This window comes from Macrotis lagotis, chromosome 1, assembly GCF_037893015.1.
Source record: "Macrotis lagotis isolate mMagLag1 chromosome 1, bilby.v1.9.chrom.fasta, whole genome shotgun sequence".
NCBI classification, from domain to species: domain Eukaryota; kingdom Metazoa; phylum Chordata; class Mammalia; order Peramelemorphia; family Peramelidae; genus Macrotis; species Macrotis lagotis.
This window is the reverse complement of record NC_133658.1, coordinates 125,524,049-125,596,137: the sequence shown is the minus strand read 5'-3', so window position 1 is coordinate 125,596,137 and position 72,089 is coordinate 125,524,049. Positions and strand designations below refer to the sequence as shown.

At 34.8% G+C, this 72,089-nt stretch overlaps 1 protein-coding gene across 3 annotated transcripts; it reads right to left on the bottom strand.

Annotated features, from left to right (window-relative positions):
• Positions 1-19,045: 19,045 nt before the first annotated feature.
• On the bottom strand, positions 19,046-39,333 carry ETAA1 (ETAA1 activator of ATR kinase). Of its 3 annotated transcripts, none has more exons than XM_074207436.1 (6): positions 32,042-32,404; positions 30,908-31,045; positions 30,560-30,636; positions 26,058-26,170; positions 23,714-25,815; positions 19,046-21,360 (listed from the first exon to the last, which is right to left on the bottom strand). In XM_074207436.1, the coding sequence occupies exons 1-6, from the start codon at positions 32,238-32,240 to the stop codon at positions 21,242-21,244; spliced, it is 2,748 nt and encodes a 915-aa protein (XP_074063537.1). In that variant the 5' UTR covers positions 32,241-32,404; the 3' UTR covers positions 19,046-21,241. The 3 variants fall into 3 exon arrangements, with proteins under 3 accessions (XP_074063537.1, XP_074063543.1, XP_074063551.1); XM_074207442.1 differs by having other exon boundaries at positions 32,057-32,404; XM_074207450.1 differs by lacking the exon at positions 32,042-32,404 and adding an exon at positions 38,858-39,333 and having other exon boundaries at positions 19,047-21,360.
• Positions 39,334-72,089: the final 32,756 nt, after the last annotated feature.

Here is a 72,089-nt window from a genome sequence, read left to right as displayed (position 1 = left end):
AAACTTTTTCTAAAGTATTATTTTTCCACCTCATTCTGCTGAGTTTTGCTGGTGACAAGCAGAAATGCTGGACTTGTTTATTATGCAATAACCTTGATGAAGTTTTATTTTAATTAGTCAATTCCTTAGGGTTCTCTAAGTAAACAACCATATTATTTACAAAAGTGATCATTTTGTTTCCTCTTTACTTAAACCTCAATGTATTTTTCTAGTTTTATTGCTATAACTAGAATTAAAATTACATATATGTATGTGTGTGTATACATATATATGTGCATATCAAATTAAAGAGGTAATAAAGGATATCCTTGCTTTAACCTTAATCTCATTGGAAATGCCTTTAATTTATCTGCTTTATGTATAATGTTGACTTTTGGTTTTATCTAGGTACTACTTATGCTACGTTTATTCCTGTTTTCTAGTTTGATTTATTTTGTTAATCCAATTCCATCTGATTTTTGTCCCCCTCCCTTTCAGCTTTGGGAGCTCATAATAGCTTTGTCATTTTCTTTTTCTGAGCTTAGTTTATTTAAATTCTCTATTTCATTATTGGCATATAATTGAGCAAAATAGTTTCTAATAATTTCATTTATTTCAAAATGCCATTTTTCATTTTTTTTTCATTTTTTTTACAAGGCAAATGGGGTTAAGTGGCTTGCCCAAGGCCACACAGCTAGGTAATTATTGAGTATCTGAGGCCTGATTTGAACTCAGGTACTCCTGACTCCAGGGCCAGTGCTCTAACCACTGTGCAACCTAGGTGCCCCCATTTTTTTCATTTTGATGCTAGTAATTTGATTGTTAATTCTCTTAGCTAATGGTTTATCTCTTTTCCTTATTTTGTTAAAAATAGCTCCTAGCTTTATTTATTTTTTTAATTCTTTTGCTTTCAACCTTTTCAATCTCTTCCTTAAATTTTACAATTTTTTGATATTTAATTGAGGTTTTAAAAGTTGTTGGATGGGGTGGCTAGGTGGCAGTGGATAGAGCACTGGCTCTAGAGTCAGGGGGACCTGAGTTCAAATCCAGCCTCAGACTCTTAATAATTTCCTGGCTGTGAGACCTTGAGCAAGTCACCTAACCTCACTGCCTTGTAAATGCCTAAAAAAAAAGTACAGGTTGGTCAATTTACTGACTTCCTTTTACTTCTGAAGGGACAGTGGCAGAGTGATAAAAAAAGAAGTAGAGGGTGGTTAGAAGCTGTTGTGTCCAACTCTTCATGACCCTCTCTGGAGTTTTCTTGGCAGAGATACTGAAGTGGCTTTCCATTTTCTTCTCCAGCTCATTTTACAGTTGAGGAATTTTAGACTAATAAGGTGGATGAAGTGACTTGCCCAAGGTCAAACAGCTGGATTTAAAACTCAAATATTTCTCATTCCAGGTACAACCCTGTATCCACTACACCACCTAGTATCTTACAGAATTTTTAGCATATCAAAAAATATTACTGTGACCCTTAAGGTTTTTAAATATGAGATCTTTGTCATGTGGGCATACCACTTTAGCTATAAATAAAACCAGAAAACAAAGGAAAATTATTCCTAAATGGAGTCATTGATTCTTCTTTGGCAAATAAAGGAGTTGAAAAAGTTTCATTAATCTTGCATACAAAAGTTACTAGGAACTTAATTTCTTGTTCTGTATAGCATTCAAAGTCATATCTTTGGCCTTTCCTACCTTTCCACTTTTTAAAAAATACCTTATTCACTAGTAACATTGGCCTCCTAGCTATTCCTCTAACGTGGAATTCTCAGTTTTGAGTATTTTCTCAGAATTTCTCCCGAGACTAAAACAATCTCCCGCCTTCACTTTAACTACTCACCTTTTTGACTTCTAAGACTCAACTAAATTTCCACCTTCTACAAGAAATCTTCTTCAAACTTTAACAATTTTGATTTCAACTTCCCTGTTATTTTCTTTTGATCTTTCTATAGTTTGCTTTGTGTATATTTGTTTGCATGTTGTCTCCTTCCAATAGATTGTAAGCTCCTAGAAGACAAGGATCATCTTTTTATACTTTTTATATCCACTGCACATAGCTTAGTGTCTGGCTCATAGCAGGCACTTAATAAAATTTTATTTATTGATTGGTTGATTGATTGATGTATTTCCTGAAAGACTGCCATAGTGCTAATTACAGCTTATGTAGCAATAACTATTCAAGAGGATGAGGACAGAGAAATTTTACAAAAGTAAGATCTTCCCAATTATATCAACATATATTTTAACACATACTTATCTTAAGAAGAAAACGGGTAGAGAACGGTGAAAAAACAGTATTGCAATAAGGATGGTTGAGAATTGATGAATAAGAAAGACCAAAGGTTATAAAGAAATTTCATATCGAGTGTAATTATGATTTTTCAAGAAATTGAAGCTGGGAGTTGGAAAGTACTGAACACTGTAAGCTATGAGAAACAGCAAGAAGATGAGACTGGGTCTGTCCTGGGCTGTCTTCTCTTCCCCCTCTATACAATTTCACTTGGTAGTGATTCTCAAATCCACTATCCTGTCCCAAACTTTCTACTGACCTCCAATCTTTCATTTTCACCTTTCTTCTAGTCATCTTGACCCAAATATTCAGGAGACATCTTAAATTCAATATGTCCAAAAAGAACTCATTCTCTTTTTCCTTGAACACTTCTTCTCCTCCCATCTTCCCTGTTATTTAAGTGGCAACAACATTCTCTTGGTCTCCCAAACCCAAGATGTTGGAGACATCCTGTCCTCCTCATTATCTCTCATCCTCCACATCCAAGTTACCAGGGCCTGTTGATTTGACCTTTGCAACATCCTTCTAATGTTCCCCTAACTCTCCTTTGACACTGCCTCACTCTAATGTAGGCCCTCATCACTTCCCACTTGTTAAAAGCTTGCTGGTGGGTTTGCCTACCTCCAGTCCCCAACCCCCCTTATTTTCCCCAATCCATCCTCCATTCAACCCTAAAATGATTGTTTTTAAAGGTGCAGATCTGAGCATGTCACCTCCTACTCAATAAACTGCAGTGACTCCCATTTGCTTCCAGGTTCAAATACAAAATTCTGTTTTGTATTCAAAGTCCTTCATAACCTAGTTTCTTTCAACCTTTCTTGTATTCTTATACCTTATGATATGTATTCTGATTTAGCGACACAGTCTGGCTGTTTCAAGAATTGACATTCCATCTCTTGGCTTCAGACATTTTTCTCTGGCTTTTTCCCTATACTTCTAATGTTCTTCCTCTGCTCTGCTTTCTGATCTTTCTGACTTAATTCAAATCCCAATTCAAATCTCATCTTTTGGGAAGCTTTCTCCAAAGGTCTCTTACTTCTAGTGCCCTCTGCTAATTATTTTTTATTTATCTTGTAAATAACTTGATTGATTATATCCTAAAAATAATGACTAAATGCCTATGATAGTAGAGGAGGCATTGCTATCTCTGCAAAATCAAATGACCAACCTGGAGGGTTGGTGATGTTGGTAGTAGTAATAGTAGTAGCAGTAGTAGTAGAAGTCTTAGTATAAGGAAGAGGAAGAGAAGAAGAAGAAGTCTTAGTAGTGGTAGTAATAGTAATAATAGTAGTAGAAATCCTAGTAGATAGGTGGTGGTGGTGGTGGTGGTGGTGGTGGTGCAGTAGATGGAGCACTGGCCTTAGAATTAGGAGGATGGGACTTTGAATGAAGCCTCAAACATTTAACTGTTACTATGTGACCTTGGGCAAGTCATTTAACCCTGATTATCTCATATTCAGAGCTATCTTCAGTCCTCCTGATTCATAACTCTGGACCCAGATAATTCTGGAGGAGAAAGTGAGACTGGTGATTTAGCACAGCACCCCCTCACTCAAATCCAATTTATATGTTTGTCACAGTATCACCTTTCTGATGCTGTGATCTTCTTTGAGAATGAAGGATGCACATTAGTAGTAGAGGTAGAAGTAGTAGCAGTAATTCGTTGTAGTAGAAATAGTATAGTAATTGTAGTAGAAATAGTGGTAGTAATCAGTAGTAGTAGTAGTAGTAGTAGTAGTAGTAGTAGTAGTAGTAGTAGTAGTAATAGTAGTAATCATAGTAGTAGAAGTAGGAGTAATAGTAGAAGTTGTAATAGTAATAGTAGTAATAGCATTTATACAGTGCTTAAAGTTTACAAAGATCATTTATAAGTATTACCTCATTTCTTCAAAAAATATCACTAGAAGAAAGAAAAAAATGGCTTGCAACTGAGGCAAATTCAGTATGATCCATTTAATAATAAACTTTTGACACCAAATATTGAAATGGGTTAAAAGGAAATGCATAATTTGGGACAGGCTATCATCATTTTAAAGTTTATAGATGTAAATCAAACATTTTCTCCTTCTACATCTGTCTGGCAATAACTCTCTAAAATAAAAAAAATTTAGAATACTTAAGAATTCTGATCAATACAATAATTAATCACAATCCTATAGGACTGAGAACGTAGAATAGAGTACACTTCTTAAAGTGAGGTAATGGACTCAGGATGCAGAAATGAGATATACATTTTTTTACATGATCAATGTAGAAATTTCTTTTACTCGGTTGTCTATATTTTTAAAAATAATTTTGTTTTTCTCTTTTGGTGAGGGGTAATGTAGAATGGGAATGTTAGAGTAGAAGAAAAACAAATGCTTGTTAATTTAAAAAATTTTTGGAATTGCATGAATTCATCTAGATAATCTATACTGATGAAAGAAGGTAAAAATATCAATTACAGACTCATTGAAATTACAGACTCATTGAAATGGTTCTCTTAAGGTGCCTAATGCAGTGTTATCCAAATAACTTTTCATTGAAATGAAATGACTTCAGTATAGTCAACTGCTTGCTGTTTTGTTATTGCTCAGTTGTTTAGTTGTGTTCAATTCTTTGATAACTCCTGGACCATAATGTCTGTGGAGTTCTTGGCAAAGATACTCAAGTAGTTTGTCGTTTCTTTCTCCAGTAGTAAACAGATATCAAGTGACTTGTGGTCACATATCTAGAAAGTTATTGAGGCTAGATTTGAATTCAGTTTTTCCTGATTCTCTGTCCAGTGATCTATCCACTACACCAAATGGAACTTAGAACAAGGAAAAAGAAGTCATAGATGCAAATCATTTCAATTAAAGGAAAAGGCAATTGACAGTGGGAAATAGGTTGAATCTTCAGTCAAGAGACCTGGGCTTGAATTTCAAATGCAGTTAACTATAACTTTGGGCGAGGCACTTAACCTAAAGCTTTATTCTTTCATCTCTACTGCACAATTCAAACTCTAAATGGTTATTGTGAAGAAAATTCTGTGAAAATACCATGTCTGAGCTAGCTTATAGTCTTGTGGTAGATATTTATATTGGGATATGGTTTCTTGCCCCTTATCCTTACACTGAGATAAAATTTACTCTGGCAACAAGGTTTTCATGTAGTTCTCTTTCCTTGAAAGAATTGTGTCACTAGCTAATTATCCATTCTACCATCAACAGATCTGTTTTTTGCACAAAGATTATTCCATCTTGGGACAAAACCAGAAATAGAAATATGCCAACTCATTTTTTCCAATAGGCTAATTAGTACAATTACTATGAGTCATCATAGCACTTCAGATTAAAAAGCTAAACATAACCAATAAACCATTGCCCAAGAGGCATGATAATCCATGGTAATGGTTACGGCTGTAGGCCATAACATTATTTCCAATTGACAAAATTAAAATTTATGGGTTTGAAGATTGTTTTCAATTCAGTCATTTATTATCTTTGTCATGGGAGGAAGTTTTAACTTCACTTGGTGTTTTAGATCTACTTCTCTTTTGTGTATATATATAATACAAATGCAATTTTGCTAGCTCTGTTTCCAAGAATAATTAAATACCCCCTTCCCTTCCTCCCCCCAATAGATAAAATGGAAGATTTTTCTGGGTTAAGGGAAGAGGCTTCTTTCCGCTCAAAGAAAATAATTTTTTCAAAGACATGATTGTAAGATATAAGAAGAAGAGAATTTTCTATTTCTGATGGTTCGAAAATCAGTTGCTTTCAACTGATGCTTTAAAAAAAATGACTTTGTCCTTAACTCTCTTTTGAATTTAGGAATGAATGGCAAGCTCTCTTGCCATGAATAAACAACTTCTGGGATGTAAAAGATATTCCATGGTAAGTATATTCACTCTTTCAGATTTTTGACTTATATTACTTAAGAGAATTGAATATTATTATCATTTTTATTATTATCATTCATTTTTCACTGGTGATAAATGAGTAAATGCATTTTCCAAAGTATCATGTATATTCTGGAGACCACTTTTTGCATTTAGCATTACCTTACTCAATGTAAAGAAGTATATTTCTCAACCTGTCATTAGATGTACTTATTATGAATATCTAAGGTACTTCCCCTAATTAAACCTATTCTGTTGATTCCAAATCTCTTCTAATCAAATGACAAAAAACCAGAAGTGAACCTTAAGAGTTCTAGTCCAAATAACCCCCTGATTTTGCAAAGGAGGAAACTAAGGCCTACAGAATTAAAGTAACTTTTTGAAGCTACATAGTAGCCATACTTAGCCTTTAACTTGGTTTTCTGATTCCATATCTTCTTTTTTCTAGTATGATAGAAAACAGAAAACAGAAAAAGTCAGGATATTTTTATTCTCAGTTTTCAGTAAAAGGACACTGTATTGAGGTATGATTAAAACTATATTAAAATAGCTGAAATTGAGGAGGAAATATTGATTTTGATGGGGAGGGATAATGGAGCAACTATGATGAATTGAGTAAATGTTAATCTAAGAAGTTCTCAATGAAACCTCACTCAGTACTTAGATCTTTAGCTCCTAGTTGCTCTTTCACCTTAAGGAGAGTCAACTATACTGATTAAGCTATATGTCAACTATTCTTTTTTTGTCAGAAGAAAGATTCATAATTGATGAGGTTTAAAATAACAATTCATTTAAATACTTTTAAATAAGGAAGTCAGAAAACATTCAGAGGTGTGCAAAAATTTTCCAAATGTGTCTATATATATATATATATATATATATCATTGTTTTCTGCCACACCAAGGTAGACTTTTCATCAATACCATTTGCCTTCCTTGACACGGGCTCAAGAACTTGGACTTCTTCCTGAAGAAGGCCTATTGACTTGGCTTCCATGCCTTGAATGGAACTGCAGAACATGAGTCAAGATATTGTTCTGTGAAAAGATTTCATAAGGCCACTTTTGAAAATTAGTTATTAAATCAAAGACTCAGGTTTAGAGCATAAATGAATGAGTGGATGGATGGAAAAAATATGAAGAACTTCCTTTGCATAGAACTATGAATACAGAATTTTCTTTCTTAGAAACTTTTTAAAAGAGAATTTTTTGACCAAAAACTTCTAGGACATTGTAAAATAATGTATTATCCTACAAATAGAACATCCAGATGGTCATGGTTACTTTCCTTTCTTTGCAATCCCAGCATTTAATAAATGCTTGTTGACTAGCTTACTGGCTGTTCTATTTAATTAAAGGTGCTCAATGAAAAACAATTGAAACTAGAATCTTTCTGTGTTTCTGACATAAGGAAACAATATTAAAAACTAATTTTTGTTTTGCTGAAATATTTCATAATTGAATAAAATACTTTTTTATGAGCCAAGACTTCATTAGTACTCAAACCCAGTAAGAAAAAAATGATACAACAACAAAATACTTGAATACATGGTTATGAGATATTTGAACAAGAATTATAGCTCTGATTGAAATTGTAATTGCCAAGTTATATATGTAGCTTCATTTCTGATGTCAACTTATTCAGGCTGTCATCTTAAACTCTACAGATGTTCTCTCCATTGCCTTGGTACACAAAAATAGAGCTCATTTTGCTGCAACATGGGGCTCAAAGAATGCAGAACTTGCATCCTTTTCCTTTGGTTTCCTTACTGCTATATCACTATTTAGATCATTATTAATTGCTCTTCACTTTCTTGGATATAAAAAACTCAAGATTATAGTTGTCCTCAAACTTTTTAGTCTCAAGATTACTTTATACTCTTAAAAATGGTTGAGGACTGCCTCCAAAGAGTTTTTATGTGCATTATATCATCAACATTTATCAGTTGGAAATTAAAATGTCTTATATAATGAAAATAGTACTGACCCTCGTAAGCCTCCTGGTTTTGAGAATGCTATTCTAAACCAACTGTGCAATCAAGTGAATCCATCTAATGCCTCTTTCATGGTACCAAAGTCTAAAGACAATAAATAATATTTAAATTTTTAAGGAATGGGAAGTGAGTAGAAATCCATGAGAATATACCTAGAATATCTAAAATATGCCTTATATATGTATTTGTGTATGTATATATATATATATATACACATGTATACACATATATTCATATCTACACACATATTCTAGGAAGCAATATTAAGAACTGCCAAGCATTTTGAGTATACTTTTAAAACTTCAAGCAAGTCTAAATCAGTAAACATGAAGGAGAGGAAAAAGATTCTTCATTTGTACTCCTTTTGAAGATGCTAAATTTGGTGATAGACTAGAGTAGTTGAGAGTTAGAGTAAGGAACCAATGGTTTCTAACTCAAAATAAATCAGAAACCAGAGACCAAGATGGTCTGTATATGTGCAAATAGGGAATCACATTGACATTGAAGTAAATCATTGACTATGATGCTCACATTAAGAATTATGGCACCAGTACTGAATTGAAGACGAGGGCTTAAGCAAACAGTCATAAATTAAGCCATAATGAAACATGACAAGTCATAATTTAATTTAGAATGTATTTAAGATAGTTGGCACTGTTTGTATAGACCCTTTATGCCCTGCGAAAGATCTTGGTGTAGACAGTGAAATGTTAGCTTTTGAAAGCTAAGGTTTGCATATATGTAAATTAATTAAAGTGATATGGAGACTTTACCAGTCAAAAATCTCCATTAGTGGAAAAAAGGCAAGGGGGGGAGGGAGAGGATCATACATAGAATACAGCATAAGTAATCTGATCGTTTCTAGCTGAACTAGGTGCAGGTGTATCTCACATTAAAACAGATTCAACATAAAAATCCAGATGTACTCTGAAAAAAAAGAGTAGTTTCATGATTTTTAGGAAAAAAAAGGATTCCTGAAAATAAATAGCAAGCTCTCCTTGTGGATTTCAATTTCTTTTTTTAAAAAATTAAGGTTTCTCTGATAGAGAAGTATCCAGATTTCTAAGAAAAAATATTGTAAATTTACCCAGGAAATTGTAAAACTGGGTCTCCTTTGACAGTTCATTCCCAAGATAAGTTTTTGCTATAAAAAAGTCTGAGTTTCCAAAAATAAAGTTGGCAGATTTTCACTCCCCCCAAAAAAAATTATGTTTGGGGCAGTAGGTGGCGCAGTAGATAGAGCACTGGCCCTGGAGTCAGGAATACCTGAGTTCAAATCCAGCCTCAGACATTTAATAATTACCTAGCTGTGTGGCCTTGGGCAAGTCACTTAACCCCATTGCCTTACAAAAACCTAAAAAAAAATATGTTCCTTTTTAGGAACACTTATTACATAAAGTAATTTTCACCCTAGTTGCTACTTCTTAGATGTAAATTCTGAAATGAGACCATGTCACTACTATTTAAGTATTTAAGACTCGATTCAATTAGAAAAACATGGGAAAAACAAAAACTCAATGCTGTATAATTTTAACGACCCAGTTGATGAAGAGATGAGAAAGTGTACCTTAGATTGTATGTTCCTGTATAAATTTAATTGTTTTAAAATTATATAATGTACTGCTGCAATAATAATTTGTGCCTTTTAAAAATTTAGGCATAAATGTTTTTTAAAAGGTTGAGAAAAAATGAAATAATATTTGGTCCTAAAACCAATATGGTGCCACTAGAATTTATTGAGTGTAGTGAATGACATGATCAGACCTTTATTTTAAGAAAATCAGTTTGGTTGCTGTGTGGGGGATAGATGGTGACAGAAGAGAGTTGAGGCAGGAAGTCTAATTATCAGGCTATTGTAATAGTTCAAACAAGCAGTGATATGAGCTTGGATTAGAATAATGACTGTGAGGAGAAAGAAGGGGATAGATATGAGAAATGTTCAGGTAGAAATGACAAATGATTGTATGTGTTGGGTGAAGAGTGAAGAATCAAAACTGACTGAGATTGTAGATCTGGATGAATGGAAGGATGTAGTGAATTTAACATTAACAGGGAAATTTGGTAGAAGGAAGAAGGGAAGATAATATAAGATGTGTGATCTGTTGTAACCATTGATACCTTAGTCTACCTAAGGAATTCATTTTGTCTTACTCAAAACAAAAAGTAGAGTTGTGGAAATTGTACTCATTGTGGAGTGAGTGGAATACATCTGCTTTGAAGGAAAGGGTATGCGGTACTGAGGAGGGATTGGAATTTCTTCAGTGACACTAATAAATACAGTTATTACTGTAGGTGGCTGGGTAACCTTTAAGTTTTAATGGCCATGAGGGACCAATATCTGTCAATATCTATTTCCAAAGTATTTGTATGTATGTGAGGGGCGAGGTGGAAGATTTTTGAAGTGTGCCTATTAGAAGGAAGAAGAAGAAAGGTAGTATTAGGGAATAAAGGTAGGTATTATGTTATGGGAGACAAATAACACACTTGTTATCATGAGGAGGGTAGAATGCAACCCATCTTTCCACATTCTGACTGGATGATTACATATCCACAAGGATCAAGCCCTACCTTGGAGACCACTGGTATATGCTTTTAGATTCAACTACTGTATTGATTAGTTTTGCTGAACCTTTTTCTCCTTTTCTCCTTCCTTCCTTCCCTCCCTCCCTCCCTCCCTCCCTCCCTCCCTTCCTTCCTTCCTTCCTTCCTTCCTTCCTTCCTTCCTTCCTTCCTTCCTTCCTTCCTTCCTTCCTTCCTCCCTCTCTCTATTTCTCTTTCTTTCTTTCCTTCCTTTCTTTCCTTTTTTAATCTTTCAATTTCATTGTTTTTATAAGTGATGTAGAGGAGGGTAGAATATATTCAGAAATGAAGGTGATAGCAAAACAAAAATTTCAATGGTTGTTACCATTCTTAAAAGAACTTAATTTTTCAAATAACAGATCCTTTTCTGATTAAGAATGATTGAATTATAAAGCTAAAAAGAACTGCAGATATCATTTGGTCTACAAATTTCATTTCACAGATTAGAGACTGAAGCTTGGAGTTTTTAAGTTATTTGTCCAAGGTCATATCTACAGTTAGTGATAAAGATCAGGAGTAGAAGTCATTTTCCATCTATTTAGAAATTAAAACCTTGGATAAAAACTTTATTCTCTAATTTAATTCTTGTGGAATATAAAACATTTTAGATCACTTTGAAAGTAGCATTTTGATTTGGCAATATTTGTTCAGAATGTTATTATCTACTTTTGAAGAGATTTAGGGAGAATCAATAAAATTTGCTGAACAAAATGACAAACTAGAATTGGTAGAGAAACCAGGAAAAAATATTGCTTGAAGCAATTATATAACTCAAGGAATGTAGCTTAGTTGTCTAAGAGATATATAGTGAAAAACAAAAAAGTAAATAGATACCCAGATGCAAACTTTCTTACTAATTCAACCTCTTTTAGGAGCTTACAAGAAAGAACTGTAAAAGGTCTTGTTCTTATTCCTATAAATTATATTATAATATATTTAAATTAAAATATAAACATATGTCAGTTAATTATAAGTTACTTTTCCCAAATTATCATTGTCATCTGCTCTATATTTCAGGAAGTAGGTTAAATAAATCCTATATACCAATTGAAGATTCAAGCATTTTTGAAAAATATTAGCTGAATAATTTAATATTCCACTACCTGACCCTCATTCTATAAATACAAGGATTATAAATTTAACAGTTCCTATTATGCAGAATAATAACAACAAGAAAAAAATTGAGGTAGGAAAATACTGTGACTTACTTAAGGTTATATAGCAATTTGGTGGCAAAAAGAAAAACAAATGGATTAGGCTTTTTTTTTAACCTTTAAGCTATAAGTGACAAAGATAAAATTAAAAGACTGAAAAATTATGTACAATACGTTCTGGCTACAGAATATATTTTAAAATACTCAATAACTGGCAAAAAATTTTGGCTAATGGAAAAACCAATTAGCACTCCTATGAATATTCACACCTTCATCAAAAACAATTCAAAAGAGTTGAAAAGGATTGCCACAATGTGTTCCTGTCCTTAGAACCACTGCCAGAAACTGGCAAAGTAGAATTATCAGAGCAAAATCAACTGAGGCATGTCACTGACTATCCTGGCTATGCCAGTTGCTGTTGTTCTAAGAACACTGTTAAACCATTGAGGAAAATATCATTGTGATGAAATTTATAGCAGGATTGCAAGGTTGTTGGATTATCTGAATGAGCTCCTCTGGGGGAGAATACCATCACAAAGACTAGCTAACAGGCTGAAGAGTCTGTAAGATAGGATGCTAATCTTGGCTCTGCCATTGCCCTCCACTGTGAATGTCATTTTACTGTGCATTATAAATGACAGCAATTATTACGGCTTGGAATTAGAGAAGATCCTCTTGCCCAAGAGATCAAAGCACTGAATCATTCTTCACTCCCAACACATTCATAAGCTCATGTATGCATATGCACAGATACAAAGAGGCACATACACACACACACAAACACACATACATATTTAGCTGTTTGTGATCCATTTTCTCATCTGTAAAATGGGGGGAAAGGAAATGAGGTTGTCTATAATATCATGAGACATCTTAAAGATGAGAATAAATTAGTATATTTAATGCTTTTTTCTTTTAATTTTATACCCCAAATTTAAGACCATTATCTTATTACATATATGTAGTATCTGCTCAATTTCCCTTCACTATCCATTTAAAGTGGTTATTAGGAAAAAAATGATCATATAATTAATAATACTAGATTCTCCATGTTTTTGTTCCTTAGCTTTTGGTTTTATCAATTTAATTTAATTTCTATGAAAATTAACTTGATATTTAAAAAATTAACTTCCACTATTTATTTTTGAAGCTCAATTTTTACTGTTGCATTCTGATGAATTGTAACTTCTGTTGTAATTAAAGCAAAGAAACATCAGTGATTTGTATAATGGTGAAATATTTTCTGTATCTCAAGTTTTTAATGTTCCTAGGATGTTTTAGAAATCTGACTTTGATCATATAAAGCTTAGTTTTCTATCAGTTAGGCATTGAATTTTTTCTTTTATTTTGTTTTTAATTCTATGATTAAAATTTTTTTATTTATTTAAGGCAATGGGGTTAAGTGACTTGCCCAAAGTCACACAGTTGGTAATTATTAAGTGTCTAAGGCCAAATTTGAACTCAGGTCCTCTTGACTCCAGGACTGGTGCTCTCTCCATTGTGCCACCTAGCTGCCCCAATTCTATGATTTTTTTTCTTTAGATTTTTCAAGGCAATGGGGTAAAGTGGCTTGCCCAAGGCCACACGGCTATGTAATTATTAAGTGTCTGAGGTTGGATTTGAACCCAGGTACTCCTGACTCCAAGGCCTGTGCTCTATTCACTGTGCCACCTCGCTGCCTCACCCAATTCGATGATTTTTAAGAATGGTCATTATTCCAAGGAAACAGACAAAAGCTTAAAGAGCACATTTCAATGACTATTTGAGGAATTGTGGTGGTTAGTGTATGGAAAAATCAAATATCCAAATATTTAAGTATCCAAATCCAAAGGATTATTTAAGCCCTTAATGAACAATATCAATTGCACTGAAAAGCATAAGTATGGTTGAAATATTTTTAATATCAGTTTTCAGGCAAAATAGGCTAATAAATACTCAGAAAAATAAACAATAACCTTCAGTTAGAAGAGAACTTAGAGGAAAAGGGAGATATGGGACAAACGTGAGCAACAACAGTAGGAGCAAGGGATAGTTTCATAAGACATAGAAGTACAAATAGAGTCAATAAATATGAAAAGAGATTGTGGGTGATAGCTAGGACAATCTGTTGGAGATTAGGAGAAATGAGATCAAATAGGAACATAGAGAATTGGCAAAGAGAAGAGCTACTTCTTTATCAAACAGTACAGTGATAGAGGTTTTTGGGGTTGTTTTTGGTATTTTATTTTTTCCAATTACATGTAAAGATAGTTTTCAACATTCATTTTTTGTAAAATTTTGAGTTCCACATTTTTCTCCCTCCCTCCCCAAGACAGCAAGGAATCAGATATGTTATACATGCACAATTACATTAAGCAAGTTCCATATTAGTCAAGTTGTGAAAGAAGAATAGGAACAAAAGGAGGAAAAAACTGAGAAAGGAAAAAACAAAAAAATTTTGAAAAGTAAAAACAATATTCTGTGGACTGCATTCAGACTCCATGTTTATTTCTCTGGATATAGATGACATTTTCCATCATATGTCTTCTGGAATTGTGAAAAAGTAGATTTTGAAGAATGAAGTCAAAGGAAGTTCTATCTGTCTCATGCAAACTAGTCAGTTGAATCAGTCATCCAACAAATATAATATATGACAGTCACTGTGCCAAGATAGGGACACAAAGAAAGACAAAAATATAGTTTTGTTTTTTTTCCCCCTCAAGGATTCTCTCCCCTCCAATTTTAATGAGGGAGACAATATTCAAATTACTATGCACATCATCCACACTCACAAAGAAGCACACACACATATAAATGGTAAGTATTCTTGGGAAAGAAACTAGCAGAATGTGTATGGATGTATATGTTTTTAGGGAGAGGGGAGAAATAAAAAAAGTTTTTGTGGGAAGGAAAGCATTCAAGGAATGGGGAATTGGGTACAGCCACTGGAAAGGCTTTCTCAAGTTGGGAGATCAAGATCAAATGTGAGAAATAGTAAACTGGGGATTTCTAGACCATAGAGGAGATGGATGAGAGTAAGACGAAAGAAACTTGCAAAGGTAGCAAGGGACCAAGGCATGAAAGGGCTTCAAATACTGAATAAGATTTTATATTTGATCCTGGAGATAACAGAATATACTGGAGTTGACACTGTCACCACTGCACTTTAGGAAAACAACTGAAAGCTGAGTGGGGGTTGGAATGGAGTATGGAGAGACTTGAAGCACACAGACCAACCAACCTGAGAGGTGATGGTGGCAGAGTCAGTAGGTAGAAAGAGTGAGTATATGAGAGATATTGTGAAATGACAAGACTTGACAAGAGGTTGAATAGATGGGGTGAATATGAGAAAGGAATCAAGGTTGACATGGATCTTAAGAATCTGAGTGACTGAGGAAATGATGGTGCCCCAGGGAGTAATAGGACCATTAAGTACAGAGGAGGGAAAGATAATCAGTTCTACTTTGGACATAGGGAATTTGAAATGCCTATAAAACATCCAGTTTGAGATGTCCAAAAGGGAGTTCGTTTTGTGAAACTAGAACTTGAGAAAGATAGTAGGGCTAGGTATTTATAGTTGGAAATCATCTGCATAGGAGGAAATAATGGCATCCATGGGAGATGAGATCATCAAGTGAAATACAATAGAGAAGAGGGCTTAGGATATGTCCTTGGGGACATCCACAGATAGTAGACATACCCTGAACTGAAATACAGCTAAGGAAACCAAGGAGACAGGTAGGAAGAGAATCCTGATTCCATAAAAATATAGTAAGGAGAGTATACCCAGGAAGACAGAGTGCACAACAATGTCAAGGCTGCAGACAGATGAAGAAGGAAGAGAACTGACCAAAAAAAAAATGATTAAGAAGCCACTGGTAACTTTGGAGAGAGCTGTCTGAATGATGAGTTAGATTGCAGGGATTTTAAAAGAGAGTGAGAGGAGAGAAAGTAAGAAGTGAGCAAAGGGGAATGGAGATATAGGATGGTGATTAGCTAAGAAAGTTGGAGTATGTGGGGAGACATGGGTGAGTTTGTGGGCAGTAGGGAAGGGGTAAGTAGATAGAGATTGAATATTAAGAGAGTAGTTAAGAAGGAAGTGGCAATTTGCTGAAGGAAGGGAGGAGATAAGATTAACGGTTCATGTTGAGTAGTTTGCTTTGGCAAGAAGGACAACTCATGCATTTGAGAGAAGTAAAGGAGGTAGTGTTAGATTTCTGAATGGTATTAAACAAAGAAGAGGAAAGAAGAAAAGTGCTTTATTGCATAGTTTTGATATTTTTTTAAAAATGTGAGTTGAGGTCTTTAGCTGAAGGGGTGAAGGAGTAGGATGCTGTGAGGACTTGAGGAAAGATGAATTTTGGGGACAGCTACTATGGTGAGGTAATTGAGTAGGAAGATGGAAAAGAATTGTCTTGCTTCAGTGAAGGACTAATTGAGTTTATGTAGCAAATATGTAATTGTCTTATTTTGTGATTTCTTTTAGCTTTGTTTAACAGCACATGAATAGAAATGAGAAAGGTGGATCATTGAAATAATCTTTTGATTGCGGTATCACAAAGCATGCCCAACAATAGAAGAGGACAAAGATTTGAGTAGAGTGGGTAGTTTTGAGTGAAGTGATTCACTAATGGGTTGAAAAATAGGGAAAGTAGGAAAGTGAGGGCAATATACAAATGATGGTCTGTGAAAGAACTGAGGGGGAGGAGAGATTGGGAGAACAATGAAGACCACTACAGTTTCTGTATAAAGTTATGTTTAAATATAAAACCTCCATTTTTTCAAGACCATTTAGACTAAATGACAGAAGTCTAAGCCATGCAGCAACTTTTTTATCCTGTTAACTGTAATACCCAAAGACTCCAAAGCATAGATTAAAAAAAAATGACTATTTTTTCCACTACAAAGGAAATACTTAAAATTTTTTTTGCTTATATTGACAAATACATAAAATGATTCCTTATAACTTATGTTCTCCTAGGAATTTGCTAAAGTATAGCTATATGAAACACTGTGGAATATTTTTTGGTGGGGGTAGGGTGTGTGTGGGGTGTGAGGGTTGAGGCATTTGAGGTTAAGTGATTTACCCTGAGTCACACAGCTTATGTCATATAACTGAGGCTGGATTTGAACTCAGGTCTTCCCAACTCTAGGACTGATGTTCTATCCACTGTTTCACCTAGCCAGTCCTACTGTGAAACTTCCAAACAGATGTTTCACACCTTCCTCAACTCATTAATGGTATGCAGATTTTGGTCAGTCACATATTCATGGCTCTTCTAACCTTTGGTCATCTACTCCAAGAAGTTGTGATCTCTCTGATGAGCAATCAGCATCCAGACCATGAAGCTCTCAGTTTCTTAAATCCTGAGGTTGATACTAAACCTAGAAACATACCTATATCTCAGGATTATTCATTTGCTGATGCTGCGGGGGGGGGGGGGGGGAGGAAGAGGTAGTGATGCTGCGGGGGGGGGGGAGGGGGAGGAGGGGGAGAAGAGGTAGCTATGGACTTAATGTCAGTCTCACTCACCAAGGATAACATATACACTCATTGCAGATGCTTGTTGAATGCAAGGAGGAAGTAGGGGAAAAGATATCTTTTTCTCTACCCCATTTTTGGAGATTGAGAGCTTGAAAAATTTCAATATACTTGAGATGGGAAAAGAACAAGAAATACTGTAAATTTTTAACTTGAGGAACTGATGAAGATAGTACCTCAAAAGGGGTATCCAATTATGATGTCCAAAGTCATTGAAACATGGATCTTAAAGTGAGAAATAAAAGATATCCCAAAGTATCAAAGCACAAAGATTGAGTTTTCATGTATTTGGTTTTTTATTTTTTTAAATTTCTTTTCCAGTTATCTTAATTTCTATGTGGCTTGGAAGTATGCCTCTTGGGGAAAAATTGAAATTTATGTGTGAGTTGAAGTGATATATATGAAGTTGAGGGCAGGAAACACCAGACTATCTTAAGAATATAGCCTTGACATGTTGCTAAATTAAAGTAAAACAGAGAAGTGTTTGTGTCGCTTCAATTTCAAGCTAAAAAAGAAGTTTCATTTACATAATTTGGAAGGAGTAATATATCATCCCAGTCTCTTTGACAAAGGTTGAGTATAGTGTCCGTTTATTAGCATTAGGGATTTTGTTGTGGAACATCTGCCATGCAAACCCCCTCTTCCTGTTGAATTCTTCCTGGAAATCTCCATTTTGGATATTATCCCAGAATGGTCATATTTTCCTTCCCTCCCCAATTGTCTGGAATTTGCTATCATGACTTAGTTGACTTAGTTGCTTTGTCATTCTAGAATCTCATTTTAGTGCTTAGTTCCCTCCAGAGGCCTTCAATTTGGGGGGGCATAGGCCAGCCCAGTCATGCTTCAATCCCTTATCAACTATTCTTCTGACTCTACAGGTATTTCCACCATACTTTGCCTTTTTTCATTGCCTTCTTCCATTAAAATGTAAGCTGCAAGGGTATAAATTTCCATTTAAGTATTTAGCAGTGACTGACACCTAGAGCAAGCACTTTGTTTATTGCCCCCAGCCAATAATCTTTCTTGTGTTACACCAACATCAAAATCTCATTCCTGATTGGATTGACTATTTTAAACCAGATTTTCCTCTCCACTCTTCTTAATCTTTCCATCTAGTAGGGCCACAAATGAACCCACTGTAATTCTCAAGGACAGTGGTACATGATCCCCAGAAATAAAGCTTTCTTTGAAATTCTGTATTCCTGAATGCTTCAAGACAAGTATTTTTCTTAACATACTAGAGGATTAACCTATCTTTGATTAAGGACAGAATGAATCAATTATTTCTGTCCTTACTGAAGTTTTTTTGTTGAGATTAACATTTGTAAGAGGACCCTCACCCAATCCAACCTTTCTCATTCAGCATCAGCAAGATGAGCAATTAAAAAAATTCCTGAAGGACCAGGGGACCACATACATTAAGTATATGGAATTCTTAGATATTCCATTTAATGTGTAGTCAAAAATTCTTGAGATCACTTCAATTAGTCTTTTCAAAGGAGGTAATCTTAGATGGACTTCAGATTCAGAAGTTAACTAGATACAGCTACTCCTCCCAGTCTTTGCCATCTTTTGTATCATTTTATTCTAATAATAATAATAATAATAATAATAATAATAATAAATTTACTCAAAGGGTATGGGCATACAGCACTGTTTCCCTCTCCTTTCATTCTTGGGATGGAATGTAATAAGATAGAAGATATTTGCTTTCTCTTCCACTGAAACATTGGATCACTCTTTACTTTGGTATAGATCAGAGATTACTTCTGCAGATGTCATAATCACCTAAGATATACTTTCATATTCAGAAAAGTGGCACATTAGAATATGTTAAGACAGATGTCAATTACTCCCTTTCCCAAGGAGGTATTTAGGTCAGAGGTATATAAATAAAATTACTTAGAGCAAGGGGGTACCACTTTTGTAGTGATCTCTGAGTATCTATCTACCAAAATAGGAAGCTGGAAATATTGATGATCTTCATTTTGTCCCTAAGATAACACTGCCAGCATTGCCCTGGAGCCAGAGAAAAAGAAAAGTCCTTACCAATGGGAACCTTGCATTCTATAAGTTAACATACAAACATCATTTATTTTATGACACTTAATCCAAATGACCCCTTTCAACATATCTCATTCCTATGATTAGGCACTATTATAAATCTTTATACCCCTTTGTGAGGATGAACACAATGAAATTGCTTATTTACTACAGAGAATTAATTTTTCCTATTTCATTAGAGGGAAAGAAAATAGATTTGTTAATAAATAAAACTTTAATTAAAATGAATTCTCATTTTTTATAAAAGGATGTGATTGTCATTATATTCCAGATCAACAGTTCTCTAAAATGGTCATATTGGTAAAACTATCTCTATTCTTCCTGAGCAAATGGAAGGCAAAACATGACTACTAAACTTTTTTTTTCCATTTGGCACTAGGTTCAATTTCTGGCTCAAGAAATTCATATATTTTAAAAACAAGTAACCAAAAGAGAAGAGTATCAGGTGGTCTTTAATCAATGAATTAGCTATAATAGATAAAAAAACTTCAGTAGTTTTGTTCATAGTATGGTTTGCCATATAGATTACCATCTGCAAAAGTGAGCTGGATTCCATGTGCTATTTTCATAACCATGCTTTATTTTCCTCACAAATCTGTGAGGGAGTAACATTTCCCATTCTATATGAATAATCAGTTTTATGATTTTTTTCATACCATACAATATATACTGACATAAATAGTAAAAATGTGAAGCTGTTGAGAATATAATCCTGCTGTAACCTGTTAGTTGATTTTTTAAGCACCTGAGTAAACAGCCTTTAAAAGATCATCCTCAAACTAAGGCTCATTCATATGTATCATAGGAGATTCTGATGCAATCACAAAAATACACCAAATAATGTATTTGATAACTGTATTTCAACATTAATTGATTTCCTCTGTAACCCTGTGTATCTTATACAATTAAAAAAAGTTATTCTGAGATGAGGTCCGTAGTATTCAGATTGCTATGGGACCCAAATATTAAGAATGTCAATTTAGTGATAAGGTTAGCCTTCAAACAAACAAAGATGACAGTACCCCCATTATTCTACCCTGTTCATAATTCCCTGATGGATAGAATAGTTTTACAGCTAGCACTTAAAAAAAAATAACAGACTTCTTAAACTGGACTATTGCACTGGTCAGTTTCTTATAGGAAAAAAAATCAAAATGGAGCAATATTTAAGAGATAATAAAATTCACATGTATTTCAAGTTGAAAGGGAAAATATTTATTAATTAGTTACAATGGAATTAAATCCTTTAATTCTATCCCCCCCTATACATATATATACATATATATATATATATATATATATGTATAAGTAGTATAAAAATTCAAGGACATTTTACAAATTAAGTAAATCAGATACTGAACAAAAAAAAGAATATTAGAAAACCAGACCTTTATTATATTGCTGACTCAGGTTCTGTAATAGGAAAAAAGGCTACCTGTTTAATGAAACTTAAAAAACTTCACCTCTTTCAGAGATAATTCTCCACAATCACAATTTTAAATTATTAACAATTCTGCTCATAAACTTACAGTACATAATTAAGATGTACATAAACACTTTAAATCTTGCAACCTTTCTGGACCTTGCAAAACTTTCACTAACTAGGATATGAATACATTTGAGAGGAAAAATTGCGTTTACAATTGTAAACATTAAATAATAAAATAGAAGTCTATGTAAATCAGTATCAAATTTCTCATAGAGAAACCAAAAAAACACAATATTTTCTATCAAGGAAAGATGTAAAGTTTCTTAACATGTCTCCTCTTTAAAACTGATTTTTTTCATTCAGAAAATTAAGTACGTGCTGCATTCACAAACGATGCCTGTGCTTTAGACATTCTTCGAACCAGAGCTTCTTGCCTCTTTCTCTGAATCTCTTCTGGAGAATACTTTCTGTTTTTTTCTTCTTCCTCTGCAAATTAAAAAGACTAATTATAAGTTTTTAAAATGGATTGGAAAAGTGGCCTTTCAAATGTTACTAGTCTGTACATATATCTTCCATACTGGTTTACCTACCATAGGTAAATACAGGTTGAGTGGTATAGGAAAAAAGAAAACCAGTGAATAATGGGAAGTCATCTAATATGGGAATGTTCAACAGATTCAAATAACATTTAACCATCTACCAGTTTTGTCCATTTGCATCTAGTTTGTGTTTTATAATATATTAAAAATGTAAACTGAACCTGCACAAAGTGCAAATTCAATTTTAATATTTGGTACTTACATTGTGCATAAAGCATTGCACCAAGTAGTGAGAAGATATTAAAGAAAAATGACAAACAACTTACTAGCTTGATATTCTTCTATTAGGAGATACTAATTTTACAACTTTTTTCCCATTAGGCATTCAAATTTGAGTGTAAATTTGTTGTTCAAGAAAAGACTTAGTCAAATTTTTTAAATTTGGTTTTTGCAAGACAATAGGATCAAGTGACTTGCCCAAGGTCATACAGCTAGGTAATTATTATCTGAGGCTCGATTTGAATTCAGGTTCTCCTGACTCCATAGCCAGTACTCTATCCACTGTACCACTTAGCCGCTTTTAGAGTCATTTTTAAGATTAGTTATATTGATAAATATACTTTTGACCATTTTTTGCTCTCTCAGGGTTTAAGTAAAAAATTTGCTTTTTATCTTTTATCTTTACATCACATCTTTTTATCATTGTACAAGTGTAAAAGACTTTAAACCACTGTACAAAAACATCAAAGGAGATACATTCTGCCTCTTTCATCATTTCTGGAGACAACCTTTGCCTAGAATGGCTGAATGGTATTTAAAGGCTATAATGTACAATAACATCATATTAAAATTAACATAAGAAAATATAATTTAAAAAAAATCTAAGGAATCAAAAGCAAAACTTAAAATAGTATTTTTAATCATATTTAAGTATGAATATATTATTCCTCTATAGCATATGTTAACTATGTTAGAAAATTGATCCAAGTCTTATAAAATAAAACAGATAAGAAAAAATTCCATTTCTTCACATTCAAACCTACTCTGTTAAGAGTCAAAGACCCTGATGCTAAATTTTTAATTCTGAAAATTTAACATAACAATATAAAAAAAGTGAACTGATTTGAGTTGTATCCTGGACAGCTTAAAATACTAGACCATCAATAATCTGGCAGAAATTTGTTCTCTATAGAACCATAATATTTAAATTAGTAAAAGAAATTTTCTGGTCTGAATATTCCTTTTATGATGAAAGACTATCATGCTTAATATATTTTGTGAATATGCACAACAGTGTAACTGTTAAATAAAGCTGTTTGCATCATTTATTTTTAACTAGACAGAGGAGTTAACAGAAATTCCCTAATATTATCTGCAAGAAAATAATTTAACTTATACTAACATCTGGATAACTATCAGAATTCCAAAGACTTTAATACAAATTGGATCAGTCTATGAGAGGTAAATAGCTTTGACAACCACAACAAGGTCATATCTGTTATGTACATTTCCTTTATCGTCAAAAGTCCCTCCACCCCCTTAAGATTAGCAAGATCTTCCTAACTAGAATGACTCAATGCCAAATAACAATCATAAAAAAAGGAATACAAGAGAAACTTGGAATTTTTTTAACAAATTAGTAAAATTTTAAGCATTCCTATTTTTAATCCAAAACGGCAAACAATTCAACATGCTATTAATATTTGGTTTTGGAATGAGACAAATAATTTTTTTAGCATATAAATCCAATCTCAGCTCAGCCTTTCCTTTTAGGTTTCTATAATATACATCAGCAAAGTGCATTATCTCAAAGTTTACTGCAAAACAGTACAGAAATGTCTTCTTAATCCCTAATGTAAGTGTAATTTGAAATTAGCAGTTATTCTTAAAACATGTTATAAAAGGAAACTGAGGCCCTGATAGGTTGTGCTAGGACAACACTGGTAATAACTGGTAGATCCAAGACTCTAATATAGGTCCTCTGACTTCAAATCTATTGTTTTTCCCATGGTACCAAGTCCAAAGTAGGTAAATCCCAGGGAGTTTACTAAGGCACAAAGAGGTTAATTGACTTCTCTAAGGGTCACATAGCTAGTGGTGGGATTTGAATTAAAGTCTTAAGGAGAAAAATTTCCTGATAGAATGTCTTTGTAGAAAACATGTCACCTTCTCTCCGCTACATAGAATAATTACAGCTGGATGATTAAATTATTATAGCTATAAATCTCTCATACCTTACCTCTATCCCCAGCAGCTATGGTCTAAGATAACAGCTCTTAAAAGACCTTTTTGGTACATACCTTTTGTAGGTTGTTTACAGGATTCAGAACACTGTCTCTTCAAAAGGTGCTGTGGCACAACCTCCTCAAGTAAAGAATTGACAAACTGAGTTTTGCTTTTCTCTGAATGCTGTAAAACTCTGGAGTCAGATATGCTTCCTGATGTTATACTACTGTGACTAAAATGAGGAAGAATCTGAGGACTTTTAATTGTTGTGAAAGAGTGATCGGAAGATGTTGGAATTGATGTTTTGTTAACATGGCAAAGAGTCTGGGTTGTTACTCTACTATGAGAAAGATTCTGATTGTGTGAATATCTTGAAGGACTATCTGTACATGTGTGGCCTGAACCTACTGCCAAACTTAAATTTCCTGTAAGAATTGAGGACTTATTCAACTCTGCTGGAACGTTAGAATTCTTCCAAGAAACATGCTGATTACTGCTCCGACAATTTGGGTACTTGTAGTCTTTACTCAGATCTTTAGTATTTGTAGAATTTCCATAATTCATATCTTTTTTACATGTTAACTTGTCTCTTTGTGTAACCTCTCTCAATGATGTTCCTTGTGCAGAAATATTATCTGTATTCAAATGTTTATATTGCAGCAATTGGCATCCTTTTTCAGATAGAACTGAATTAGTTTCTATCCCTAAACAGGAATTATAGTTGACCCTTTGCTTATTTTCAGATCCTTGGTTGTCTTTTTTCAAGTCTTGTTGCTGGGTCAGCTTTTCTACATGGTCACAAGCTTCGTAAAGCAAATTATCATCATCATCATCATCATCATTTGTATCCCAAGACATTTCTAATTCATGACATGCTTCAATCACTTCACTATCAAGCTTAGGATCATTCCAATCATCAAATAATGAATATTGCTTCTGTGTATCCTTCTGATTTAAGTTACAAAAATTGGTTTCATTATTTATTCTTGTAGCGTTATTAGGATTTGTTTTAGCAGGCATATTAAATGACTGATAACAGTTAGTTAGATTTCCATCCTCTCCACCAGCTGGTAATTGAAGAGTTGTATGCCTTGTGACCAAAGTAGACTCCTTTGCAGAAACATTCATATTTGATCCAAATTTAGGATAAATACTCTCCTTTGTCTTTTGGATATTGCATGCAACTGGAAGCTCAGGATTACAAGGAATTTTGGTGGAAAAATTTGTCTTACTGAAATTTCTCCCATATTTCACTTCATTCTCAGTAGGTACCAATTGCATGGGTTCTGTATTTGGCTTTGGAGAAAACAGAGCTTTGGTAGGATCAGGGGAATTTTTGTTATTTGTCTCTGAAGGAAGATCTTGTGAATTTTTTAAAAGACTTTTACCAATAGGCAAATCTTGATCTAGTGCTGCCTTAGCTTTATCACTTTTATTGGTAGTAAGCATGTAATTATCTTTCAGATTAGTTGGCCAAGAAGTGTCAGTAGTTAAAAGTTCAGGGGCTTGAGAAATTTGCATAACAAAAGAGTCATCAGTTAACATGTGTTCCCAGTCATCATCAAAATCTAAGTTAGCTTCTATTTCCCCAGGCTTACTGAAAATCTCAGACTTTGCAATAGAGGAAGTTACACTTGACTTTGCCATTATAAGGGAGTCTGAGGCAGAAGTAAGCCCCAGATTTTGTTGGCATGAAATTTTACTCATGTGTTTCTCACTGACAACAGTTTCAGTAGAATTGACTAACTTCTTTTTCAAATTGATATTCATGTCAGGGATATTGTGACAGGTATTGAAAGAAGCATTTGACAGACCTTGGCTTAACTGTCCACTACATTTCTGAGTCGAACCATCAAAAAGAGCAGTGAGGGCTGCTTCAGCATTTGGGTCAAAATTAATTTGACTCTGATTTTTATAATTTTCTTCCTTAGAGACAGTGGAGTTCCCTTTTACTGTCACAGCAATACTGGCTTCAGGAACTTCATCAGAGACTGACTGCAGAGCTTGTATCTGTGCATCATCTTTGTAATTATTTAAAGTCTCTGCTTCTGAAATTGTCTGGACAAAATCAAAAGTCTCTCTGTCTTGTTCCTGCCTTACATCTAGCTCCACCATGTTTTTATCAAATTGTTTAGCCAATTTTATAAGTTCTTCTTCACTACTTTGTGCTTTAAACCTGTAAAATAATCACAAAGAAAAATTTAAATACTTAGGAACCAGCCAAAATATAGATTTCTAAAATTACTTTGAAGCTAAATATTTTAGTATAGCTTAAACACCTCAATATCCTAAAACTAAATTTAAAAAATAGAAAACTAAGAGAAAAACATTAAATTTAGTATTAAGACCCAAAACATTTATTTCCAATAATTATCCAGTTCTCATCAGCTTAGAAAAACAAAACAAAGTGGAACTTACTTTATATGGCTAGTTTTTGTTCTAGATTTTATTTTGGTTATACCAGGAGTACATGGAATCGCCCCTTCACCAATCCACATGTCTAGAAGAGAGTCCGTTGTTGGTTTTTCACTCTTGAAAATAAGATTCACAAAGGCTTACAATGATTGCATTTAACATCCTAACATGAATTACAAATATTTGATTTTTTTCCACATTGAAGAGATGATCAATGTCCTAGAAATCTGAAACAATGGTAATATAAGCATATTTAAAAGGAAAAAAAGATATGGAAAATATTTTCTAAAATCCATCTTTAACATAATGTAGGTTTATTTGATGTGACTTTCTCTCTGTATTTCAACCAAGCTGGTACTATAGTGTCACTGAAAAGAATAATTCCATGCTCTATGTGCTCTGACCTGCTTTGTTTCCAATGTGGGCCAACTGTCCCTTCTGTTGGCAATTTAGACAAGTCCATTCAAAGGGGTTATCATAAAGGTGTCAAACTAAATGTGGAAACCCAATCCATTGTACCTTATTCTAGTTCAGAACTCTGGAAGTTCCAAGTGATTCACTAGCTTCAACCTCCCTGTTAAAAGGAATTCTAATTATGCACCACTATGCCCAGCTGAATTCATTATGGGGTCTTTGCACACTTTGGATGGAAAAAGTAGTAGGGAAAGTAAAATGTAGAAAGGTTACTTTAGGAAGGAAATATGAGTTCTAGTCTCAGCTTTGCCAAGAAATCATAATGTTTTTCTTAAAACACTTGGTAATTAGTTTTACTTATTTAAATTTAAATATTAAATTTCATTTTTAATTGAATAATAAAAATTGGGTCTGAGTAGGAATTACAAATAAAAAGTATTATCAACAATTAATGTTGATATAGAATTTATGATAAACAAAGGAACTAAAAATCATGTTGTAATAGCATGTATAAAATGCTTTGAGGTTTTGTAAAGCACTTTTTACTTGATTTTTCAAAATAATTTATAGGGAAAGTGATACTACAGTTTGTAGCTAAGAAAATTCAGACTCAAGAAGTGAAGTGACTTGCTCAAGGTCACACTGCTAGTATTTAAGGTGGATTTTGAATTCAGGTCTTCCTATTTCCAAGTTAAGCATTCTAGTCACTGTGCAACCTAACAGCTTAAGACTAGAGGGCTACCAGTTTGTGATGGCAAAGAATTGGAAATCCAGTAAACATCCTTCAATTGGGCAATGGCTTAGCAAACTGTGGTATATGTATGTCATGGAACACTATTGTACTATTAGAAACCAAGAGGGATAGGAATTCAGGGAAGCCTGGAGGGATTTGCATGAACTGATGTTGAGTGAGATGAGCAGAACCAGAAAAACACTGTACACCCTAACAGCAACATGGGGGTGATAATTAACCTTGACGGACACACTTATTTCATCAGTGCAACAATCAGGGACAATTTTGGGCTGTCTGTAATGGAGAATACCATCTGTATCCAGAAAAAAGAACCGTGGAGTTTGAACAAAGTTCAAGGACTATTCCCCTTGATTTAGGAAAAAACCTGATATCTTATTGTCTGATCTTGTTATCTCTTATACTTTATGCTTCTTCCTTAAGGATATGATTTCTCTCTCATCACACTCAATCTGAATCAATGTACAACATGGAAACAATGTAAAGACTGACAAACTGCTTTCAGTGGGGGGGGTAGGGGGAGGAAAGTAAGATGGGGGAAAAATTGTAAAACTCAAAATAAATAAAATCTTTAATTAAAACAAGACTAGAGGGCTGGTTGCCATTTCTATCGATGCAACAGTAGATTACAATATAATTCTCTAGAAATACAAAAAGCAACTCAGGCCATTAAAAGAAAAAAAATTTTTGAAAGGTATTTGTCAGAAGTCATCAACTTTTCAATAGTTTAATTTCTTAGGGTACTGCCCTTTATATGTATAGATATAGGGGTACATTTTATTTCTGTGTCTCCTCCATGCATGCAACTTACTGGTATGTATATTGAGAAGGGAGAGGAGGTGGGACAAATTAAATATTTACCTTACAAAATATGTTTGAAGGAACATGCTTAAGGGCAATTTTCCTAAAAATACTTCCTGAAAACTGGTTGATATTCTTTCAACAATTCTGGATAAGTAAACTGGTAATTCTTTTTTTAAAAAACAAGAGTTATCACCTTATTTTATTTCAATAAGAATGATCAAGGAGAATATTAAGTAGAGAGAGTTTAAAGTAGAATAGGTAAAAAGATGGTAAATGTAATTTTAAATTTATGTCGAAATTGGCCTACAGAATTAGCTATGGATCTTAGTATGTAACTAAGAAGTTTATCATGACTATATTACCATACCAATTCTGAAGAGTCAGGGAGACAGTCTTGGCAATAACTAGCTACTAACAACTGGTCAACAATGTACAGACTGTCAATTATGAAAATGCAATCATAGATAATTTAAACTGAAAAGCTGAGCAAAACCTTATAGGGAGAACAATTTATTCAAGGATAACAGTAAGGAAAAGCAAAATTTTAAAAGAATTTAGAACTTGATCAAGGTAATGATCAACCATGTCATCACATGAAATGTGAAGAACAATGCCCACCTTCCTGACAGAAAGGTGATGACATAAAGAGAAGAAAGAAACACGACTATTGCATATGTTAGTTTTGCTTGACCATTATTTTTTATTACCAGTTTGGATTTCTTTATTTTTTATTTTCCCTACATTTTTAATAGGGGGAGAAAAGGGCAACAGTGATATTCCCAAAAGGTCACTGAAAAACATTCTAAAAAAATGCAGAGAGAAGGAATTGCAGAAGTAAGCACAAATAGAGTTTTGAAAGTAATACTTGGAATTTATTATGAGTATTTTTTAAAAGAGAGTGAAATTGAAATTTTTCATAAACAATCATCTTTTTTGTGTTCTGCAGAAAATGCTCTTTTTTTGAGATTAAAGTTCAAAAGTTTAAAAATCATATAAAAACAATAAAAGGAAAAATTTATGCTGCTGCCACTTCTTTACACGACTGATAACTTCAGGTCATTTAGGTAGAGTGAATAATACTTTATTTGAATAGCTATCAATGTTTAGGTAGTCTAGTCCAACAATATTTTATTGTGCTTCTTTGTTTCATGTGAAACACAAAAAATTAATAAAGATATGGCTTCGTTTTATGCTACTTAACTAATAAACTATTTGTAAAATGAATTTCTAAGACAAATACAGGATGCAGAGCTAGCAGAAGTATGGTTATTTTAACTGTTATTTATCATTTCAGGTATTTTATAAGATTCAGAAAAATACTTTGATTCTTCTGTCTCTCCATTAAATTGCCAATGATCTCTTATAACCTTAAGTGTTAAAGATGCTAACTATAATTTATGGAAAAAAATACAAAAACCAATTACAGGAGGTACATCATTTGCCTACTCTTTAAATGTAGCATGCTTCTTTTAGTGTAGATACCCTTTGAAAAATGGCAAAAAAGGCAGATATAAATGCTTACTTGTAAGTTAAAATTAATCTTCCACTGACAAGTCACTATTTCTTGACAATCTAATAGAATGCAAATGAAGTGATTTAATTGCTGTGATTTTTGTTAAGTGTCTCATTTAGTAAAAGATCAACAGAACCTAACATATTAAGAATCAGTGTTAAGAACTTTTTTTTGGTTTTTGCAAGGCAATGGGGTAAAGTGACTTGCCTAAGGTTATACAACTAGGTAATTATTAAGTGTCTGAGGATGGTTTTGAGCTCAAGTCCTCCTGACTAAGGGGCCTGTGCTCTCTCTATCCACTACACCCCAAGAACAACATTTTTAAATAGGTAAATGATATGGATTTCACACTTCAGAATGATGTCGAGATGCAATTTTTCCTAGTCTATTGATGACTTTGAAAAACATGATAATTAGTTTAAAAAAAAGATTCTGATAATGTTTATATAAACTGATTAACATATGCCAGTCACAGAATTTCAGAGTTGAGACCACAAAGGTCATTTAGTCCAATCCAAAGTTAAATAAGAATCCTAAAATATCTCCTACAAGTAGAGCTGAGGGGACAGCTAGGTGGCGCAGTGGCTAGAGCAGTGGCTAGAGCACGGGCCTTGGAATCAGGAGTATCTGAGTTCAAATCCAGCCTCAGACACATAATAATTACCTAGCTGTGTGGCCTTGGGCAAGCCACTTAACCCCATTGCCTTGCAAAAGCAACAAAACCAAAACCAAAACAAGTAGAGATGAGAACAGAGATCTACCAAGTATCAATCTTTTGTTATTATTTTAATGTGAAGAAAAGTACAGAAGAAGAAGATAATTGTTTGTGTGAAGGGTAACATAATTTTGCAAAACCTTTTCTTAATATCTGTATATAGTGTTTCATGGTTTACAAAGGCCCCTCTTCACAACAATCTCATGCCAGAGACAGTCTGAGATGGCTACCCATTTTGCACTTGAGAGAAGTGAGGCTCCCAGAACTGACTTTAGTAATAAACTATAAAATTATTGAATTTTATTTACCTGAGGAGCAATACGGTTAACAATATCTGAAATTGCAACACTACATCTCCTGTCATGATGTTTATTTCTTCTTTCACCTAAAAATAAAAAAGAGCATTTCTATAAGTTATAAGAGAACATTTAAATTTTTAATAACTAAGACTCCTTAAAATGAGAATTTAAACAATACACTTTAAGTTCAGGACAATTCTAAATCATAGTATGCTCTGAAAGAAAAGGATCAATATTGTCAATAAAAAATATTTGCTTTCTAAAAATTTGAAATTATCAACAAATTATCATTCAAAAGGAATAATCAAATGTCATCAAAAAATCAATTCTACATCAAAGATTCCAATTACAAGTTACCTAATTGACAGGTTGTTGGAGAATTTGGATCCCAAAATATTTCTTGCTGTCCATCAGTATCGTTACAAGGGGAACTGAAGATAGGTGATCGAAAACTGGACTGCAACAATCTTTTTGGAGTTTTAGACAGACACATTTCTGTATAAATATAAAATATAACTAAAATATACATTATTGAATTTAAAGGGTTTCTTCCTATAAGGTTGATACAATAACTAAATGCCTTTGGTTCTGTTATTTGTGTGTGTGTGTGTGTGTGCGCGCATATATATACACACACACTGATCATTTCCTTCTGGAAATAAAATCATTTAAAACATCACTAACTTCATCATTTATAATATCAATGCATATTCAAGAAGCAAATCTAAATATTTGTTTTTCTGGCCAGATACATATGTGAGTGCCATCAGGCAATCAAACACACGTGTAAAGCTCAGTAGTTTCTTATTCATTAGCAACGGAATGCTGGGGCACTGAGATCAATTTATAAAGATTTTAGTTCAAAAAGATTTTGGAATTCTCCACTATCGCAATTCCTGCTCCCATCCCTATTAAAAAAATTAGATTCAAGGGGCGGCTAGGTAGGATAGAGAGCATGGGCCCTGGAGTCTGGAGCGAACTCGTTGCCTGGCTGTGACACCTTGGGCAAGTCACTTTAACCCCATTGCCTGAAATGAATAACTTAAAAAAAATAGGTTATTCTGTCAAGAATAGTAAACAAATTTAATGGATTCCCCCCCACCACACATTTGGATTTGTGACTCAAAGTCTGTCTTTGGGGGGGAGGGGGGCCTGGGCTCCTCAGTCCCAGTGACAAGCAGCATCTCATTAGGGTTTCTTTTAAAAAGAAACCCCACCCTCGAATCCCAATTGGGCCAGGTCCGCGCATGCCCAGTCCTCGGGCCGTGGCGCCAGAAAGCGTTCCCCGGCCCGGGCCGGGCCTCACTCTGCCCCGGAGCCGCGGGGCGCGGGGCGGCCTCCCTCGCTCCCTCCCTCCCTCCCTCCCGGGGCCACCGGAAGCCGCGGGGCCGCCCGGCGGGGGGGGGGGGGGCGGAGGGCGCCCCCGCCCCGCGAGGCGCGCATGCGCCCTGCCTCCCTGCACCACCCGCGGCAGCCGGGCCCAGGCCTCACCCTCGGCGCTTTTACCGACGGGGGCGCAGCTCTCCGGGGCCGGGGCCGCTTCCCTCAGCGCCCGCCGCCGGCTCCGCAGCCGCCGCCCCGGGCCGCTCGGCGGCCTCTCCGCGTCCCCGGCCGAGGGGGTCGGCGGCGACGGCGGGGCCGGCGGCCCTCTATTAGCGGGAGACTCCCCGGGCTTCCTCCGCCGACTCATGGTCCCCGGGCCGGGGCCTCCCCCTCCCGCCGCGCGCTCCTGCTCTCTCTTCTCCCTTCACATCTTTCCGAGGAGGTGGGGGCTGGGGAGGACGCCGGCAACTACAAACACGCGGGGGCCTTCCGCAGCGCCGTCGCCATCTTGACCGGAGCGGCGGCTTCCAGGGAGGCCGCCCATTGGCTGCCGGCGGCGGGGGGGCGGGGCGAGGGCCTTGCGTCAGAGCTGTGCGTCCGGGCGCCGCGGCGCGGGGCAGCGGCGCCTCGTCTCTCTCCATCCCCGGCCTCCTCGCCTCCATCTTTGCCTGGGGGTCCCGAACGGAGCCCATCGTGTCCCCCCCAATTCCCACGGACGTTTAGCAAGAACGTCAGAGTGTGCCAAACACTTCGGCACCCCAAACCCCCCAAAAGCGTCTTTGCTGCCCTGCCGACGGGAGGCGCAGAGAGGTTACGTCACCGGCCAGTCGCGCCGGGCCTTTGGGCCATGGGCAGCCCGTCCAGGGGGAAGGGGGCGGACCTGCCATATCCACGTGGCGGTGTGGACATGTGTGCTCCTCTACACACAGCCTTTGTGTACATGGCTTGTTCTACATGTGCTAGATACGCATGTATGATGTGTACGTACTCACAATTGTCTGTTATCTGTCCTTTGTTTTCATAGAAGACCAGTGACATCCCGGGTGTTGTGTTGACAGACACCTGGCCATGGACCCTGCCCATCCATCTTCAGCGTCTGATCCAGCCCTAGGCGCTCCCTAAAGCCAACTCTTCTCATGCTTGGGGCAGATACCCCCTGGTTGGAGGTCCCCCGTTACTCCCAACCTGGTTTAAGCCTGGCTGCCAAGACAGTTTTGAGAGGATGTGGCCTCTCACCAGGTGGATGAGCAGCCCTGTAAAGAGTTGGGAATACCTTGACACCAGAGGTGCTAGTCTTCCTTGAATATCTCATATACACATGCTCAGAATACATGTATGCATGTATTCTTTTCTGTGTGTATACAGAAAGGCGTATACAGTTTACTTTTTCTTCCTAAATGTTTCATCTCTCTTGTTTCCTGCAAACCAGCTAAGTGAGTGACCCAAGGAAAATCACTCATTTATATTTAATTTAATATTATATATTAATTATATCATGCTTTATAAGGTTTACAAAGAATATCTTTAGAAAGACTATCCTCCCTGCATCCCTGACTAATAGGTGTTACAGATAAGGAAAACTGTACCTGACAAAGGTTAAATGACTTGCCTAGTGCCAACACAACTGGTTTCTGAGACAGGATTTGAATTCCCATCTTATTTTTTTTAAATAATTCTTTTTTTATTTTTAGGTTTTTGCAAGGCAATGGGGTTAAGTGGCTTGCCCAAGGCCACACAGCTAGGTAATTATTAAGTGTCTCAGGTCACATTTGAACTCAGGTCCTCCTGACTCCAGGGTGGGTGCTCTATCCACTGTGCCACCTAGCTGCCCCTTGAATTCCTTTCTTACTTCCTGGAGGTCCTCTAAATTACCCATCAACTCTATGCCTCCAAGCAATTCAAGTGAGATTATTAATTCTGGGAAAATTGAAAAGTTGCTTTAAGGAAGTTTCCCTGGAGTAACACTGATGAAATTAGGCTTTAGTAATTTCATTTAGATACCTAGAACTTTGGGTCAACTCCCTTTGGTAAATTTTCAGAATGATTACAGATTTTTCAGAATGATTTTCATTTTCATTGTGTGAAAATATGATTTTTAAGAGTGATTTTATGACTTCTTGATTTTCCCATCAATTATGATCTCATCCCTGGAAGTAACTTCCTAATCACTACATTTATGAGCTAGTATATGCATCCAACTTGGTGTCCAAGTAGATAGAGCACTGGGCCTGAAGCTTCAAAGACCTGAGCTCAAATCTGGCTTCAGATACTTAGCTGGGTGACCTGTGACAAGTCACTTAACCTTAATCTGCCAGTTTCTTTATCTTATCTCAGTTTCTTCATCTGTAAAGTGAACTGGAGAAGAAAATAGCAAACCATTCTAGTATTTTTGCTAAGAAAACTTCAAATGGGGTTGCAAGGGTTGTACAGGACTGAAATGAGTAACACAGTTGTCTAGGTAATAGATAATAAGGTTATTAATTAGACTGGTAACTATGTGAGGAAAGAGATGGAGAGAATAGGTATTGGTAGAATGTATAAGAATTTTAAGATTGCATACAGAGGTTGGGAATCAGGATGTTGCCATGGAAAAGAAAGAAAGAAGTTACAAGAAGGTTGGATTCACAAGACACTGGACATTAAATAAGAATTTCCTTAATGGTCATTAGGCATTGAAGCAGGGAAAGGGGCAAGATAAATGTCAGAATCTTAAGAATTTTAACCTTCCAGACTATCTCAATGAATAATAAATTGATGATAGAGTACTAGGCCCTTGCTAAACTGTGTATCCAAATACAAAAGAGAACTGGAGATGACCCTGGATTCTAGGGTTAAATGACTTGACCAGGGTCACACAACTAGCAAATGCCAAGTGTCTGAGGCTGCTTTTGAGCTCAGGTTCTCTTGTCTAACTCTACTAGAGCTGCTGGTCTCATTTTGGTCTTCAATAATGAAGGACAAGAACCAGCCAACCAACTACATTCTAATGGGAAATGGGGACAACACCACAATTAGAGGAATAGTAGCCCAGGAAGGACAGTCAGTTATTTGGTGAGTGCCCTTTCCAGGAACAATGATAGCCTTGTTTTGATAGGAAAGGGGGGAAAAAGTGTGGGGATCACTTTTTTATGTTGCTTTGAATTTGTTGCCTTGTTCCAAGTAGAGGTTGCTAGTTCAATGTTTGTGGGATTTGGATAAGCTACACCCTTTATTTGAAGGCAAGTTAACTTTACAAGAACTTGGTACTTTGTAAATGTTGGGAATGGTAGGGCCAGGATTTATATCCAACAACCCCAAGGGAATAGGCAGGGCAGGTATTCTCAAAGCCAATTTACAGATAAGAACTTTGAATCAGAAACCTTGACTTGCTTAAAGCCTGACAACTAATAGGAATTGGAGCTGGAGTTCAAATACAAGTCTTTCTCAACTCCAGGTTCAGCAATCTTTCCATTGTCTTTTAAAAAAATAATTAACTTCTAGTCATAGAAACACTATTAGGTAATAGAAAGAACACAGGAGTTGGAATCAAAGACTATGTTCAAATTTTGCCTCTTATACTTATCCCTGTTGTCACACTGGGCAAACCACTTCTGTTTAATCTTTTCACACTTCACAGCCTCCCTAGGCCTGGTTTTTTTTCTCTAGAAAATGAGAAAACTAAGGACTTTTAGAAGTTCTCACCTCTCTCCCAGATTTAAAGCTATTCATATACAGCATTTAGTCTACCTTCCCAAGATTTAATAGATTTGCAGACTGGATGGAACTTGGGGTTGGTGATGGTGACAACTTTCATGGCTTCCAAGATAATATGTGAATCCCCATTTCTTAAAACTATATATGTCACAAGTCCTATAGTGTCCTGAACTGGGATTGTGCTTCATAATGTTGCAGGATTAGTTGGGGCTGCCAATAGAGACAGAGAGCTCTTGTGAAAGTGCAGAATTATGACTGGCCCTGGAGTTGAAACAGCTCAGGACTTCTATTTCACAAGCCTGTAAAATTCAGATTAAAATTTTTTTTTTTCCCTGAAGAGACAGGTACAGGTGCTTGAAAGCAAAGTGGAGAAGAAAGGAGGGAGGGGGAGGGGGAGAGGGTGTCTGTGTGTTTGTGTGTGTTCGTGTGTGACAGCGAGACAGAGAGAGAGTCCACACTGTTGAGCAGAGACATTAAACGACTGCTTGAGGGTAAAGGAGAAAGGAAAACAGCCATAATAGCTGACTGGCTTAAAATCTAGCAAAGTCTACCACATAGAAAAGAGGCCTTAGTTCTCCAGTGGCAGGAGCACATAGTTCTAGCTTAGAGAGAAAAAGTGGAAAGAATGAAGAGAGAGCTTCTGGCCATGGGGCCCTTACTTAAATGCCTTTCTATAGTGGGTTGGACGAGGGTGGTGCTTGGGGAGTGGTCTAGGTGCTCTCCAATATGCAGGCCACAGGGGTGGAATGGGCAAGACAGTACTCATTGCACAAGAGTGATGGTTTATGCACTAGTCTTTCAGTCCCAAAGGGCTTACACTTTAAGTCTAGCATAAGTTATTTCCAGTGTCCTGCATCAATAGGAACTGAGCTGATTTCCCACTCCCCAGAGCCTGAAATGGTGATGTTCATGATGGTGAGTGGGGTAAGGAGATTATGATTCCTTTATGTGTAGGGATGAAATGTTTGTATTTTTAATTATAGTTTCTAAAAAAATATTTCCATGTAGAATCTAAACGATAAGTAGCTAATGCAACTGAAGTACAGAGGGATCTATACCAATAAAATCTGGAACTTTTATTCCCCTTAAGAATATGAAAGATCCAGGGCAGCTAGGTGGCACAGTAGATAGAGTACCGGCCCTGGAGTCAGGAGTACCTGAGTTCAAATTTGGCCTCAGACTCTTAATAATTATCTAGCCGTGTGGCCTTGGGCAAGCCACTTAACCCCATTGCCTTGTAAAAAAAAATATGGAAAGATCCCTGACTTGACTTCCAGGTGAAGGCTATGGTAGTCTGTGTTGTATTTATATATATATAGAAGATACATTGTCTCTGAAGTGGATCACAATTTTCATTATGGTCTTCCAGAATCATGAATAATCATTGAATTGATCATAGTTCTTACAACTTTCAAAGTTGTTTGTTTTTACAGGATTATGTTATTTCATTGCCTTTCTAAATGGCTGCAATAACCTCATAATTGATTTTCCTTGCCACCAGGATCCTCCCTCTCCAAGACTTTCACCATATAGTGTCTACATTAATTTTTCTAAACTTCAAGTAGGCCTACATCACTTCCATGCTCCCAAAGCTCAAGCAGTTCCCTATTGTTTCTAGGATAAAATAGAAAACTTCTCTGTTGTACCTTGAAAATGCTTTACAGTGGGGCTCCCATTTTAAAAGATTTATTGTATTTTAATCACCTTCATGCACTCTACAGCCAAACTAGTATATTTATTGACCTTCTATATACAATATTATATAGAATGTAGTAGAGGAAATATTGGGCAGAGAAACATGTTATATAATTAATCTTGATCCCTCTACACTAAGTATTTTTTTTTAGGTTTGTTTTTTTTTTTTGCTAGGCAATGGGGTTAAGTGGCTTGCCCAAGGCCACAGGGCTAGGTAATTAAGTGTCTGAGGCCACTTTTGAACTCAGATACTCCTGACTCCAGGGCTAGTTCTCTATCTAGCCGCCCTACATTAAGTATTTTACATTAACTTTGAACCCCCACCCCCAGTCCATAGTCCAAGCTTTTGGAAGTGAGATCAAAGAATTTTTAGTCAAGGATCTTACCCCTCCCAGGGAAGGATTGGAAAGGGAGAAAACCCTGTCCCCAGGCACAAGACAGCCCCCAATCAACAAAACAATGAATCCCTGCCCTAGCCTGAAAGGATCAAGTGTTTGTGCCACCACCCTTCTACCTATCCCTAATTATTTCATCCATGCTCTCAGAGTTTCTGAACCCCCCCCCCCCCCCCAACATATACTTAAAATCTTCCGGCCCCTTTAAAAGCTTATTCACTCTTCAGTTGTTTGTCCATATGGTGACTCTCTAGATAATCTCTTTCTTCTATATCTTTACTAACTCCTTACTTCCTCTTGGTGGCCACTATTGCTATTAATCTTTCTTTCCCTTAGAGCCATGTTTAATTTTTTTTTGTCCTTAAATTTTTCTGTATTAGAGTCAATCTTTTAAATGAATTATTTCACATTTGCCTGAACACATTTCCTGGCATGTCCCTATGCCTGGAACGCTCTCCCCACACTGCCTTCTTAAAATGACTTGTTCTCTTCAACCTTCACCTCAACTGTTACCTTCTTTGAAGGGATCTTTCCTGAGACTTTCTCCCTTTTTGTAATTCTCCTAAGTTACTTTACATTTATTTTGAATATACTTTTTGTTTACTTTTTCTGTTGTATTTTCTCTTAAAGGAATATAGAGCAGAGAATTTCATTTTTGAATTTGCATCTATCCTTAGCGATTTTACATAATTCCTAGGATATTGTAGACATTAAAAAATGCTTGTTGAATCACTTCTTATTAGGGTGATTTCTATCTTATAAGTCTGCCATATAACCAGCTATGACTTTAGCTAATTTACTATCATGCAATCTGTAATTTTTTGTCCCCAAAGATATTATGAGAGACTTTTTGAGAGGTCCCAGGTTCAAATCTTGCCTTTTTCATTTAACTACTTTCTTGACTTTGGGTGACTCATCATGCCATCTCTCTGGACCCTAAATCAGTAAATGAGCTTGAATCAAATTATTCCAAAATACCTTCCAGCTCTAAACTTATGACACTGTATTTCTTTGCTGTATTTACTTTATTATTTACCTCACCTAATTTACTATTTTAGTAATTCTGTCAGATAAGAAAATAAGTTAACTTTGCTGCAATTTGTTCTCAACTTATTGTTCATCATTTCCCTTTCTAAAGGCTTATCACTCATCCACTCAATATTAATCATGAGTTATTGCCAGGCAGGGTTATCAAACTCACCAGTTTGTTGTATCCAACCTGTTTCCTCCTTTTGAAAATAGTCCACAGGGCTCAGATATTTCTCCTGTGCTCCAATGTTTCTCAAAGATTTCATATAGTGTACTTTTAGGTTCTTTTATATCCCTGGGATGTACACTGTAGTTGGATAAGAGTAACTGAAATTAGGTGCTTTCTTATTTCATCTTCTTATCTTGAGCTTTTGATTTCGATTATTTCTTTTCCTCTTTTCCAATGTGAGGATATTTCTCCTTGACAAGAGGCAAGCAAATCAAATAGTAAATGAATGAATGGAACTCAATAATTTAACTTTTTTTCCAATTATTGATATTATATCTCTCCCCAAAGATGAATCATTTTCTTCAGATCATGATCAATGATAGGATTCTGGGACAGGACAATATCCCATGTGGATGGAGAAGGAAGTTGTTGAAGTTTTGATTTGTACCTTATCCTTCTTTCCTTTCCCCTACTCCTACCCAGCCCAATGAATCTTTGTGTTCAGAAAACAGTTAAAAACAGTTAAGCAAAACCAACTGACTCTAAGTTATTTCTGACAACTTATTCAACATTCCGCACTCCTATTCCCCACCTAACCAAGCTGAAGGTATGGATTCTGTGAGGTGTCTTCTTTTACATAGAACTGCCATCTGATGGGCTTGATGTTAACTATATACTCATAGCACATGACTGGTACCACATATGTAGGCTATACTAATTTCTGACATTGCAATGAAAGACTAAATTCAGTTCTTTATAAAAATAAACAAAAAAATCCAAGAAGTTCATCCTTTAATAACACTCTCAGTCTATCTCCAGTTGGCCTGATCTATATCTAACCACTATACCCAGATGACTGCTGAGGAGAAAGTGAGGCTAGTGACACTGCACAGCCCTCCCTCACTTAAATTCAATTCTCTTGCTTGTCAGGGCATCACCTCCCTGATGTCATGGTCCTCTTTGAGAATGAAGGACAAACAGCAACAATAATTCAAAATGTAGCACTTTTTCTACTTTTTATTCATCTACAGGACTCTAATATCTCTTGTCAAATCTTTATCACTACTATCTTTTATAATAGTTCCAGTAGTATCTTCCTCCTACCCAAAGACGCTGATCCCATACCTCTAGTGATTCCAATTGAGTCAGATTTTTTTCTTTGTCCCCCACTCTAGAATTTTACTGCAGAGAAATCTTCAAAATAAAACTTGGATATAAACTCACATCTAGTTCTGTTCTGATGTTGCAAACCAGGGTGACTGAAAGGATGGGGGATACCCTTCATAGAGACTTAGAAGTTGGGAAAAGAGAAAGGAAGGTTGAGAGTAAGATAATTTCTGACGTGTACGTATTGAGTTTGAGATTCTATCCAGTTTGAAATGTCAGTCAGATTTACTAGATTCTATGTTGCCTGGAGGACAAGGTTGTGCATTATTCATTTTTATGCTCAGCAACTACCATAGGTAGAAAATTTAGGACTAGAAAAGATTTTAGAAATCATCTACTTCAATCCACTTTACAGATAATAAAACTGAGTCCCAGAGGGGTTAAGTGGTTTCTGTAGCTCACACAGTGACAGAGCTTGAGACTAAAACTCAGGGCAGCATTAATCATTCCACCTTTGTATGTCTTCGCTTCCTGACAGTCCTGAAAACAGATTGTACAGTCAATAAATACTTGTTAAATTTAATAAAAGAGTTTTAACTGTAAGTGCTCTCCCTTTCCCCAAATTAAAATGTATCTGCAGATACATCATATTCCCCCCTTCTCTTAGTAGAATTTAAGTTCTTTGAGGGAAGAGAGATTGTTGATTTGTCTCAGTATGTTTCCTATGAATGGCATGGTTCCTTGCCATTCAACTCTATGCTTTGATCTGTTTTTGAATCCCTCATACGCTCATCCTATCATTCCTCATCTTTAGTCTAACTTCTACCCTGAATTACTTGCACAATCTGCCTCCTCAACAGCTATTCCTAGGTTTGCTGAATGGATTTGGAGGAAGTCCCAAAACCATGCCCACTGGGTAACATTATAAATTCTTGTCTTGTTATAGTTGGAGCCTTATTGAAGCTAGGAAGTCCTTTTATTTCTCTCTAATTGATCTCTATCTTGCTCTCCACAGAACCTATTTCAAAACTTTTCTTTTCTACTCAAGCTTCTCCTTCCTACACCCTTTTAGTTGTGGACCTTTGCATCTTTTGTGAACTTCTGCTGCTTCTATTTTCTTCACCTCAAAACTCCTTGACTCCCAGTTTCTGACAAAGAATTGATTGTTCTTCTTGCAAGAGTCAATCCTCAGTTCTCTCACTTTTTTGGAATCTGCAACTTCTCCATATTTACTGGTTTTCTTTGAACTGTCTTCATACATACTCAAGCCTTCTCCATCCTTAAGAAAACATGCTTTGACTTTATATGTATATGACTTTCATATTCTTTACCTTCTCAGTAGCTTTAGGAGGAAGGAAAAGAATTTGAGGCTCTTTTTTTTTAATTTTTGCAAGGCAATGGGGTTAAGTGGCTTGCCCAAGGCCACCCAGCTAGGTAATTATTAAGTGTCTGAGGCCGGATTTGAACTCAGGTACTCCTGACTCCAAGGCCAGTGCTATCTGCTGTGCCACCTAGCCACCCCAGAGGAAAAGAATTTGGAGCTCAAAATAAGGAACTTAAATTTAAATTTTAAAAATTAAAATTTTAAAAAGAAAATCTAAATTTAAATATTTTAAAAGAAAAAACATACTTAAATGCTAAATAAATCATTGTTGATTCATTCACTAAGTGTACCCATAAGTGCTTAAAAATGCTAACTGGATTAACTTTAATAAGCCACATTTTGTTAACTCATTGAATTTGAAGGCAACATTATTAAAATTTAAGAATGAACCATGTTTTAAAAAATATTTTCCTATTCCCATAGTCCCCCCCAAAGGAAATAATAAAATTCTCATACATTTGGAAAAAATCCCAAAAAACTATATCTAGGTATGACCTGAAAGAATTAATGCATGTTATGAAGTACCCAGCTTACACTCATATATAATGATTGATGTAGCTGAAGGTTAGCCTTGTCACCATTAACAACCATGTGGTAAGTATCACATTAATTCATTAAATATAATAATATGATAAATATTTCGGCATAATTAGCCATAGTCTGCCATTTTCCAAGGCACCATTGTGACAAATAGCAGTGATAAAATAAGGAATCCTCTGTAGCTTCTGGCCTGAGCACATCCAAGACAGTTATATTTGATAGCCAGTATCTCTTGAAATGCCATTAAAAGGATAGTCTACTCCAGATTTAGAAGAACTTGAAATAAAATAGCTTTTTCATGAAATGCATTAGTTTCCTCTTACAGTTATTTGATTTCGTTATGAACCAAGAGAAATTCTTTCATTCCCTTCAATAAAATTCAATATTTCTATTTACTTAAACTCTAAGGTAATGCCATATTTGGAGTTAGGAAAAGCTCAGTTCAAATCTCAAATCTCTCAATTAATACCTATAGTATGATTGTGGGCAAGTTGCTGAAATAGGATCTTGTTTCCTCATCTGTAAAATGGGGATACTCATACTATGTAAGAACTTTGTAGACTGTAAAATTCTTCAAAAATCTTAGTTATTAATATGTATAAAAATATAATTGAACCAGTTTAGTGAAAATTCTAGAATTCCTAATGAAGTGAAATAGAAATTCCCATTTCACTTATGGAAGTTGTCTGTAAGCTTGATGCCTATTATTCAGTTAAGATGTGTGGCCATGTTGCTGAAGAGTTTCTCTGTGGAGTGATTGCCTCAAGGAGAGGGAATTAAGGCTTTCTTATTATGGTACTAACTGCTGGATCAATGGCTAATTGTGAAAAGATTCTGTTTCATGGGATAACAGCAAAATCATAGCACTCTTAACACAAAGAATACTGAGCCCCAGCTCCAAATCCATCAGGATAAAATTGGCAGGAAGCTGAATGGGTAATAAAGTTAGTAAAGTTTTAACAGCCTTGCAAGTAAGTTTCTTAAAGTAACCAAGCTGTAATTACTTTAATTCAACTCTGTCCTATTAACAATTTAGGGGAAGGGATGGCAATAAAAGCACCGGTCTGGGATTAAGGGTACTATTCTAATTGATGCCTGCTACCTATGTAGTATGCCATAGAACGGGGTACATGTGGTGGTCAAATACTTTATTTCTATAGAAATCCAGCAGGGCACCAGTAACAATCTTATGAACAAACCAATGTCAGTAAATGGCTCTAAAATCTAAATCTAAATCAATGTGATTAGAACCAGAAAGGATTTGATTGTTTAGATTAAAGGATTTTTTTTATCTTGAAAAATATGAACAGGTAAGTAGAAAGACAAGAAAATACTCAGGCAAAAGTTTTCATTTGATTAGACATTTATTGCATGTCTACTATATGAAACTCTCTAGTGAGAGACCTTTCCTCAAAGGGCTTACAATTTAGAGCAGGAATTGATATACTGTGACCCATGGACCAAATCTGGCCTGCTGCTTATTTTTGTTTAGTCTGCCAACTAAAAATGGTTTTACATTTTTAAAAGATTGAAAACAATCAAAAGAAGAATACAATTTTATCACTTGTGATAATGATATGAAATTTGAATTTCAGTGTCTATAAATGAGGTTTTATGGGAACATATTAATGTTCGTTTGTTTATGTGTTGTTCCTAATTGCTTTCCTGTTACAAAATCAGAATTGATTATTGGCAACAAAGACTTTATGTGGCTCTTTCTCATTGTTTCTCACTGTTGCTTGGGGCACTACAAATTTTTGTGACACAGTTGTAACTTGAAAGCATTTTGAGTACTATGCATATTTGCCATGCTGTGATATTTTAGCAGTATTTAACATATTTAGCATGCATATCCATGATGTCAAAACAAAAAATGAAGAGAAAAAGAAGTTTTATTGTGATTTTTGGGATCAAGACTGAGACTGAACTTTTTCTGAAGGGCCAACTTTAACCACTATTATGAGACACAGGATTGCTTTGGGAATTTACTTTTCCTGTAGAAAGGATTTAATAAACATTTATTAAGTGCTTTTTATGTGCAAGACACAGTAGTAAGTACATTACAAATATCATCTCATCTGATCCTCATAACAACTTCACAACAAAGTAGAAACTACCTACCCACAAGTATTAAGGACTTGATCATTTTAAAATCAATTACAAGGCAAAACAACTCTTAAATGTCAAACATCCTGTAGTAAAGTATATTCAATGACAACACATGTTTAAATAAAAAATAATGTCAAACTGCTATATATGCTTTCTGTGCTATCAAAAGTTAAAATAAGAAGCAGGGTCTCCATTCTCACACAAATTAGTAGCAGATATATTTTCTGAACTGAACTACAGTTCCAGAAGCAAATGCAAAAGAAATTTCCATATTTTAAAATCCATTTAACTGTGCAATTGAGGAACTTCCACCTAACCTTCAAATGGAAGTGCCTAATATACAATATAATTAAATGCTAAAAAGCAAATATCAAGGGAAGAATCTAATAGAAATCTATCAATGTCGCCTAAGCAATGAATATACTCAATTAAAATAATATGCTTGTGGGTTGATGTATTTGGCAGTACTTGTCTGTGTGGAAAAAAGTATTTTCAAAAGTAAAATAACAAAAATCTCAAAATACATTAACATATTTGCAATAGATTTTGATGATAAAGAAAACTAACTTTGATTACCAATTGACTGAAATTCTTCCCCCACCCAAAAAAAGTATTTTTTCATTAGTAGACCTGTATTACAAAAGAAAAAATTATTCGTCATCATCACTTCATTCTCCTCATCATCTTTTGAATTTCGTCTAAAATTTGTGGAAATCTGTTTTTTCTCATTATCTAACATCTTGTCCTGCAAAACTTAAATTATTTTAGATCTTTAAAGAAGTTTGCCACCTCCTGATCTAGAAAAAAGTTTTAGGCACTGTGCCATGCAAGAGAAATATAAAAAATACAACAGTCACTGGCTTAAATAGCTTCCATTACCTTTTTATTTTGTAAAATCCTTAAAAGTAAACAAATTAAAACTCTTTTCAAGTAACCCACTGTGAAAAAAAACCCCTCCAAACAGTCATTTGGGAGTTCTTCCTAAACTATAACTTCAATCCCATCTACTATCATTGTCCCTTTCATCTCACATCCTTTGAAGATGGACAGTTAGTTCCCATTTTCCTTGGGCTCATCATTAATTTGAAAACTACTACACTATTCTTATCCCTCAGCCTTCTCTTCCTCAAGTTAAACAGCTCCAGTTTATTTAACTCTGCCTCAGAAAACCCATTTTCCAAATTTTTCATTAACTTCATATTTACTCATTTATGTGCCCAAGGCCAGGATTGGACCAAGAGAATAACATAGCTTTCAGATTTCAAACTGAAGTCATGCTGTACTTGTTAAAGGAAAAAATAAAGCCCCAGACAATTTGCTGTGACAGAAATTGGATGGTTGCTGGGAAGGAGAGTGAGCTCTATGGAGGGGGTGTAGGGAGAAGATTTTTTAACTAAGGGACCCCATGGAATATTTTCAATGTTTCAAGCCCTGGATGTCGATAGGAGGATGGCAGTGAAGAAAGCTACATGATTCTGGAGTGGGACATATTTTTACATCCTAAACTTCCTGCAGGCACCATTTAGCAAAAGCACTAATTGAATTCAACCCCACCGATCATTTGAAGTACCAGCAGCCCCCATCTGGTCTACAGTTTTTACCAAAAAAAGAAAATACTACCCAGTAATAATAGCTGTGGGTGGCATGGAGGTAATTCTAAAAAGCATTTTAGTCTATTGCTTTAAGTGAAACATTTGAAAAAATCTGAACAGATCTGAAATGTCTAATTAAGGGTAAATAACTTTTTGTTCCTGGCCATAATGGAATGTAGTCATCTGCTGTTTGCTTTCCTCTTTATGATTAGCAGGAAGGTGGCTTGATTTCAAAGCATGTCCTTGACCCTCCTTGAAACAGCAGGATCTAGTCTGCCATCAGAACATCCAAGTAGAAATGATTATGATCTCTCTCTCTTCTCTCTCTCTCTCATTCTCTCTCTCTCTCTCTCTCTCTCTCTCCATCTATCTATATATCTATATATATACATATATATGTATATACACACATACACATATACATTTCTCAAATTTTCCTATTAAAAGATATGTTTAATTATAACTACACCTTTTAGGTTAATGATTAGGTTAAGCTGATCGGTAATATTATATGCCTGTGGATTATAGAACCTCACAATCCCCAAAGAATGAAAAATGAATATTACTCAGAGGGTGGTAGAAAGGTATTTAGTGAATACGGATAAGTTGCAAGTCATAAAGAACTTTGGATAAGAACTCAATAAAATGATGTTATCCATGATTTGCAAAAGGAACATGGATTGGTAATGGTAAGCAAGGTATAATTCTGGTATCCTACAGAGGAATGGCCTTCAGTAAAGAAAGTAGACACCCTGTGTTGAACTGATACAAGGAACAGACAAAAGTCTGTGTAGAAAAAACCTTCATCACTGGAGAAAATGTCTATAATGATTCACTTGAGTATTGAAAATCTGAAGAAATAAAGAAATGTTTGAATGTATTTGAATGTATTTAAGAAGTCTTGTGTGTGGCCATTTTGTTTTGAATATGCATATTTCTTACAAGGGATTTGTTTTTCCAGTTTTTTTCTTGGAAAATGGGTTTTCTGAGGCAGTTAAACAGGAGCTATTTACCATGAAGAAGAATCCAGGAGATAGGAGAAAAATTGAATGATCATTAATTTGTGGGAGTGGGGGTTGTGGGGAAAAGTTAATTAAAAAAGTCTTATGGAAGGTAATGGACATTAAATATATTGGTCAAATTAGATCATAATGTTAAGTACAGAATTATATTTAGCTTAACTTGTGAGCTTTTTGAATATTTGATTAGCTGGTATAATTATAAAACCCATTTGCAAACCTGATCTCAAAATAACTTGGTGAAATTTTTACTTGTTCTTCATATTTATTTGAAAGATATTTGTGGAAAACTTAATTGGGATATTATAAAGGCTTGTGCATTTTGGGATACTCTGTGATGCCAGTAAGAATTGTGATACAATGGACATATTCTTGACATGGAATCAGAAGAGCTGAATTTAAGTCTGTGATTGTTACTTCTTCTCAGATGCTGGTCAAATCACCTTAGTTTTTTCATTTGCAAAGTAGGAGATGGAATATTTATTTTTCTTTTGTAAGGCAATGGATGGGGTTAAGTGGCTTGCCCAAGGCCATACAGCTAGGTAATTATTAAGTGTCTGAGGTCACATTTGAACTCAGGTACTCCTGACTCCAGGATGCTCTATCCACTGTGCCATCTAGCCACCCCGGAGATGGAATATTTATGATACCTACCTGAGGAAAACATTGGGAAAACTATTACCAATAAAAAAAAACCTGACAAACATTTATTAAGTGTTTACTTTTTGGCAGACATTATAAATACAAATAGAACTGAAGAACTTAAATTCCACTGCTATTGATGGCCAGAGCTATTACACAGGAGTTGTGGTCAGGGTAAGGAGCTTTGGCCTAGATAGACTCAAAACTTGGAAGTGGAGTCCCAGCTCAGAAGATTATTATACTTTTCAAAAACTGTGGTAATATATTTTGACTATTGTTCTTTGAGCAAGAAGTGGAAAGTGTTTGGTAGTGCTACTGATAGAGGACAACAAAATTCATATTATACATGCCTTAGATCTGGCATCCTGATAGATGATTGAATAATATAGAATATCTGAGAAAGACTAGATATGAAGGACTAAAATGAGCAGTGACTCAAATAGTTTGTAGTTCAAGCCACTCTACCTCAGGGTGAGTACTGAAACTGAGAGTAATTGGCTAGTAGCTCCAAAAGGGTGAGTCCCATAGCTGATTAGATGATGGTAGTGTGATTTGGCTCTACACTATCTTCCCAGGCTTACTTTAGATCTATTTTTGGTGTTTCAGTCAAACTGGTCTATCTGCTGTTACCTGAAATATGTATTTTATTCCCATTCCTTTCCTTATTGTCCCTGAATGGGGAGTGGGAGAGGAAGGCAGAAAACAGAGAGGAAGGTAGAAAACAGAGAGAAAGGCAGAGAGAGAGAGAGAGAGAGAGAGAGAGAGAGAGAGAGAGAGAGAGAGAGAGAGAGAGAGAGAGGAAATGAGGGGAGAGGAGAGATTTCTTTCTTGAAAAATTTAGTATTTATCTTGGTAAATGACTACAGACTTACCTTGAAAATAGTGCAGATTCAATTCCAGACTATCACAATAAATTAAGTTACAAAAATTTTTTGATTTCCTAGTGCGTATGAAAGTTATGTTTATACTATATTGTAGTCTATTAAAGTTCAATAGTACTCTGTCTAAAAAAAAGTGCATACTTTAGTTAAAAAGACACTTTATTGCTAATTTAATGCTAATCATCATCTGAACCTTAAGTCAGTCATAATCTTTTTGGCTGGTGGAGAGTCCCATCTTGATATTGATGACTGCTGATGATCAGGGTAGTGGCTGCTAAAGTTTGGGGTGGCTATGGCAATTTCTGAAAATAGGACAATAATGAAATTTGCCACATAGATTGATCCTGTCTTTCAAATGAATACTCATAGGCCATTGTAGGCTTATTAACTGACCTAATTTCAATATTGTTGTGCCTTTGGGAATAGAAAGACCCAAGGAAAGGGAGACTGGGGAATGCAGGTCAATGGAGCAGTCAGAACATAAACACCATTTAACAATTAGTTCACTATCCTAGATGGTAGAATTTGTGGCTCTCAAAAACAATTACAAGAGTAACATCAAAGATCACAGATCACCTTAACAGATACAACAATAATAAAAAAGTTTGAAATATTGTTAGAATTACCAAAATGTGACACAAAGACATGAGGTGAGCACGTGCTGTTGGAAAAATGACAATAGATTTACTCAAGGAAGGGTTGCTACACACCTTCAGTTTGTAATAAAATAGTATTTTGGGGGCGGCTAGGTGGTGCAATGGATAGAGCACCGGCCCTGGAGTCAGGAGGAACTAAGTTCAAATCCGACCTTAGACACTTAATAATTACCTAGCTATGTGGCCTTGGGAAAGCCACTTAACCCCATTTGCGTTGCAAAAACCTAAAAATAACAAAACAGTATTTTGGAAGGGCAATAAAGTGAAGCACAATAAAACAATGACTGTCTGAATTGCATTGTCTTAGACATTTCAATCAATGACTTTACACATGAAAAACACTACATCTTTGACTCATTTTTTGCTATCCTGTTTCTTTAAATACAATTTGTTATACTGGTTTTAATGACTACTCCTGCCTTCTTGGTGAAGTTAACTTCTTTGCCCTTTGGGTTAGAACTAGGTTAAAGGGAAATCTCTTTTGAGGTTATTTAATTCAGGAACCATATATTTTAGGCTTCCAGAATATTTTACCTTCACTTCCAGAATCTTATGCTACTTTAAGGTTCTCATCTGAACTTCAATAGCATACAGAGAGATAATCATCTTTTTATTCTTGGAAATTTTACTCCTTTTTTCCCCCTAAGGCAATGGGGTTAAGTGGCTTGCCCAAGGCCACACAGCTAGGTAATTATTAATTATTTGAGGTCACTCCAAATTTACTCCTTTTTAAAAAAAATTCAATTTTATTTTATTTTCAGTTCCAAATTCTTCCCTTCTCTTATTCTTTCCCTTACCCATTGAGAAAGCAAGAAATAAAAAATCCATTATTATATGAAGTCATGTAAAGCAAATTTCTGCATTAGCCATATACTGAAAAAAAAAACCTAAGAAAAAGAAATAGAAAAATACTTCAATCTGTACTCAGAGTCTATCAGTTCTCTATTTTGAGGTGCATAGCATTTTTCCTCATGAGTCCTTTGAAACTGTGACTTTGGACAAGTCCCTTTCCTTATCTGAACCTTAGTTTTTTCAATTGTAAGATTAGAGGGCTGGATTTGATGGCCTCTGAGCTTCTTTCTAGATTCATGAGTATATAAAAACCCCAAACTCTCTGGACCACAGTTGTTTCATCTGCAAAATCTCCAGCTCCAGATTTATGTTCTTGGACAAGAAAATAGCATTTTCCCAACAAGTTTGGCAAACTAAAATGGAAATGGTAATAGGTGCCATTTTCCTATCTTAAAGGATTATTTGGAGTGTTAATGAGAATCTTTTCTTCAACAGTCCTTTCACATATACAAATTGTAACCCCTCTACAATTTTTGATCTTTAAAAAGAAGTTGGACATGATTCTACCTGAACTTAGTTAAACTGATCCTTGTACAACAGACAAGGTACATCTTTGGGCCCTCATCCACAGTTTCTTAGGAGCTTGCTAGAAATTGAGCTCTGTTGGCACAATCATCAAACTAACTAGATTCATTTCCATGCCACAATGAGGGTTTGTAATAATTTCTTTAGTAGAGGAAACTTTTTACTTTTACTTTTTAAAAAGATATGCCATCTAAATGAAATGGTTTTAGATAATAGAGTACTTGTCTGTAGTTACTGAAGTTGAGGTCATCCATTTTTTTGCATGATATATATATATATATATATATAATAATATAAGTATATAGATACACACATGCATACATATATTAGAATTAGAAGCCACACACACACACACACACACATACACAATACTAATGTGCATATAGTATATATGCAACACAGTTCTTTTAAAATCTATTCTAATGAAAGTAAATAACCTTTTCTTCATTTTCCTTCATTCCCCTAATCACTGGCATAGTTAGCTAGGTAGCACAATGGATAAAACTTTAGACTTGGAGTCATAAAGATCTGACTTCAAGTAGTACTTCAGGAACTAATCTATGTGTGATTATCACTGAATCTCTTATCCTCTATCCTCAGTTCCTTCATCTCTCAAATAAGGATAATATTGCCTACCTGCCAAGATTGTTGTGAGGTCAAATGAGACAACATATGCAAGGTGAAATATAAATGTTACTATTTTTTATAATTTAGATTAAAATTACTAATGCTTTGATCTTCACTGTAACTCTATTTTGATCTCAGCTACATGGTTCAGTGGGTAGAGTGCTGGCCCTGAAGTCAGGAGGACCTGAATTCAAATGGAGCTTCAGACAATTACAAGTTGTGTATCTTGGGCAATTCAGAATTTCTTGACTGTAAGTACTGTCATTCTGCCTCTCAAGTTATAACAACTAATATTTACATTGACATTTATTTACACAAAGTGCCATATATCTATATCTATCTATCTATCTATCTATCTATATCCACATTTGATAGATTGACAGATGTGTGTGTGTGGGGGGGGTAGGAGTTGACCACAATCAAATAACTATTGATAGGCAATTTTCTATTGTTTTCTTACTGCTAGGTATTTCTGTCCACAACTATGCCCTCTTTGTTTTTTTCCCCTTAATATAGAAAGGATAAGTTGCTAATAATAAATCAGGTATTTTATTATCATGAAATGTTATATTATAATTTATTTTTAAGAGAAGGTCCCAAAGTGAATGGTTGGTAGCTGATCCCATCAACCCTAACAATAAGGCCAAGATTTCATCTACTATCAAAGGAGGTATGTTAATACATTTTTCATTTTGTTCCAGCTCTACAGATTTGTCTCAAATCATGCCTGAATGAAACTTATTGTATCCTAACAATGGTTAAGCTGTCCTGTGGCTTCATTAAGGATTTAAAATAGCAGATCAAAAGTTAGTTTCATCTTTCCCAGAAATAATACATCTGTGTCAGTTTTTAAAGTTCCTTCTTTCAGTCTAGGAAAGTGTAGGCAGCTTGAAGGATTTGTGATTTAGCAAATTCACCTGACTTGATGAAATTTTTTTTATTGAACTCCTCATGATCTCCAGTTCATTCAGTACTGTCCCTAAGATGGAAAATATTGCAGTTTCTCTCTTACTGTATTAGTATATTTCCCCTAGTGCTCCTATAGCTCCCAGGTGCTAAACTTTCTGCAGGCGACCTTTATTGAGATGCCCCTTTGTCTTCTTTGTAGCCTAAGAAATCCCATTACTAACTTCTTGGGAGCCACTCATATCTTTCTCTTTTCTTTCTAAAACAGCCTAGCCCATGCTGACTAGTCTTTTCACTTTAGCCAAATTGCACTAAATCCCTGGGAGAAAGCATAAAGAACCATTGCACCTTCTGATGACAGTATAAGGTATACTTTTGCTACCACAGCAATCATTTCTGGCTGCTTTGTCATGGACTTCTGAAACTCCTCAAAAGTGTGAAAGTTTTTTGCATCAAAGTACCTATTATTAAGGATTAAGGCCAAAGCTTTTCAGTTTCCTTCGACTGTGTTCTTAACATTTTTTTCTTCTGTATTTTAGAAATCTTCATTTATCTTCTACTACAATCATATAATCAGATGATATAATCAGTGTCCCCTGACTACCATAGAAATTAGCCCCTAGGGGCTCATGCTTTGGATGACATCAAGATGTTATGATGCAGGGAATCAGAAGGAGGGAAGAAGGAGGTGGCTATGTCTACATAGCAGGTGTTGAACCACAAACTGGAAATTCCTAAACTTCTAATTATCTCTTAAATACTCCAAGATTTCAAAGGCAAAATGATAAAATTGATAGTATTTAATATGTGATAGGTTTTTTAAAAAAGAACTGATATTTAGGAAGTTAGAAATTGTTTTGAATCTACAGGCATTTATTAAGTTCCTATGTTCAAGGGTGGCATAGTGCTAAGTATTGGAAATAGTAAGAAAACAAAAGCGAGATCTTTGCCCTGAAGGAGCTCACATTCTAATTAGAGAGACAACATGCTAACAGAGTAAAATGGATGGGTGGGAGAAACCTTATGGAAAAGATGGGAGTTGCACTGGAACCTCAAAGGCAGTCAGGGAAACCAGGAGATAGAGGTGAGAAGGGAAAGCATTGAATACCTGGGGGAAGCCATTGAAATGTCCCAGGGGGAAGACGAAGTATCCCCTATGAGGAACAATAAAAGACTCAGTGTTGTTATATTGCAGAGCAAGGTAGAGGGGGGAAAAAGTGTTAGAAGATTGGAGAAGTAGAAAGGGACCAGAGGAGTGACATTTTATATCTGAGTAGAGGTTAAATTGAACTGAGAAGACATGGGGCAGGGAGATCAGCTAGAAGGTTGTTAAAATAATAACAAGGTTGATAGCAATATTGTAGGAGAGAAGGGATTATATAATAAGAGATAGAAACTACAGGACTTCACAACAGATTGGATATGAATGGAGAGTACAAGTTAGGAGTTAAGGATTATACTTCAATTTTGAGCCTTGAGTGATTGGAAGAGAGCACTCATGTCTTCAAATGTAATAGGGAAATTAGAAAGAGAAGAATCTGGGGAAAGGATAATGAATTCATCTTTGGACATGCATGGTATGTTCACTTTAAGATGTTGAGAAAGAATTTAGTTCAAGATATTCAATAGACAGTAGATAATGTCACTGGAGGTGAAGAGGTAAAAGGAGGTTAGTTGGAAAGTACTTGATTGGTGGAAGACTGGCTTGGGGGAATAGTTTCTTACAAAAGATGTCTTTTTTCTTTTTTTTTTTTTTTTTAGTGGATTGGAAGTATAAAGGGAGTCAACAAAATGACCTGGGAGCAAAAAAAAAAAAAAGAAGTATAATTTTGAGTTTGATTAAGAGAAAACCTGGAATGTTATGTTTGCTTCTGGGTGCCACTTAAATGAAGGACATTAATAAGCTGAAAAGTGCCCAGATGAATTTTTTTTTAGAATTCCTTGTAGAAAAAAATGGAGAACTTTAGGCTAGATACTAATAAAATTGGATGGATTAGGAATGATACACATATGCTTCATTAAGGTTTCAATGGTACCCTAGAAGGAAAGTTTCAGTGAAATGTTATAGAGATCTATGTGTGACTTTTAGCTGTTTACCATTTTTATTAGTTACTTGAATAAAAGCAATGGTTGCCATGCTTATTGGATTTGTGGATGTTCCAAAACTAGAAGTGATTGCTAATATTTTGGGTGGCAGGATCTTAAAATATCTCAACTGGCTAAAACATTTATCCAAAACCAATAAGATGAAATTTAAGAGGGATAAATATGAGGTGTTACAATTGAGTCCAAGAAATCAACTTAAGCACAAAATAGGGGGAGGCATGACTGGACAGCTGTCTATCTGAAAATGATCTAGGCTTTTAGTGGACTTCTAGAAGATTGTGAGGCAGTGGTATGTATGATAGGCTTGACATTGAACTTTTTTAAGAGAAGTAGATTTTTCATGAATGAGTAGGTGATATATTATATCTTTTGCAAGTCAGATTGTATCTGATAGATACCACATTTTAAAAAGTGTATTTTAGAGCTAGAAATCTGTAGAAAAATCCATAGAAGAGTCACTAGGATTGTCATTTTTTTTTTTGAGAGATTTACTTAGTTTGGAAATGTAGCAGGCATTTGCCTGGTCACAATACTGATAGGCATAGGATATCTTTTCTTTTCCATTTCTAAATGGGGTTGGCTCATCCCTTCAGGGGACAGGAGTAGGGGACCACAGACTGCTTCAGACTCAGTATAGATTCCAATGTATCTTAACCTACTGCTATAGCTCAGAACTCCTGAGTTCAAGAGACCTTTAAGCCTTGTCCTTTTTCCTCTTCTTCACCTCACCTTCCCTAATTCCCTGATGTAGGGATAGAATAGTGTGATACCTTTTCTGGTCCAGTAAGGGGTTTTCATTTCATGCAATTTGAAGGTTGAATGAAGGATGAAGAAGCTGGGAAAGTCTAGAATGAAGCAGAGAAGATTCAGGGAAAGCAAATAAGCACTCTCCAAATATTGAAAAGCTGTCATTTGAAGAGGAGATAGGCTTGTTCTTTTTGGCTCAAAAGGAAATTATGGGTAGAAACAAAAGGGAAAAATCTTGGTTTAATTTGTTAAAAACTTCTTTAGATTAGGAATTATACAAAGGTGTTATGAACTGTCTTGGGAGGTAGTAGGTTTCCCCTCACTGGAATTTTTTAACCAGTGATTGGATGAATAATTCTTTACTACATTGTAGTGAACTTTTTCTTTTTGCATATAGCATGGATTAAATGGTTGCCGAGTTCACGTTTGACTCTAAATTTTATGATTCTGGTATCACATTATTAAGTGTAGTTATCTCACATCTCTTTGCCTATTTTACCTATAGGATTCACCAACTAAAGAAGACTAGGATCTTTTGAAATTCTGTCAGTTCTAGATTTTCAACCAATAGAGTAAGGGCATTTCCTTGTTCATTTATAATGATTTAAAATAGTAAAATTTGAAAACTTCTTTCTTTAGTTTTAAATTTCCAGAAACAAATGTCAAATTTTATATTGGATAGAATAAGGTCAGATATTTATTAGCTGGACAAGTCTCAACCTGATTTGCTTCAGTTCTTTAACTATAAAATATACTGGAGGAGGAAATGGCAAACCATCCTAGTACTTTTGCTAAGAAACCCCCCCAAAGGGATTATGGACATGATTGAAACAATTCAACACAATAAATAGTTATACAAATGTATATGTGTATATATATATATATATATATATATATATATATATATATATATATATTTCAGCTATATGAGATGAAAGCATTTAAGTGATGGTATGATCTTTGGTTTGGGATTTTTGCCTCTGCCAACAAATTCCATGAAATAATCCAAAGAATCCAAAGAATGGAATTAATTACAGTTCCAAGGGAGATTGCTAGTATATCAGCCTCTAGAAAATCAAGGCAATAGATAGAGAAGGTCCCTGGAAAAAATAGTGAATTTAGAGGAAAAACAAAGACTAAATCCACAGAATAACTTTTATTCTTAACTACAAGAAATTGAACAGAAGAAAAATAGCCTCAATATCTAGCTCCAGCTACCTTTTCAATCAGAACAATTCAGTGCTTTTTTCTTAGCAACTTGGACACCTATTTATTGTGTGCCCTTTCCCTTTCTTGTTTACAATTCCTCTTCCCCAGCATCAGATTTCTATTCTTCATTTCTGTTGTGTGTTCTCTTCTTAAATGCTCATTTTCTAGGATAGCCTTCAAAAGTAACATACTACTGAGGATACTTCTACAGAGATAAAATATATACAGGGCTTTCTTGGAAAGAAAAGGAAAAGACAAGATGAGACTCAGTGTGTTCTATATGTTGACCTCATTGGATTCAATTCAATTAAATGGTCATATATTAAATGCCTAACATGACCCAGGTTAAGTGCTAGGTGCTGGAGAGAAAAAAATAAAAATGAAATTGTACTTGTGGTGAAGTGGTTCACCATCCACTAAGCTGATTCAACATATACACAAGTATGTGAATACAAATTTTATATAAAGAATTTTGTATGGCAAAGGAGAGGACTGCTAATAACTGGGGGGAGATCAGAAAAGTCCTCATCACTCCAATAAAATTGCTCTCTTCATGTTAATCAATGTACTTTTTTCTTTTTTTTTGCATCTGCTGCATCCATCTTCTTTCCACTCATGGGGTCATCACTTGTGCTTACTCTTTTATTTCCTAGCCTAACCCATTTCAGTAACCTAAATTGTTTTTCTGCCTCAAGAGTCTCTCCCTTCTCCAATCTGTTAACAAAACAATCCTGAAGCACAGATTTGATCATGTCACTCCTCAGTTCAAAAATCTCCACTGGATCTGTTACCTAAAGTATTCAACACAATCTCTCCTCCTTTTTTGGTATTTAAAACTATTTATGACCAGGCTACAATCTACCTTTCCAGGTTTTTCAAATATATTACTCCTTTCATGCAGTCTACAAATTGAACTTTATGATGTTTCTCATTTAATATATTCCTTTCATTCCTGTATCTTTACAGAGGCTGCTTCCCCATCCTTGGCATACACTCCTTCCTCATTACCTCACTCTTGAAATTCTAGTTTCCTTTAAAGCTCATCTCAGTGGTCACTTTCCACATGAAGTATTTTCTGATACCCTCAAATGGCAGTTCCTCCCTCAACACACCTTGTCTAATGTATTTTGTGTATTCTTATATTCTGCATGTATTCTCCAATAGAACATAAGTACCTTAATGACAAATAAATTGTTTTTGCTTGATTGCTTGGTCCCTAAGTTCTTAACATATCTACAAGACAAGCAAATCGAGGACCTAGAAATTTCGCTTATTGATTGATTGATTGATTTATTCATTCATTCATTCATTTATTCACTCATTCATTCATTTATTTGTGTATTTATGTATGTATGTATTTATTTTCTTCATTTTTTGTTTAACATTGGTCTTTGGCTCCTCAGGACATATATAGAAGAAATCTTATGCTTATACAAACAAAATATTCCTATACTTTGAGACTGATATCTTAGGTTCATTATTGTAACTACCTTACTAATCATGAGTTGCACCTGAAATCAACTTCTCAGGAGGTATTGATCTGAGTGCAAATTACTTTGACTCAGAACATTTCTTAGCTAGTTCCTGGATGACTTGGCACACTTCATTTCCATAACACATCTAGGAAGTAAAGTGCTGAAATTTATGAGCTGGTTGGGTATAGTTAAAGATTTTAGGCTTTGTCCTACTCGGTTAATATTTTAAGGCACAGCAGTAGCAATATGTCAACTTTCCTTACTAACAAACACCTTTTTAAAAATTCCCCCTTTATTTTAGTGTCTTTGCAAAGCTCTGGTAGCAGTCAATGACAGTTTATGGAATTGCCAAACTAGCTTTAAGTAAGACTGGCAATGACATAATTAACATACAACTTTTAAAGTTCCTAGACCATTTTTATTTCTTGTTCCCAGGCTAAAAATGTGGTAGATTTTTGCTGATGATCAACATCTATTTTCATTATGTGATAATGAAATGGTATTTACTCTGTGGAAGATCTATATGGGATGGTCCAGGAGGACTAATATCTCTGGTGTGAGGGTTTTTCAGGGCTTCTTTTGTCCACCTTTGAATATATCATCCAACTCTCATCTGTGGCTTCAAGAAGCTTATAGCATATGCAGTGGCCAGTAAACTCTCTCTGAAGATGGATTAAAACATATTGAGGATAACCAATAGGCCTCAAACCTTTTCGTGAGTTAGGGGACTGTCTACCTCTAACATGTGAAGACTTCCCTTGGAGTAATGGACAGATGAGAGTAATTTGTTTCAGCAGCTCTAAAGGCAACTGAAGCATGTCCAGTGGAGCACTTAGAGTGTGATTGGACACTGAAGATACAAAGATTATCCACTGCAACCCAGCTCATCACCAGTCTTCTTGATTTTTTTCTTGCCATTGGACTTCAATGACTCCAGAAGAGAGAGTGAGACTGAAGTCTTTGTGCAACTCTGCCTCACTTAAATTCATTTCATAGGTGAGACAAGATATCACCTGTGATATCATTGGTTCTCTTTGAAAATGAAGAGCAAACAATAACTCTGTGCTAAGTGTATTACAATTATTATCTCAATTGACACATCAAAACCCTGGTATGTAGGTATTAGTATCATCCTCATTTTCACAGATAAAGGAATTGATACTTTAAGTGACTTTCCCAAGGTTGCACAGCTAGTAAATATGTAAGTCAAAATTTGATTTCAGATCTTTCTGACTGTAGTTCCAGCATGTTTCATCATTTAGTTACTTAATGAAGATAAGTATTAAAGAAACAGAAAGAACATGAGAAAATCAAGAGCTGATTAATTATGTAGACTCCATCTCTGGCATTTCATTGTTTAAGAAATCTTGGATCATAATAGTATATACTTTTTTTCTTTTCTTTTCAGTGCTTCTGTAGAGAGACTCATTAGTAAGATCTCGGGGTGGGGGAAGAAGGGTGAGAAATAAAGATGGATCAAAAGTAAAAAATCTGGATTATATATATATATTTTAAAGATACTAATAGACTGGACGACTGGGGCACAGCCAAGATGGTGGAGTGAAGCTAACTTGCTCTGGATCTTTTCCCTACAAAGAAAAATGAAGTCTCTGCACTGACATTCAAGCTACAGATCCACCAAGAAAAAGAGAAGATTCAAAGAAGTTTTCAATAGTAGACATCTTGGAGGATCTTCAGTGAAGGTCTGTCTCTTTTGGGGGAAGGGAGAAGTAAATCCCAGGAGGTAGGAGAAAGCCAGTGGCAAGTTTTTAGCCACAGTACAGTCCAGGTCCTGACAACTTGACAACAACAGAGCTCCTGGCAGCAAGATAGCAAACCCAAAGGGAGGGTGCTAACCCCAAACAAAGTCTGAACCCTGGGAACATTGGGGCAAAAGACAGGACTGAATTAGGAACAAATCACTGCTATGTCAGAACCTGGACATAAAGGAGGAAACAAACCTCTCCAAATGCAAGACCTATACCTCATAAGCAACATCTTGGCTAACAGGGATCAGACCCCAACCCCAGCATATAAAGCTTGGATCTATACCCCCTATACTCCAGGAGCAGAGCAGAGCAAAAAAAACTAAAAGAACACTCACTGTAGAAACCTACTTTACAGACAAAGATGATAACAATGTCATATTGGAAGAAGAAATGAATGAAAAATCATTCTCAGGAGAAATCTCAAGAGACTGTGAATTGGACTCAAATCCAAAAGCTCATTGAAAAGCCTAAAAAAGAATTTAAAAACCAAAGCAGAGAGGAAGAAGAAAAATAGAAAAAAGAAATGAGAGTCATGAAGGAAAATTATGAAAAATTTACTGGAAAATTCAGCATCTTTAAAAAAGGAAACACAAAAGATAATTGAAGAAAATAAAACCCTAAAAATTAGAATTGAACAAATAGAAACAAATGAATCTATGAGACTACAAGATTCCTTCAAACAAAACAAAAAGGCTAAAAAATTGAAGAAAACATAAAGTACCTTTTAGGAAAAACAAACAATCTGGAAAATAGATCCAGGAGAGATAATCTATGAGGCATCAGACTACTAAAAGCCTAGATCAAAAAAAAAATACCTGGGAAACATCATGCAGTAAATTATTAGAGAAAACTGTCCAAATCTGTTAGAACAATAAGACAATATAACCATTAAAAGAATATACAGAACCCCTTAAATACCAAGAAAACACAATCTGTCTCACAGAGGACCTATCAGCCTCAACATTAAAGGACCAGAAGACCTGGGAAACCACATATCAGAGGTCAAAGAACCTTTACAATCCATAATTTATTACACTGTAAAATTCAGCATATGCTCTCAGGGGAAAAGATGGATGTTCGACAAAATAAAAGATTTTCCGGAATTTCCTGACACAAAACCTTGAACTGAACAGAGAAATCAATTGCCAAATGCATGTCTCAAGATTTGCATACAAAGGTAAATGAAAAGGAGAAGGAAAAACAAAACAAAACAAAACAAATGTTGGTCAAGACCATCAAATTGGTTACAATCCTAAAAGGGAAGATAATACTTCTAATCCTTGAGAACTTTACTTCTCTCAGGATAATTAAAGGGTTGAATAAAATCGAAGAGATTGGATTTATAGGATATTGGTATAGTTGAGTCTTGTTCCTCCATTGAAGAGGTCCAAGATGGCATCACTATGTTTGAGACAAAAAGCCCTGATGAAAATCAGGGTGTTAACTCCAAATTTAAGTGTCTCATTATCATTTGACCCACTTTAATTCTGCTGTGCTGGCAAAGCTTAGCACTTTCTCTGATGAGGGCATCATAAACTGGGTGATCCTAAGTTAGTGTCTCCTATAACTTACAATCATTTGTAAAGTTCTCCAGTGAGACCTTCAGAGCCTCCTAGTACTTACAGTCCTTTAAGATTCTAGGTTAATTAAATAAGGTTCTGTCTTAATCCTTGCTTCACTTAATAGGGGGGGTAAGTGGGTGGGAAGGAGGGGGGTAAAGTGTGAGAGAAAATAGGCCTGATGGGAGGGATACAAATAATTCAAGAAATGTTTTGACTTTGGATGACACTTTGGCTCATGAGGAGGATTGTATGTCCTTGAAGGGTTCTTGAAAAGTGGATAATGTAAAATATGATTATAATTATAATTATATTATAATTATAACTTGACATAATTTGAAATAGTGCTGATTATCAAGTAATCAAGCAATCAATCTGTGATGATACTTTGATATCAATTTGAATTTATCAAGAAAACAAATAATCCAACTATGATTGATGATTAATAGGACTTGAGTGATAAATTTCACCAGGTGAGGAGGCACAAAGATTTATAATTTTAGAGGGAAAGAAGGGAGAGTGTGAACACTGAATAAATTCTAATCAATAGATTTGGACTAGAGAGGGAATAAGATGCATTCCCATTTGAGTTTAAAAATCTATCCTAATCTATAGGGAAGGGAAAGATAAGGGAAGAAGGGATTGATAAAAGGGAAGGTGAAGGTATAAGTGAAAATAAACTGAAAGTTAAATTTTAAAAGAAAAGTTAAAAGGGAAAGAGAGTAAACTTTTGGTGAGGAAGAATAAGATGAAAGGAAAGATAAAAATATAAATGGAGAAAGATAGCATAGAGGGAAATATAGAATTATTAATTTTAACTATAAATGTGAATGGGATGAACTTGTTCCATAAAATGGAAGTGGATAGCAGAATAGATTAAAAAACAGAATCCTACAATATGTTGCTTACAAGAAACACATTTGAAACAGAATGATGCACACAGAGCAAAGTAAAAGGATGGAACAAATATATTATGCCTCAGCTGAAGGAAAATAATCAGGGATAGTGATCCTGATCTCAGATAAAGTAAAAGCAAAAACAGATCTCATTAAAAGTGATAAGGAAGGAAACTGCATCTTCTCAAAAGGCACCATTGGTAATTAAGCTATCATTACTGAATTATTACTGAACATGTATGGTATAGCATCCAAATTCCTAGAGGAAAGATTGAGTCATAGACAGCAAAACTTTAATAATGGGGTACCTCAACCTCTCTCTTTCTCTCAGAATTAGATAAATCTAATCACAAAATAAACAAGAAGAAAATTAAAAAGGTGAATGAAATCTTAGAAAACTTAGATATGATAGACCTCTGGAGAAAACTTAATGGAGATAGAAAAAATACACCTTTTTCTCAGAAGCTTATGGCACCTATACCAAAATTGATCATATACTAGGGTCCAAAAAGTTTATAAGCAAATACAGAAATGCAGAAATAATAAATACACACTTCTTAGACCATGATGCAATAAAAATTACATGTAATAAAGGGTCATGGAAAGATAAAACAAAAACTAATTGGAAACTAAATAACTTAATCTTAAATAAAGGGTGAGTCAAACAACAAATAATAGAAATAATTAAAATTATATCCAAGAAAATGATAGTATTGAGACATCATACCAAAACTTTTGGGATGCAATCAAGTCAGTTTTGAGGGGAACCTTTATATCTCTAAATGCCCATATGAATAAAATAGAGAAAGAGGATATCAATTAATTGGGTATGCAACTAAAAAAGCTAGAAAAAGAACAAATTAGAGATCCCCAGTTAAATGCCAAATTAGAAAGTCTGAAAAATCAAGGAAGATATTAATAAAATTGAAAGCAAGGAAACCATTGATCTCATAAATAAATCTAAGAGTTGGTTTTATTAAAAAATGAATAAAATAGATAAAACCTTGGTTAATCTGATTTAAAAAAAAGAAAGAAGCTAACCAAATTGCCAGCATCAAAAATAAAAAGGGTGAACTAGCCACCAATGAAGAGGAAATTAAAGAGATAATTCAGAGCTACTTTGCCCAACTATATGCCAACAAATTGGATAACCTGAATGACATAGATGAATATTTACAAAAATACAAACTGGCCAGATTAACAGAAGAGGAAATAAAGTGTTTATATAACCCCATTTCAGAATAAGAAATTGAAGAAACCATCAATAAACTCCCTAAAAAAAAGTTTTCAAGCACAGATGGATTTACAAATGAATTCTACTAAACATGTAAGGAACAATTAATTCCTATTCTACATAAACTATTTTAAAAAATAGGAGAAGAAGGAGTTCTACCAAATTCCTCTTATGATACCAATATGGTGCTGATACCTAAACCAGGAAGAACAAAAATAGACAAATCTCCCTTATGAATACTGATGCAAAAAATCATAAATACAATTTTAGCAATGAGATTACAGCAAGTTAATACTAGAATAATACACTATGATCAGGTAGGATTTATACCAGGTCGGCAGGGATGGTTCAATATTAGGAAAACGCTCAACCTAACTGAACATATCAATAGCAAAACTAACAGAAATCATATGATTATCTCAGTAGATGCTGAAAAAGCCTTTAATAAAATACAATATCCATTCCTATTAAAAACACTTAAAAGTTTAGGAATAGATGGAGTTTCCTTAGAATAATAAGTAGTATCTATCTAAAATCATTAACTAATATTATAGGTAATGGGAATAAACTCAGAGCATTTTCAATAAATTCAGGGGTGGAACAAGGATGCCCATTATCATCATTACTTTTAAATACAGTATTAGAAATGCTAGTTTTAACAATAAGAGAAGAAAAGAAATTGAAGGAATCAGAAAGCAAAGCTTTTACTCTTTGCAGATGATATGATGGTAGACTTAGAGAAAACAAGAAAAGCATCTTTTTTTAAAAAAGATTTTATTAATTTTGAGTTTTACAATTTCCCCCCTAATCTTAGCTCCCTCCCCACCAGAAGACAATTTGTCAGTCTTTACATTGTTTCCATGGTATACATTTATCCAAATTGAATGTGATGGGAGAGAAATCATATCCTTAAGGAAGAAACATAAAGTATAAGAGATAGCAAGATCAGACAATAAGATATCAGTTTTTTTTTTCTAAATTTAAGGTAATAGTCCTTGGTCTTTGTTCAAACTCCACAGTGCTTTCTCTGGATACATGTGGTATTCTCCATCGCAGACAGTCCCAAATTGTCCCTGATTGTTGCACTGATGGAATGAGCAAGTCCATCAAGGTTGATTATCACTCCCATGTTGCTATTAGGGTGTACAAGGTTTTTTCTGTTTCTTTTCACAAGAAAGTCATCTTAAAAATTCCTTGAAATAATTAATAAATTCAACAAAGTAGCAGGATATAAAATAAATCTACATAAATCATTGGCATTTCTATATATGAAAAACAAAGCCCAAGAGCAAGAGATAGAAAGAGAAATTCCATTTAAAACAACTATAGACAATATTAAATATTTGGGAATCTACCTCCCAAGATAAACACAGAAACTGTATGAACATAATTATAAAGCACTTCTCACTCAAATACAGTCAGATGTCAATAATTGGGAAAATGTCAATTCTTCATGATTAGGTTGAGCTAATATAATTAAAATGACAATTCTATCCAGATTAAATTTCTTATTTAGTGTCATACCAATCAAATTCCCAAATAACTATTTTATTGAGCTAGAAAAAAATATGTATCAAAATTCATCTAGAGCAACAAAAGGTTAAGAATAGCAAGGGAACTGATAAAAAAAAATGTAAAAGAAGGTGGCCTAGCTCTACCAGATCTAAAACTATCTAGAACTAAAACAGCAGACATCAAAACTGCCTGGTACTGGTTAAAAAAACAGAGCAATGGATCAATGGATTAGGACTACAGCAATTTAGTGTTTGACAAAGCAAAAGATATCAGTTTCTGGAATAGGAGCTCACTATTTGAATAAACTGTTGGGAAAACTGGAAATAGTATGGCTATAACTAGACATAGACCCACATCTCATACCCTATACCAAAATAAGGTCAAAATGGGTGCAGGAATTAGACATAATGGGAGACACCATAGATAAATCAATAGACCAAGAAATACTCCATCTATCAGATCTATGGAAAGGAGACAAATTTATGACCAAGCAATTAATAGAATACATTATAAACTGCAAAAGGAATGATTTTGACATATTAAAATAAAAAGATTTTTGCACTTATAAAATCAATGCTTCCAAAATTAGAATGGAAGGAGAAAGCTGGGAAACAATCTTCACAAGTAAGAGTTCTGATAAAGAACCCATTTCTAAAATATATAGAGAATTACATCAAATTTATAAGGTTACAAGTCATTCCCCAGTTGATAAATGGTCAAAGGATATGAATAGATAGTTTTCAAATGAAGAAATTAAAGATATATATATATATGTATATATATAAAATCATATGAAAAATGCTCTAAATAATTATTGATTAGAGAAATGCATATTAAAACAACTATGAGGCATCTCCTTACACCTATCAGATTGTCTAAGATGAGAAAAAGGGAAAATGATCACTGTTGGAGAGTTTGTGGGAGGATTGGGACATTGATGCATTTCTGGTAGAGTTATGAATGGATCCAATCATTCTGGAGAGCATTATGGAACTATGCCCAAAGAGCAATAAAACTTCATTCCCTTTGACCTAGCAATTTCAATTCTAGGCCTATATCCAGAAGAAATTATAAAAAATGGGAAAAGTCCCACATGTTCATATTCATATTCATAGCAACTCTTTTTGTAGTGACAAAGGATTGGAAGTTGAGGGGAGGCCCATCAATCTGGAAATGGCTAAGCAAGTTATTGTGCATGAATACTATGGAATATTATTGTTCTACAAGAAACAACAAATAATTTGACTCTAGAGAAACATGGAATGAGTTATAGGATCTGAATCTGAGCAAAGGGAGCAGAAACAAGAGAACAATGTACATATTAACAACAACATTGTGAGATGATCAGCCTTGATGTAAAGCAGCTCCTCTCAGCAGTTCAGAGAGCTAAGACAATAGTAATTAGAATGGCTATGGACAATTCTGTTCCCCATTCAGAGGAAGGAAAAATAGAACAAAACAAAAAAAAATACCCTTCAGAATCTGATGAACACTTTATAAAAATTATCTCTTATGTATCACTTTCCCTTAATCTTAATTCCTCCCTGCTGAAAATGACTAATCTATAAACATGTGTATTAAAAATATGTATGAACATTGCTTACCTGATTGTTTACTACTGGGGGATGGTGAGGGGAGGATGGAAGGAAATTTTGTCACTTAAAAATATGTATATAAATATGAATGAATGCTGAAAAAAAACTTTCATAGCATGTATTTGGAAAAATAAAATATCAATTAAAAAAGACTAATAAAACATTTTCTTTCTTTTTTATAAATTATTTTTTTCCCCCAATTACATACAAAGGTAGTTGTCTACATTCATCCTTTTGTAAGCTTTTGAGTTCACATTTTTTTACCCCCTTTCTCTTCTCCCCTCTCCCCATGGCAACAAACAATCTTTTATGGGTTATACATGTGAAAATAGTGTTTAATATATTTCCATATTAGTTAAAAACATTTACTTTCAAGTCCATTAGTCACCAAATTAGTCTACTGCTGGGGGTCCAGCCTCCGCAGGGTCCTTGGAACCTGACAGGAGGGATAGAGTCGGCAAAATGAGTTGAGTCAACACAGGGGTAAAGGCAGGAGCAGGTTGACTGACTGTCAGCTGCTTGGATTTATTTTTATAGTTTCAGAATCATGTATGTTTCAAGCAAGGAAGCTAAGATCATTTCCTTGGTTACAAAAGTGTACAATTTTCATCATCAATCATATAGTTCATATGGTTACAAGTTTTAATCATGTGATTACAAGTTTAATTAATAATCATATAGTTAATTGATTTCTTATCCCTACTCAGACCATGATGACCTCAACCTGTCTGTTACCTTATTTATTACTACATTGTATACTTGTTAATTCATTTAAAGTTATTAATTAAGCAATTCTTTTAATGGAAAGTTTTTTATATTTTCTGTGTAAGTAATATTTTTCGATACACTTCCTTAACAATCTATAGTGAGGGTCTTTATGCTTGTCCACCCATCTGTTAAGTCTTACAATAACCAATTTTTCTTTCAGGCCTTGTTGGTAGAAGCCACAGTTTCTGTGACTTTTTTATTCTTTCCCATGAAACTAAGGCTGCTGGAGTTCACATATCGGTTACCTGTGCTAACTATTTTCTCACCATCTTTTTCATATATTCCTGTGTATGGTAAGGGGGGCAAAACTATTAATTTCCCTGGAATTCTATCTGACCCATCTTGTATCTGTTTTCCCTGTATATATTCTGATGTCTCATTGGAATTCCCAGTGTTGGGTTTTCCAGAGATTTCATAATGTTGAAGCCTTTTGTATGCCTCAGGGAGAGGCGGTCCTGTTAAATTTGGACAGAGTTTACAATCTGTTTTATTCAAGGAATTTTTCTGAAATCCTTCCTTTATAGTCATTCCACTATTAGGGTGAGTAAATATTGCAATCAATAATAAACCTATAAATATTAGTATGCATGAAATCCCTATATATATTGAAGAAGGAAATGTTCCATCAGGCAGTGTGACTGCCTTGAATCTTCTTGCTGCGACTGTGTCAAACAGCTTAGAGACCCTGGCTCCCAACAGTCTACAGTATTTGCTAATTGCTATTTTATTCCCTTCAGGGTATTACTCTTAAATTTACTGGATACAAGTAAGGGAGTGATAGGGAAGGAGATGTTTTAGGAATAGGAAAAAGAAGAATATATAAGAGACAAGAGGGCAACCAGGAAGTTAAAACGAGGGGATATTAGGAATGATTCAATGATTACCAGTCTCAAGATCAATTTGAGAAAAGCTGAAAAGAAAGGATTTGAAAAGATACTTGCATTTGATTAGTTATGACAAAAAAAAAAAAGAATGGTCATAGTCATTATTCTTAGTACTTTCAATTTGGGATGAAAAACTTAATCTCTTATTGTCCTAGCATTGTAGACTACTATATGCTAGATACTAGGCATACAACAATAACATGGAAATTGTCCATGTCTCAAGGAACTTTTAGTCTATTGATGATATGTAGTAATCCAAGATATGCAATAATTTAAATATTTGTAGGAGAGATTTAGTTACCTTGTAGGAACAATCCCAGGGTATATGAACTCAGTCCTTCCTTGAAAAATTCTGAGAATTCTAGGGATGTGGTCACTTAGAATTTGGGTGTGTGAGATATCTGGCTATTTTTGACCATGTGGTGACTCAGTTCTACACTGTGGCATTATGGCATTATTAGTCCAAAGATGACATTAATGGCTCTATGGAGAGAACAGGAAATAGTGGTAAAGACAAAGAAGTTTTAGTGAGTGAGATTGCCTAAGAATTTGAATTATACTGGGTTCTCACTTCTGTCTTCTCCATTCATGTGCCTATGCCACACATATGGCCTCTCCTCTTGTATTTCCTCTTGTATATATGTCCTGTTTCAGCATAGTACCTTGTTATATGGAGAATATCTTTGTGTTTATAATGGAGATGATTTTCCATATGTATTTTACTGTACTGTTTAATTGTCATTGTTTTGAAATAATTTGTACTCTGAATGGTTTTGTAAAATGAATTATCATCCCAGGATAAGATAAACTCAGGGACAGAAATTATTTAAGAAATTCTTTTTTTTTTTTGACAAGAACTGCTAGGAATAATGGAAAGCATCTTAAATAAACCTTTTAAATCATAGGTCACAATAAACTTGAAATGGATAGATGTGCTGAATATTAAAGCTTATACTATAAAAATTAGAAAAGAGCTACATAACATTACTTTTCACAGCTTTGATTTAGAAGAGACCTGTTAACCAATGATGGATAGAGGCAAATACAAATGATAGAACAGATAATTTTAATTCCATTTAACTTATCCAGTCAATCATTCAACAAGTATTTATTTAGCTTCTGTTATGTGTCAGGCACTTTGTCAAAGGCATTTGCTCCAATAAAATCAATACAACTTTTTAAAATACAGCCATTACGGGTAAAAATTTGCATATAATATCTTTGATGAGAACTTTCCATTCAAATCATAGAGAAAAATAATATGAGTATTCAAGGTCAAGTAAAGTAGTCATGATTTATGAATAAATAGTTCTCCAAATAGGGATTGCACCTCTTGGTCAACAAATGAGTTGCTCCATATATATATATATACATACATATATATATATATATATATATATATATATATATATACATATATAAAATCACATGAGAATGTAAATTCAAACATCTTTGAGGTTTCACCTCACACCTAGAAAACTGGTAATGTTTGCAAAAGCTAGTAAAAGCTAATGATGGTGGGGCTCTGGAATAGCATAGATAGTAATATTTTGCTGGGGAGCTATGAAATTGGTCTAAATGTTCTAGAAATTGGCCCATATGTAAGAATGTTCATAAAATCTACATTGATTTTAAAATGATATGATATAAAATGTTTATATCCTTTGTCGCAGAGACATTACTTCTATGTATATATTCAAAGGAGATAAATGAAAGAAGTAAATGTCCCACATATGCAAAAAATATTTATAGCAAGACACTTTTGGTCACAAAGAATAGAAAACAAAGTAGTTCTAATCTATTGGTACATTACTGTAATGAAATGTTATTTTGTAAGAAACATTGAAGATGTAAAATTCAGAGAAAAGTAAGATTTATGTGAGCAAATGCAGAACAAAGTAATCAGTACCTTTAAAACAGTATCTATAATGATTACAGCATTTTAAGTAGAAAGAACAACAAAAAATGCAAATAAAACATTATTTAATTGTAATGATCCAAGCTTTTCTTCAAAAAAGAGATTTTACTTTCCCTTTTCCAATGTCCTTCCTCTTTTGCTGAGGTGGGTAATTATGCAATATGGAACATTGCATACACAAACAAATTCTGTTGATGCAATGGTTATCAATACTGAAATGCTTCCTTTTTCTTTATATATATATATATATATATATATATATATATATATATATATATATATATATATTTGTTCCACATGGTGACTTTCTGGGTTACAGAAATGGGAAGACATAGTCAGAAATAAAGCTGAGGTAAAATGAAAGACCTCACTAATATTTATAAATTTTTTCAAATTGAAAACTGATTTTTATTTTCTTCAAACAGAAGTTAGAATAAATTCTTGTCATTTTGAGTGAGTGCTAACCCCAAACAATGCTGATCCTGGATTACTTTTCATGGAGTCTACAATCAGGGACAGGATTGCAGGGAAACTAAGCTCAGACTACATATGACTATCTTTTTATTTTTTAGAGGATATAGACTTTCTTTTTCATGGCTTCATTCTAGTAACCCTCTATAGATGATGATATGATTAAATTTTGTATTTTGCTTCTGTTTTGAGTATTTCTTTTTCAATATTTCACATGACAGGCTTCCTGACTGGTTATAAATTGGGAGAAATGTGATATAAATGACAAGGGTGTCTCAGTGGGCAGCACTGATGAATTCATTAATTTGGATATCGTTGATCATGCACTGTGAAGTTAATCTTGAGATATGGGATAGATCAGAGTGTACATTAATAAGTGCATTTGTGCTTGACCTATAAAATGAGTGATCAACATGTCCCACAGGACCATGAAATTGTCGAGTTCACAGTAGAACCATCACCATTGCAAGGCAATTTTAAATGACTGGTTTTACATTTTCATTGTAAGAAAAATTTCTGAATACCTTTTCTAATGGAAGCCAAGTACTCTGAGTCTGTTAAAACAGACTTGTGGCAGTTACTAAAGTTTCCTTTTTAAAGCTAAATTCTACTTACCTCTCTTAGTCTTCCTTCTTTTTTCTGGAGGAAGTAGCTGCAATTACTTTGTAGTTTTTAACCTATCAAAATAATAACATTAATAAGAATACAATGTTAATACCTTAAATTTATTTTGATTTTATAGTTACAAAGCACTTTACATGCATTGGTTGTCTCATTTGATTCTCACAAGAACTCTGTAAAGTAGGTGTCATAAGCTTTAGTTGCCTCAGTCTATTTAAGACTGTATGGAATTTTTACTTCAAGGTGTGATCATTTTCACCACCTTAAACAGTCTCTCTGTTGGTGAGAATTAAATCATCAAAAGATGTTCTCTTTATTAATTTCTTTACAGAAGGTTGAAACTATTATTATCATGCCAAAAAGAAGGGCTCCATCAGATTTATCTAATTGAAGTTTCTCATGAGTATGATATTGTGCTATTCAGGATTGTGATATACTTCCAAAACTTTTTATTTATTCTTTTTTGTTTATGTGGTACAACAATTGTTTCTGTATATCTTTTTCTATCTTTCCCTCTCTCCCTTTTCCTTTCTCTGTCTTCACCTCTCCATTCCCCCACCCCATTTTCATCTTCATCCAAATGCTTTCTATAATATTTCCTCCTTGTTTCCTGGATTTCATCACATGTAGATATATCCGTATCTGTAGCCATATAATCCTATTCTGTATTTCTTTCTCCATAAATCCTCTTTTTCTTATCCTGTTTCTTTTGTATATAAATTTCCAGAGCCATTTTCCTATAATTGGTCTCCGCTAACCAGATTCCAGTTATATACTAAGAATTTCCTTTACTGCCTTAGGATCTTTAGTTCACATTACTTTTATTTATACTTTGTATATCTGTGTGCATTTATCTTAGAATATGTTTTTGTGGTCTAATTTCTTGCATTATATTTATGAATCTCTTGTGAATTTCTGAATATCTCATTTTGTTCCTACATTGTATCACATGCTGTGTTATCCAACCTGGTGGAGATATAAAATTCTCCTTATTCAGTTTAAAACCCTTTTGATTAGATATGTAAAACAAGTTATACAAGGCCTTTTCTGAATACTCCGATTTAGTGATCTCTCTTATCAGTTCTATTTGGCGCAATCCATATTTTAATAGGAGGTTTTCATCACTATATTTTGGACTGTGGTCATAATTCAAATCCTTTTTCAACTTCCATCTTCTGAACTTGGTGTTAACTTTGCAAATATGCCATTTTTTTCCTCCTTTTTTCCCATACTTGGTGAGAATGAGAGTCTCAGTCTATTCTTCTTTTTCCTAGTGACTGCCCTGAAAAATGATTGGCAAATTGCTTGCAGACATTTTCAGCTCTGGAGCTATCATTCGCCTCCCCTTTTATGTATCTTTTCACCATGCTAGTATCTTGAAAACTACATTCAATTTAATTCATTTCAACAAATATTTAATGTCTAATATGTGAAAAGCACCATGATAGATGCTGGAGATAAAAATCAAAACAGCCACCACCCTCAAGGAGTTTGCATTCTACAAACAGAAAGGGAAGTAGAAAGTACATATAAAGTTATGGAAACAAGATGACTACTAACAGCTGTGAGAAGGCATTTTGGGTCAGAGGTTGTGCTATAAAGGAAGCAAAGAATTTTCTTCTGGGCAA

Excerpts from the sequence above, each read along its gene's own strand:
- ETAA1 (XM_074207436.1), bottom strand. The coding sequence starts at position 32,240 with ATGAGTCGGCGGAGGAAGCCCGGGGAGTCTCCCGCTAATAGAGGGCCG. Across the intron at positions 31,046-32,041 it reads CGTCGGTAAAAGCGCCGAGG|AAATGTGTCTGTCTAAAACT; the intron begins GTGAGGCCTGGG and ends ATATTTATACAG. Across the intron at positions 26,171-30,559 it reads TTAACCGTATTGCTCCTCAG|AGTGAAAAACCAACAACGGA; the intron begins GTAAATAAAATT and ends CTTATTTTCAAG.